At 42.2% G+C, this 72,089-nt stretch overlaps 1 protein-coding gene across 5 annotated transcripts; it reads left to right on the top strand.

Moving 5' to 3' along the window:
* Positions 1 to 22,125: 22,125 nt before the first annotated feature.
* amacr (alpha-methylacyl-CoA racemase) lies at positions 22,126 to 69,622 on the top strand. Of its 5 annotated transcripts, none has more exons than XM_052043934.1 (6): positions 22,126 to 22,179; positions 28,822 to 29,078; positions 33,333 to 33,476; positions 35,592 to 35,752; positions 40,423 to 40,609; positions 69,165 to 69,622. In XM_052043934.1, exons 2-6 carry the CDS (start codon positions 28,832 to 28,834, stop codon positions 69,572 to 69,574), a joined length of 1,149 nt encoding a protein of 382 aa, XP_051899894.1. In that variant the 5' UTR covers positions 22,126 to 22,179; positions 28,822 to 28,831; the 3' UTR covers positions 69,575 to 69,622. The 5 variants fall into 5 exon arrangements, with proteins under 5 accessions (XP_051899894.1, XP_051899903.1, XP_051899884.1 ...); XM_052043943.1 differs by lacking the exon at positions 22,126 to 22,179 and adding an exon at positions 22,299 to 22,465; XM_052043924.1 differs by lacking the exon at positions 22,126 to 22,179 and adding an exon at positions 22,299 to 22,512.
* Positions 69,623 to 72,089: the final 2,467 nt, after the last annotated feature.

The following is a 72,089-nucleotide window of genomic DNA, read 5'->3' as shown; positions in this document are numbered from 1 at the left end:
TTATTCCCACCCTTTGCTTTCTGCCTACCAGCCAATGCTCCACCCATTCTAATATCCTACCTGTAAGCTCTTATCTTATTAATCAGCCTCTTGTGCGGCACCTTGTCGAAGACCTTTTGAAAGTCTAAATACACAATATTCACAACCTCTCCCTTCTCCACCCTACCTGAGATTTCCTCAAAAAACTCCAATAGGTTGGTCAGGCAGGATCTTTCCTTCACAAAACCGTGCTGGCTTGGACCTACTTTGCCTTGCACCTCTGGGTATTCCATAACCTCATCCTTGAGGATCGATTCCAATAACTTTCCAACCACTGATGTCAGACTAATAGGTCTGTCATTTCCTTTATGCTGCCTCCCACCTTTCTTATACAGCGGAACTACATTTGCGACCCTCCAGTCCTCCGGAACCATGCCAGAGTCTATTGATACCTGGAAAATTATTACCAATGCCTCCTCAGTATCTAAAGCCACCTCCTTCAGAACCCGAGGTGCACTTCATCGGGTCTGAGAGACTTATCTGTGTTTAGTCCATTTAGCTTACCTAGCACCTTCTCTGTCGTAATCTTGACTGAATTCAGTTCTATCCCCTGAGACCCCCGACTATCAAGTATATTGCTGATGTCCTCCACAGTGAAGAGTGATGCAAAACACTCATTTAGTTCCTCTGCCATCTCTTTGTTATCCACTATAATCTCTCCCGCACTGTTTTCAATTGGTCCTATCTCAACCCGTGTCTCTCTTTTACTCTTCATATATTTAAAAAAACTTAGTATCTTTTTGAATGTTATCTGCCAACTTCCTTTCATAATTCATTTTTTCTTTCCTAATGACCTTCTTAGTTTCTGCCTGTAAGTTTTTGAAAGTTTCCCAGTCTTCTGTTTTCCCACTAATTTTTGCTTCCTTGTATGCCCTCCCTTTTGCTTTTATTTTAGCCTTCATCTCTCTCGTTATCCACATTTGTGCCATTTTTCCATTCATAACCTTTTTTCTTGGAATATATCTATCCTGCATTTTCCTTACTTCTTGTGGAAATTCCATCCATTTTTGCTCTGCCGTCCCTCCAACTAGCTTACTTTTCCAATCAATTTAGGCCAACTCCTCTCATGCCTCTGTAATTTCCTTGTTCCACTGAAATATTGACACACCTGATATCAACTTCTCCTTTTCAAATTTGAAACTGAACTCAATCATATTGTGATTGCTAGTTCCTAATGGTTCCTTTACCTTTAGTTCCCTAATCACCTCTGGTTCGTTACACAGCACCCAATCCAAAACAGCCGATCCCCTGGTGGGTTCATCAACAAGTTGCTCCAAAAAGCCATCCCGCAGACATTCCACAAACTCGATCTCCTGTGATCCACTGCCTTCCTGGCTTTACCAATCCACCTTCATGTTAAAATCCTCCATAATTATCTTGACGTTGTCTCTCTGACACGTTTTTTCTATTTCTAACTGTAATTTATAGTCCACATTCTGGCTGCTGTTAGGGGGTCTATATATAACTGCTATTATTGTCTTTTTACCCTTGCTGTTTCTTAGCTCCACCCATAAGGACTCCTGACCCTATGTCCCTTCGCTCTATTGATTTTATATCATTACTAACCGTCAGGGCCGCACCACCCCCTCTGCCTACCCGCCTATCTTTCCTATACACTGAGTACCCCTGGACATTCAGTTCCCAATCACATCCATCATTAAGTCATGACTCGGTGATTGCCACAATGTCATATTTTTTAATTTGTAGCTGTGCCACTAGGTCATCCATTTTATTTCTAATGCTACGTGCATTTAAATACAGTACATTTAGACCAGTATCCGCTACCAATTTTGCTGTATTTCTATTGTTCAGCAAATTATCCTGTCTTTTCACCTGCCTGTCCTTTTTACCATCTTCACTGCACACTGTCTTGGACTTGTTCCTATATACCTCTTCCTCTATCCTAACATCCTGGTTTCCTTCCCCCTGCCAAATTAGTTTAAACCCTCCCCAACAGCTATATTAAACATTCCCACCAGGATATTGTACCCCTTGGAGTTCAGGTGTAACCCATCCTTTGTGAATAGGTCATACGTCTCCCAAAAAAGGCCACATTGATCCAAGAATTTGAAGCCCTACCCCCTGCACCAGTTACTTAGCTACACATTCAGTCATTTAAGTGAGTTAATAATATTCTTTTGAAATAATAAAACCATATCTTTCAACCTTTAAAAAGACTTAAGAGTTAGATTTGCATATAAAATTATGGAAGTGAGCAACAAATGTGAAAAAGTTAGCTGAAAATCCAACAGCATGCATCCACGGGCATGTTGCGAAATTTGGCTTTCAGGAACATAGGTAGAAAGGCCGCCTCATCAACCCTTCAAACTTATCTTACCATTGAATTAGATCGTGCTCTGATAGTATAATAGGACTTGTCTGGTGGGAAAGTGATGCAGATTATTTATGCACAGCAAGATCATAAATGCAGTATACTTTGTTCAGGACTTCCATAGTTTTCTTCACATAATTTATTCTACGTCTATTTGAGAAGAAAACAGAAACACTAAGGAAGGGAAGTAGAGTTACAGGGATGTTTAAAGAAGGAAATTCAGAACTAAGGGCCTCAGCAACTAAAGGTATAGACAGCCATGCTAATTTGATTAACCTCAGGGATGTTCATGTAGCCAGAATCGGGGAACATAGGCATCTGGAAGGTCTATTGGTCTGGAGGGAAAAGGCAGTCCTACTATTGTATGGATTTATGGTTTCAGGTATCGGACAAGAAATCTGCAAAATTTTGAGAGAAGGGAAACCAAGAGAGGGAGTAGCGAAGTAAAAGTGGGTGTTATCTGTATTCAGCTGCAAACTGATCTTGTCATATTTGTGGATGATGTTGCCAAGAGGAACCATGTAGATGATAAATAGGGAGCCAAGGAGATATCATTGTGACACTAAGAGCAATGGCGCAGAGTTGAGAAGAGAAGCCACTTGAGGTAACTCGCTGGCTATGATTTTGTGGATAATAGTACAATTGGCTAAATGAGAACCTGCTACAATTTATTGATTTATTGAGCACCCTAATTCATGAACCTATTGATTTGTTTCTGTGTTCATTATGTTTAGTAATTATACATGTGTTGCACTCACTTCTCCATTTAACTGTCTGAACCCACAGAATGAATTTATGAGTTCAATTATGCTCTGCATTTCATTTGTTAGTTATATATCATCCTTGATTATTTTCGTGAGCTGCTTTCTTGAACCCCTGTAGTTTGTGTGGTGAAGGTGCCCACATAATACTGTTCAAGATTTCCAAGATATTGACCAGCTGACTATTAAAAGACAGTAACATGCGTCCAAGTCAGAATGATGTGTGACTTAGAAGTGTAATTGGTGGTGGCAATATTCCCATGCAACTGCTGCCCTTGTTCTTTTGTTGGAGATTTTGGAGTTAAGATGTCCTGGTGAATTGTTGCCATGCTTTCTGTGGATGGTTTACACTATAGTAATGATATTTTAGCTGTGCAGAAAGTAAATGCCTAAGGTGAAGGATAATCCTCCCCTGATTCTCCCACCACCCATCTACAGGAAGGGTAATTTACAATGCCAATAAACCTACTCACCAGCATATCTTTGGGATCTGGGAGGAAACCAGGGTCTTCAGGAGGACTTGGACAAATAAATAAAATAACAGTGATTACAAATAACTGTAATGTCGACAGACTTTTGGAGAATCAACATGGAGAACCAGAATAATGTAAATTGTAACATTTTGACGGGTTGCAATAACAGAGGAGAATGGAAGTGTACACTCACAAAAGAGATAGGATAGGAGATAACCAGTGCACAAAATAATTAGCTTTGTAAATAGGGAAACTGAATACAAAAGAAAGTTGTGCTAATTTTTTACAAACCATTGATTTGGACTCAATTTTATTATTGAGTACAATTCTAGGCATAGCACTTTAGAAAGGATTTCAAACCTTGAAAAGGGTATGGAGGAAGTTTACCAGGATAACAGGAATGAGAGATCTCAGTTAAATTGAAAAAGTGAAGAAGCTGGAACTGGAATAGGTCAAGGGATGACCCAACAGAGATAGTCAGAATTACGTACAAGTAGGGAGAACAAAATTTCCTCTGGTAAGTGGCTTGGTAAATTAACAACAAAATAACGAGTGGAAAGGAGGTCGGTTCTGTTCACATTGATAATTGTTCTGATTTTGAATGCACAATCTGAACGAGTAGTAAAATCAGATTTCAAAAGAATTTTTACAATGTAATGGGACACATATTTGAAGAGAACTTCTTTCTAGGATAATGTAGGTGGAGGAAATTATGACCTAAGATTAAACAAAATAGCTCTTTCAAAGATCTGACATAGCTGTAATGGAACATCGCCTTCTGCGCTGTAAAATAAAATTGTTTCACCACAGAGACATGAGCATATAATGTTGGCTGTCACAATACCGAAAGAGTGCTCAGTTGTCCAATGTTTCGCACACGATTGCAGATAAGGCAGACACAGTCACTATTTGGCCCTTATGCCACCAATGTGTCACAGGTGACTTTTTCTAATTATTGTGCCTTCAGTGACACCACCACATTGTCAAAATAAACAGGGCTTATTTCCAAGTGGCAATTTTAGGAATTATTTTACTCATTTGCTGAGTATAAGAGTGTTTAGTTAGGAACATGTTAATTTTTTTTCTAGTTGTCAATAGTGGGCAGAATTCATAAGCACTTTATCAGGAGTTGCAATTGATTTTGTTATTTTAAGTAGGGCAGAAGAACTCAATAGTTATGTATCACTTGCCTCTGGCAAAGGGACACTTTGATGTAGGACAAATACAAATGTACTTAACTAGACATGATGCAGTCAAGTAGATGTAACTGAAGGACGTAGAACAGTACAGTTATTCAGCTTCAAAAGGAAGCATTGCAGAGAATATCTTGTAAGTCCTTGTATTTATGAGGATAGAGAAAACACACTTTAGGAATTCCAACTCAATATAAAGAATAATAATGTGTGCAAACTCTTAAATTAGCATTTTTCTCCCTCTTTGGGCCCCTCTACTAAGGTTCTATGTATTCTGAGGTGATGATGAGACCAATGTGGAGCCTACAGACTCTAATGCAGATGGGGCAATAGGTGCCTGATGGAGTGAATGTGTAGATAGTTTGCAATGTGGTGCACTCCTTCTGCTGTATATGCAGGGCTTCTTTGTTCTCTCAACACGTTACTACTATCGGGGAGGAGATACAGGAACCTGAAGACCCACACTCAACGTTTCAGGAACAGCTTCTTCCCCTCCGCCATCAGATTTCTGAATGGTCCATGAACCCATGAACGCTACTTCCTTATTCCTCTTTTGCACTATTTATTTATTTTTGTAACTTACAGTAATTTTTTTATGCCTTTATGTCTTGCACAGTCTTGCACTGTACTGCTGGCACAAAATAACAAATTTCACATCATATGTCAGTGATAATAAACCTGATTCTGATTCTGAGTCAAAAAAATACTCCTTCTCCACTTTGAACAGACATGGGTCAGAGTTTCCTAGGTGTCCGTGGGGAGGTTGCATTTTTTCCAGGAGGTTTTGAGGACATCCTTGAATCATTTCCTTTGTCTACCTGGTAATCTCTTCCCAGGACAGAGTCAGAATAAAGTGTTTGCTTTGGGTGTATGGCAACAAACACATCAACAATGTGGATTGCCCAATAGAGCTGACTGAGTCTCAGTTATGTTCTGGGGGAGGATGCTTATTGGTTTACTTATCCACTGTGTGGATTTGGAGGATTTTGCTGAAACTACATGATGATATCTCTCCAGTGCATTGAGATGCCTACGCCAAGTGCTCCATGTCCCAGAAGCATACAAGCAGGGATGGAGGGGAGGGGTGGGGGGCAGGAATCACTGCTGCCCTGTGGACCATGAGTCTTGTGCTAAATTTGAGGTCTTGATCATTAAACACCCTTTTCCGCAGATGTCTAAAGGTTGTGCTGGTACAGTGAATTTGATGGTGAATCTCATCACTGATACCTCCCTTGGATGAGAGGTGGCTCTTGAGATATGGTAAGAGGATCATGTTATCTAACTTTACTTAACATTTAGATTCTGTAAGACCTTTTTTTGTTCCAAGTCATTTTGCCATTTAAATAAAGTGAAAGTTAAATGTAAACCGTTTATTCAAACTTTTCGTTTCTATATAAGTGTCCCTGTTCCAGCCTGTACTTTGTTGTAGTTTATATCCCAAACATTGACTTACTTCTGTCATTTCTGGTGAGACTCTTCAGGTTTAGCTCTGATTGAGGAATATATCTAATAGAGGGAGTGGTACAAAGGATCACCAGCTTGTTTCCTAGGATGGAAGAATTGTTCTATGAATAGAAATTAGGCAGATTGGCCTTGGATGGAGGGATGATCTTTCCTCAGCTGAGCATCTTGAACTAAGTTCACAGTCTCGGAATAAGAGGTTAACCATTCAGGACAGAGATGAAAAGAAATTTCTTCACACATAGGGTAGTAAATCTTTGGATTTCTCTACCCAAATGAAGGTTCAGTGGCTTAGTACATACAAGACTGAATTTAATAGATTTTTATATATTAAAGGAATCATGGGATATAGAGTTCATGCAGGAATGTGGTGCTGAGGCAAAAGATCTGTCATGATCTTTTTGAAAGTTGAAGCAGGTACAAGAGGTTGGTTCCTGTTTCAATTCTTTATGTTATTTTAGTAACTTGTATAATTTTACTCCAAGATCCCTCTGTTCCCCTCCTCCATTCATACATATTCAAACAACATATCCTGAATCTTTGTAACAAAATGCATCACCTTAGACTTATCTGTATAGGAATAAATTTGCTAATTAGCCACTCATTCTGCAAATATAGCAATGTCTTTCTGTCTAAATAATCCATTTACATAGATCAGCCTTGGATCTGTGTTTTTCTTGAGCAGTCCTTCAGGATCAAGGGTGACTTGTGTCTACTCTGGTACTGTGGTGACTGGTTCAGCAATTCCATTCTTATCAGTGGAAAGGAAATGGTTCCAACGGCAGGACAGAAGAAGCCTGATGAACGGGCTGGTGGATGGTTTGAGATGTGGTGTTCTTCTTTCTGCCAGTTACACTGGGCTTAACAAAGATAGCATTCCAAGCTTGAATTTGGAAACCTTTGTGTTCAAATGAAACACTAGAGCATTGAGTGCATAATCTAAGCAGCACCATTGTCCATTGGACAGACCTTGGTGAGCACTGAATTCTAATGAAAGGTCATTAACCTGAAAAGTTAACTCTGATTCTGTCCCTGCAAATGTTGGCAGACCTGCTGAGTATCTCCCTCAATTTCTGTTTGAACTTTAGTGAGTAGAAAACTGCCTGTTCTTACTGCTCCACTACCTGCACATAACAATAGCCATTGATGCAGTTTAATTGTAGCATTCTGACATTAAAGGCAAACATTTTCTTATCTTTTAAACCAGCCATCCTGGAGCTATCACTCAATTGCAGTTTTGTATATTTATGGTAAATTAAGGCTTTCCATGTCCATGTTATCTGGCACTCTCCCAGCAAACAAAGCAAAGAAGCATTCAACCCAGTTGGAATTGAATCTGTTTTTCAGAAATAATCAGATTCTGATTATTTTTTATTGTATTATTATTATGTTATTAAAAAATACTGAGAGCTCTCAAACAGACCTGTTATTTCTTTCACTGATGCAGGTTATAGAAGGTCTGAATTGATGTGATTATGATTGTTGCTCTCTTGAGTCAGAGATTGATCTCCACCAACTCCCCTTTGATTCTATATCATACCTGCACCATCCCCCTCAACCCACCAACCAGCTTCTTTCTCAATAAATTTTTTCTCATCCTTTCCCATTGTGGGATATTTACATCAGTTTGGTCCCCCAGCCTGGTACTTCATCGACAAGCCCTGGATCAACTTTGACAGCCAGTTAAGCAATGCCCCAAGGCTTGCCAGCTGTCAAAACGATCAAAATAATTCAAATGCCTGTTAATGTCTCTGGCATTCACAAATTTAAATTACTTGAAACTCACTTCGAACCGTTGGAACCATTTCCTCTCCACTGATAAGAATGGAATTGCTGAACCAGTGCCAGGTAAATCTGGTCCAATTTCAGCACCAGGTTTTCCTAGGAAGATAACTCTCCATCGCTAAACTCCACAAGGAATCCAACATCATAGCAGGTTCAACATGAAAGTGGCAAGGATCTCAGGAAGCTTGAAACTTTCCCATTCACATGAATGATCCTCAGAAGTGCTTCAGATTATCATTCTGGCCTCCCACACGAAAATATTGCACTCTGCTCCATTCAACTCCTCTGCCTTTTCAAATAGTTATAAAGAATATCATGGAATTCACTCAATTATCAACTCTGACTAATATTGCTGAACCAATAAATGAAAGTAACCACCTTTTTCTCACATCCTGTTTTAGAACCTTGTTTTATGTAACTTAGTTGCCATATCTTTCTCCTTTAGTGCCTGGACTTCAAAAATTATTGGCTGTTTGTGAAGAACTTCAATAGATTGCGAAACACGTTGAGTAAAAATTCCATTTGTGGTATGAATCCTGGTCAAATACTACTAAAAAAATACCCTGCACAGCCCCTATTACTTCAAAACACCAAGATTGCATTGAAATCCCTTCCAAACCCACACTGCTGCACAATAGCCTTCATGTCAACATTTCCATTCCTTGACATCAATCATATCCTTTAACCCAGAATATTGACCTACACCCATAATAAATTAATTAATTCCTACCAAATCCAGGATCCTTCCCCTAAAATTTCCCAAGCTGGGAGATCCCCCCCCCACCCCCCATGGTACACCCAAGCATCAAAAGACTCTTTCTTTTTCAATCTTTTTATTAGTTTTTAAATTAATACAGATTAATATATAGCATCAATGTTTGTACATGTAATACAAAGAGATCTGGATAACAATCATGGCATAGATAATCATAAAGAACAATAAGATATAAAAAAATCTGTAGATCCAACAATCTCTTAGTAAATGAATATAATATAAAAGAAAGGAAAGAAAAAGATTTATTATATAAATTAAAGAAAAAGAAAGAGAAAAAGAAACCCAAATCAATAAGAAAAATTATAAACAATATAAACTAAACAGAAAAATTTAAAAAAAACAAAAAAAAGGAAAAAAAAAGACTGGACTAAAATTTCTCAGTAGAAACAGAGCAATATTATGTCGTCAACTCCGCTTCTCTAAGTTGGAAAGTTATTGAAAGGGGATCTACATCATGTGAAACTATTGAATAAATGGACTCCAAATATCTTCAAATTCAAGCAAAGGATCAACAGTACCACTCCTAATTTTTTCCAAGTTTAAACATGATGAAGTTTGAGAGAACCATTGAAAAGTAGTAGGGGGTATTGGATCCTTCCATTTAAGCAAAATGGATCGTTTGGCCATTAATGTAACAAAAGCAATCATATGGAAGCAGATAAATGGCCAGACTCTATCCTTGGTAATCCAAAAATTGCAGTGATAGGGTGAGGTTGTAAATCAATCTTCAATACATTTGAAATAATATTAAAAATGTTCTTCCAATATTTTTCCAAAAGAGGACAGGACCAAAACATATGTGTCAAAGAAGCCACATTCAATTTACATCTCTCACATATAGGATTTATATGGTTATAAAAACCAGCTAGCTTATCTTTGGACATATGGGTCCTGTGGACTACCTTAAACTGTATCAACGAGTGTCTGGCACACATTGAAGATGTATTAACTAAATGAAGAATTTTCTTCCATGTCTCAGTAGGTATAGATGTCTGGAGTTCGCATTCCCATTCATTCTTAATTTTGTCCAGTGATTCTGGATGTATTTTCATAATTAAATCATAGATTATTGCTATCAAGCCCTTCTGATAAGGATTAAAACCTAAAATTTTTTCTGTTGCTTCAGTTTTGTAAGGTGTCAGGAAAGAGAGTATAGTAGCTTTTAAAAAATTTCTAATCTGCAAATATCAAAAAAAGTGTGATCTAGGCAAATTGTATTTGTTAGACAATTGTTCAAAAGATGAAAAACAGTTATCAACGAATAGATTGCGAAAACATACTATTCCCTTCCTTTTCCATATGGAAAAAGCTGAGTCAACTCTGGATGGATGAAAGAAAAAATTAGATTGAATGGGACTTGACAAGTTAAATTTACTCAATCCAAAAAATTTATGAAATTGAAACCATATTCGTATTGTATGTTTAACAATTGGGTTAGTCATATGTTTACTTAATTTGGTAAGTACAAAAGGGAGTGAAGTTCCTAAAATAGAAACTAATGAAAACTCAAGTACTGATTGGTGCTCAAGGTGTACCCATTTGGGGCATTGAATTACATGTAAATCTTGTATCCAAAAAATTAATTATCTGATATTAATTGCTCAATAATATAATCTAAAGTTAGGCAAGGCCATACCACTGTCCTTTTTTAGTTTTTGTAAATATCTCTGACATAACCTTGGGTTTTTCTTCTGCCAAATATATGAAAGAATTTTAGAATTAATAGTGTCAAAAAAAGATTTTGGGACAAAATTTGGAATCGCTTGAAATAAATATAAAAATTTTGGTAAAATATTCATCTTAATTGCATTAATTCGGCCTACCAATGATAAAGACAGTGGAGACCACTTAGTAAATAATTGTTTAACGTGGTCAATTAAAGGTAATAGATTAGCTTTAAATAAATCCTTATGTTTATTGGTAATTTTAACACCTAAATACATAACTAGTCAGTTACCGATCTAAAAGGTAATTGCCTATAAATTGGGGTTTGCATATTCAATGGAAAAAGTTCGCTCTTATTAAGATTTAATCTATAGCCAGAAAAAATGCTAAACTGATCTAGTAGTGATAGTACTGTGGGGATAGCTTCATCCGGATTAGAAATATAAAGTAATAGGTCATCTGCGTAGAGAGATATCTTATGAATCTTCTATCCGTGAGTAATGCCACATACACTTGAAGAGTCCCGGAGTTCAATAGCCAATGGTTCTAAAGCAATATCAAATAATAAAGGGCTTAACGGGCAACCTTGTCTAGTACCTCGAAAAGGCCTAAACAAAGGAGATCTTTGATTATTAGTAAGTATCAAAGCCATAGATCATTTTAATCGCAGATATAAATTTAGGGCTAAAATTACGTTTTTGAAGTGTAGTGAATAGATATTCCCATTTGACTCTGTCAAGCGCCTTTTCAGCATCTAGTGAAACAACACATTCAAGAATTTGGGACGAAGGGGTATATATAATATCCATTAATCTCCTAATATTAAAATGTAAATAACGATTCTGAATAAATCCTGTCTGGTCTTCAGAGATAATTTGTGGGAGAATCTTTTCCAGTCTAAAGGCCAATATTTTGGAAAATATTTTTGAATCTACATTTAATAAAGAAATAGGTCTATAAGATGCACAATCAGTGGGATCTTTATCCTTTTTAAGAATTAAAGAAATAATTGCTTCCTAGAAAGATTGTGGTAGTTTACCCACTGATAGGGCATCTTTAAAAATTTTGGCTAACCAGGGAACAAGAATATCAGAAAAGGATTTAAAAAATTCAGCTGTATATCCGTCAGGGCCAGGTGCTTTACCCGAGTTCACTGAAAATATTACTTTCTTTATTTCTTCCTCCGAAATGGGAGCATCTAATGTAGAACATTCATTTAAAGATAGTTGGGGAATCTTCAGATCTCTTAAAAATTCATACATTAATGTAGAATTCTCAGGGGATTCTGATTGGTATAAAGAAGAATAAAATTCTTGAAAGGATTTGTTGATTTGAACATGATCTATCGTGTAGGTACCATCTGGTTTACAAATTCTATTAATCTGATGTTTAGATAAAGTAGCTCTCAATTGGTTGGCCAATAATTTACCAGATTTCTCACCATGTATATAAAATTGACTTTTGTTTTTTAAGTAGTAGATTTTCAATTGAAGATGTTAATAATAAACTATGTTGTAATTGGAGTTCTGTTCTCTTTTTAAAAAGCTCCAGATTCGGAGTATCAGAATATTTTTTATCGATCTCTTTAATCTTGTCAGCCAATATACGTATTTCGTTATTAATTCGTTTATTTCAATCCAGTGGAATATGAAATAATTTGACCACGGATATATGCTTTAAAGGTATCCCATATTATCCCACTGGAGATTTCTTCAGTAAAATTATTTAAAAATAAAAATGAAATCTGTTCTTTAATAAATTGGACGAAATCTGAGTCTTGTAATAGAGAAGGGTTAAATCGCCATTGTATGACATCAAAGGATACATCTGGTAATTTAATTGATAAAGTCAATGGTGCATGATCAGAGATGGCAATTGCATCGTATTTACAGTCCATAGTAAGTGGAGCTAATCTAGCATCAATAAAAAAAATCAATCCTCGAGTAGTTATTGTAGACATGAGAAAAGAATGAAAATTCTTTATCATATGGGTGTAGAAATCTCCAAACATCTAAAATTCCAGATTCAACTAAAAAGGAATTAATAAAGACAGCGGATTTGTTTGGAAGTGTAGGATTTGACACAGATCTATCCATCGAAGTGTTTAGACAACAGTTAACATCTCCACCCATAATCACAGTGTATTCATTTAAATTAGGAAACAATGCAAACAGATGTTTAAAAAATTCAGGGTGATCTACATTGGGTGCATAAACATTAACCATAACAGCTTTTTTATTATGAAGCAGACCAGTAATTAACAAAAATCTACCATTTGGGTCTGATATTGTCTCATGATGGACAAACGAAATTGAGGAATCTATAAAAATAGAAACTCCTTTCACCTTTGCTTGTGAATTTGAATGGAACTGTTGACCCCTCCAAAATCTAAAAAAACGTTGACTATCTTTCTCCCTGATGTGAGTCTCCTGAACAAAAATAATCTGAGCATTTAATCTATGAAAAACTTTAAAAATCTTCTTGTGCTTAAGCGGATTATTTAAGTGGTTAACATTCCATGAAATAAAATTAATAGTCTTATCCATTTTAACAGATTAAAAAGCATATGGTATGTAAAGGGTACATCTTGGTATATCCGAGTCTACCAACAGGAAGAAGTAAAAAAAAATTCAAAAAGGAAACAGATGTGACGACAATTTAGAAAAATTTGTAGTTTAGACCAGAAGAAATAAAACCCTAAAAACAACCCCACCCCCTCCCCCAACAGCCCGAAAACTGGCCAATAGGCAGCCAGAAAGCTACTCTCTAATTGAACTAACCCCAGTTCTATTGGTGGTAGTAGTCCAAATTGAAAGATATATAAACCATCCATGTTTTGTCTAAAAATGAACAACATAATCCAAACAGAGATATCGAACTAACAACATAGTTGTGAGATTGAAACAGAGCCAAAGGGCGTTAACAGCCCACAATTAAAAAATACAATTTAATAGTTATTTCAAAAAGAAAGCAAACGATCAGTCATTTTGTTAAATTCTTAACTATTATTAAAACAAAACATTAAAAATATTAAAAGAAGAAAAAAGAAAGGTTTAAATCTAGAAATTAATTGGATGATAAAGCAAGGGTAGCGCCTTGATGGCGGCGAGGGTTTTTCAAGGTGTGGGCATCACATGAAAGGCCAGCATTTATAATTAATTGCTAACTGCCCTTGAGAAGGTGATGGTGAATCACCTGCTTAAACTACTGGAATTCTTCTGATGAAGGTGATCCCACAATGCCATTGCATAAGGAGTTACAGGATTTAGACCTAGTGATGACGAAGTAATGGTAATTTATTCTAAATCTGCATGGTGTGTGTGTTACGGACTCAGTGAATGTCCCTTTTAGACAGAGTGTGTGTGTGTGTGTGTGTGTGTGTGTGTGTGTGTGTGTGTGGGGCGTGCTTACGTCAATAGAAGATAAAGGACATAATGACGTTGTTGAAGAAGTCAGAAGAGAGAGAGAAGGGAGAGAGACACCAGCCTGCTAGTTTTCTCTATCAATGGATGAGAAACAATAACTGTGTCTGCCACTGAAATCCATGTATGGAAATTGGAAGTAATCCGGTGGAGTTCACTTTGTTGCTGACCTGTAGAAGGAAACAGGTATTTGTGTGTGGACGACCATGATTCAGATGCTTTTTGGGGTGAGGAAGTCACTACCGAGTAAACACTGAAATGTCGTTTGGGTTCCATCGTGGAACATTTGGACTTCGTAATTACTCTCTCTCTGATTCTCTACATCTACATCTTATCTTCAGACAACGGTGGTTGTTGAAGAAGCCCTTGCTCATGTTTCACCTTATGGCTTGTGGAACTGAACTTTAAGAACCATTCCTGAACGTGGAGTTTGGGACTTTGTCACACACACACAAAGAGTTTAGTTTTGGGGTTAACGTTCAAGGTTTAACATTTTTGAATTCTAACATACTAACATTTTTACTTTTATTTTACGTATTATCATAAGTAGTGATTAATAAAATAGTTTTTAACACTGAATCATGCTCAGTGTGTTTCTTTTGTTGCTGGTTCGTGACATGTGAGTTGGGGGTGAGGCGTGGAACCTGCAAATGGCAGTGATTCTATATTCCTGCTGCCCTTGTCCTTCTTAGTGGTAGAGGTCACAGATTTGAAAATGCTGTTTGAGTGGTCCAGGCAAATAATTACAAAGCATTTTATCGACTACACATACTGCAACCATGGTGTATCAGTTGTGGAAGGAGTGAATGCTTATGTCAGTCTGTGATGTGCTGAACAAGTGGCTACTTTGTATTGGATGGTATTGAGCTTCATTTGTGCTGCTGGAGCTGCCCTTTTCCTGGTAAGAGGAGGGTATTCCATCACATTCCAGGCATGCTTTGTGGGTGGCAGAATGCGTTTGGGGTATCAGAAGATGAGTCATTTGTCACAGGATTCTCAGTCTCTGACTTGCTGTTGTAGCTACAGTATTTATATGGCTGATCCTGCTGAGTTTCTTATCAATGGTGATCCCTAGCATATTGATGTTAGGGGACTGAGTAATGGTAATCTCATTAGATCAAGGAAAGGTGGTTAGGCGTTCTCTTGTTGGAGGTGGCACCGCCTGGCACATGTGAAATACGAATGTAATTTTCCACTGATCAGTCCATACTTCTATCTTTTAAAGTTCATTTCACACTTAAGAAAATAAAATAGTAAATATTTAAAGTCGAGAGATATTGGTGGGGGTTGGGGATGATTTTTGCCAAATTGTTTGGTTGCCAGAAAAACTGCAAGGTGGCTAAAGTGTTCTCTATTGCTATCTTAAGCTGCAACACCATTTCAGCTAATGTTTAAAACAAGCCAGCATCTCAGGAAAGGATATGATGCCAGCATAAGGAACAACTACCCTGTGGATTGTTAAACAGCTAATTTCCACTTAAAATGTCACTGAGCATTATTAAAGAAGCTGCAAGGCATTTTGGTGTGAAGCATGTCAACCAATGAGCCTCCAAATACCAACCAGCTGTTTGGGAATAAACACTAAATTTTGGCAACGTTACTCAATATTACAGGTTCATTGCTGCTGGAGCCATAGAGAACCCCTGAAGCACATTGAGATAGTTTCTCTTAAGTAGATTTAAGCATCATTTATTCTGCAAATTAACTCCTCAACAAAAAGAGACAGTGCTGTGTTATTCGACCTTATAGAACCTACCAGGTTCAAAAAAACCCAAACTGCTGCAGGAACTCAGCAATTTAAGCAGTATCTGTAGGGGAAAAGGAATTGTCAACATTTTAGGACGAGGCCCTGCATCACGACAGAAGGACAGAGAGTGGAGAGTGGAGAGTTGAGGCCATCAGGCTGGATACTCCTAAGACAGAATATGATGGCCTCAACCTTGATTTCTCTAACTTCTAATAACCCCACCCCTTCTTTTCCTCCCCTCCCCACTCCTTTGTCTTCCCTTATTCCTGTGGTTCCCTTCCCCCACCTTGATGACCTGCCCATCTCCTCTCCTCCCCTTCTCTGTCCTGGTCCACTGCCCTCTCCTACTGACTCCTACTTCTTCAGCCCTTTGCCTCTTCTACCTATCAACTCTCAGCTTCTTACATCTTCGCCCCCTCCCCCACCCACCTATCATTCCCCCCCCCCCCCCTCACCTGGAACTCACCTATCCCCTGCCTGTGTGTGCTGCTCCACCCCACCCCCACCAACTTCTCATTCTGGCTTCTGCCCTCTTCCTTTCCAGACCTGATAAAGGGTCTCCATCTGAAACGTCAACTGTTTATTTCCCTCCATAGATGCTGCCTGACCTGCTGAGTTCCTCCAGCACTTTTTGTGTGTTGCTCCAGATTCCAGCATCTGCAGAATTTCTTGTGTCTCTAGAAGGTTTCTTGTTTGTAAGAGAGTCAAAATATTTATACAGCTATCACAAATTAGAATATTGTAATGAACATGCTATACTGAGGGAACTAGTTTTGCTCAAGAAAATATATAAGAATGAACAAAAAAAGTAATGGAGAACATGGTCCACTGCTTTAAAAGATCTGTGCTCCATTACTATTTACTTTCCATTCTGAACTGTACACAGTACTCCAGATGGGGCCTAACTAATGTTTTATAAAGCATGACATCCCAGCTCTTATATTCTATGCCACGGCCAATGAAAGCAAGCATCCCATATGTCTTCTTCACCACCTTATCCACCTGTGCTGTCCCATTCAGGAATCTACAAACTTGAACTCCATCCATCATCACTCCCTCGGGCTGTACCATTTACTTTTCCAAAATGCATCAGCTTGCATTTGTCAGTTTTAAATTCCATTAACCATTGCTCCATTCAGCTTTCCAGCTGATCTGTAGTGAACTGGTAGGGCCCTGGGGGGTGCTGTAGAACAGAGGGACCAAGGAGTACAAGAACATGGTTCCCTCAAAGTGGGGTCACAGGGAAACATGGTGGTGAAGGAAGCTTTTGGCATGCTGGCATTCATCAGTCAAGGCATTGAATATAGAATTTGGGATGTTATGTTGCAGTTGTACAAGACATTAGTGAGGCCGCATTTGGAATATTGTGTTCACTTTTGGTCACCAAAGATGCCATTAAGCTGGAAAGAGTGCAGAGGAGATTGATGAGGACGTTGCCAGGACTCAAGGGACTGACGTATGGAGAGAGGTTGAGCAGGTTGTGACCTTTTTCATTGGAGCTCAGGAGAATGTGGAGTGATCTTATGGAGATGTATAAAATCATGAGGGGTATAGATAGGGTCAATGCACACTGTCTTTTTCTCAGGGTTGAGGAATCAAGTACTAGAGGGCATAGGTTTAAGATCAGAGGTGAGAGATTTAATAGGACCCTGAGGGCCAACTTTTCCACCCATAGAGTGGTCAGTATATGGAGAAGGGGGGGAGGGGGGAGGTGGAGGGGGGGAGAAGGGGGGGGACAGAGGGGGATGGAGGGGGCCGGGGGAGGAGGGGGGAAGGAGGGGAGGGGGAGACGGAGGGGAGAAGGGGATGGGGGAGGAGGAGGGGACAGGGGGGAGGGGAGGGGAAGGGGAGACAAGGAGGGGGCGAGGAGGGGCGGAGAAAGGGGGAGAAGGGAGGGAGGAGGGCAAGGAGGGGAGGGGGAGAAGGGGATGGTGAGAGAAGGGGGAGATGATGGTGTGGGAGGGGCGGGGGATGGTAGGTGGAGATGGTGGGCATGGTGGGAAGGGGGTGGAGTGGGAGAGGGGGTTGGGAGAGGGAGGGACAGAAAAAGGCAGAAAGGGGAGAGGGGTCAGGGGTGGGAGGTGCAGAAAGGGGAGTCGGGAGAGGGAGGGAAGGAGGAAAAGGGGAGACAGTGGTCAGGAGGGGGAGTGGCAGGAAGGGGAGAGGGGTGGGGTGGGGAGGGGCAGAGTGGAGAAGGGGGCAAAGAGGGAAGAGGGGAGGGGCTGAGAAGGGAGGGCATCAGCAGAAAGGGGAGGGGAGAGGGACAGAGAGGGCAGGGTGAAGGGACAGAAAGGGGAGGGGAGAGGGGTAGAAAGGTGTGGGGGAGGGGTGGAGAGGGGCAGAAATGGGCAGGGTGAGGGGCAGAGAGAGGTTGGGAGGGGAAAGGGGAAGAGTCTGGGGGCAGAAGGGGAAAAATGAGGAGGGGAGATGGGCAAGGGCAGGAGGGGAAAGGGATTGCAGCAGGAAGGGGAGAAAGGGGGAGGTCAGAAAGGGGGAGTGGGGGAGGGGTAGTACGGCCAGGAAAGGTGGAGTGGGGGTAGGGGAAGTGGGTGATGGGACGGGGCAGGAAGGTGTGGAGAAAGGGGAAGGGTGAGAGTGGAGGATGAGGGGGAGTGGGGGCAGGATGGGGTGGAGAAAGGGGGAGGAGAGAAAGGAAGAGGACGAGAGGGAGAAAGGGAAGAGAGGTGGAGTGGGAGGAGTGAAGTGAGGTGAGAGAAAGAGGAGAGGGATGGAAGGTGTTCGCGAGGGAATAAATTAATGGAAAGGGAGAGAGGGGTTGGAAGAGCAGGGGAGGTGGGAAGGAAATGAAAGGATATGGATCATGTACAGACAAAAGAGATTTAGTTTATTTCGGTATCATGTTCGGGGCAGGAATTGTGGACCAAAGGGCCTGTTCCTGTGCTGTACTGTTCCATGTAAATGGGGGTTTAGTGATGGGTGTAAAGGGGAAGTTGAGCTGAAGGGGACAGATTAATGGGAAGGGTGGAAGAAGGTAGAAAGGAGTGGGAATGGGAGAAGAAAGTTCACGGAAAAATGGGAGGGGGAGTAGAATGGTGAAGGATTGGAAAGGGAGAAGGTGGAGAGCTGAGAATAGGAAGATGAGAGAAAAGAGCAGAGGAGCAAGGGAGAGGAGATGTGAGGGGAAGAGGGAGGAGATGGATTGGAGATTTTGGGAGACTAAAATTAAAATTAACTTGATTGTGTCAGAGGTAACAAGAAATGTTGTTCAGAGCTTCAGCATGATATAGAGTCACGCAGCACGGAAACAGGCCATTTGGCCCAACTGGTCCAGGTCTTCTCCCTTGCTCCTGGGCAGGCACGATAGTGTAGCAGTTAGCATAATGCTATTACAGCGCTAGTGACTTGGGTTCAATTCCGGCCACTATCTTTAAGGAGTTTGTACGTTCTCCCTGTGTCTGCGTGGGTTTCCTCCGGGTGCTCCAGTTTCCTCCCACATTCCAAAGGCGTATGGGTTAGGAAGTTGTGGGCATGCTATGTTGGCGCCAGAAGCGTGGCGACACTTGCGGGCTGCCCCCAGAACACTCTGCGCAGAAGATGCATTTCACTGTGTGTTTCGATGTGCGTGTGACCAATAGATACCTTAACGACCAAGCTTCTTATGTAAACTAGTCCCATTTGCCCGTGTTTGGCCTATATCCCTTTAAACCTTTCACATGTATGCACCTACCTAAGTATGTTTTAAGTGTTGTTAATGTACCTGCCTCAACCGCTTCCTCTGGCAGCTCATTCCATATACTTCCCCTCCCCTCCCCCCTCTTCTCCCCCTCCCCCTTCTCGACTCCCCTCCTTCTCCCCCGTGCCCCCTCCTTCTCTCTCTCCCCTCTCATCTCCGTCTCCTCCTCCCTTCTTCCGTCTCTCCCCCTGAATCTTCCCCCTTGCCTGTCTTCCTCTCAACTCCTTCCCCCTCCACTCCTTCTCCTCCTGCCTCCCACTCATCCTTCCCCTTCCCCCCACTCCTCCTCCTGCCCCCCACTTCTCCTTCCCCTTCCCCCACTCCTCCTTCCCCCTCCCCCACTCCTCCTTCCCCCTTCCCCCTCCCCCCACTCCTCCTTCCCCCTCCCCCTCCCCCACTCCTCCTTCCCCCTCCCCCACTCCTCCTTCCCCTTCCCCCTCCCCCACTCCTCCTTCCCCTTCCCCCTCCCCCACTCCTCCTTCCCCCTCCCCCACTCCTCCTTCCCCCTTCCCCCTCCCCCACTCCTCCTTCCCCCTCCCCCTCCCCCACTCCTCCTTCCCCCTCCCCCTTCCCCCACTCCTCCTTCCCCCTCCCCCCACTCCTCCTTCCCCCTCCCCCCTCCTCCTTCCCCCTCCCCCCACTCCTCCTTCCCCCTCCCCCCTCCCGCACTCCTCCTTCCCCCTCCCCCCTCCCCCTCCCCCCACTCCTCCTTCCCCCTCCCCCTCCCCCCACTCCTCCTTCCCCTCCCCCTCCCCCCACTCCTCCTTCCCCCTCCCCATACTCCTCCTTCTCCTCCCCCTCCCCTCCTCCCCCCTCCCCCCACTCCTCCTTCTCCTCCCCCCTCCCCTCCTCCCCCCACTCCTCCTTCTCCTCCCCCCTCCCCTCCTCCCCCCACTCCTCCTTCTCCTCCCCCCTCCCCTCCTCCCCCCACTCCTCCTTCTCCTCCCCCCTCCCCTCCTCCCCCCACTCCTCCTTCTCCTCCCCCCTCCCCTCCTCCCCCCTCCCCTCCTCCCCCACTCCTCCTTCTCCTCCCCCCACTCCTCCTTCTCCTCCCCCCTCCCCTCCTCCCCCCACTCCTCCTTCTCCTCCCCCCACTCCTCCTTCTCCTCCCCCCTCCCCTCCTCCCCCCACTCCTCCTTCTCCTCCCCCCTCCCCTCCTCCCCCCACTCCTCCTTCTCCTCCCCCCTCCCCTCCTCCCCCCACTCCTCCTTCTCCTCCCCCCTCCCCTCCTCCCCCCACTCCTCCCCCCTCCCCTCCTCCCCCCTCCCCCTCCCCTCCCCCCCCTCCCCTCCCCCCTCCCCTCCCCCCTCCTCCCCCCTCCCCTCCTCCCCCCTCCCCCCTCCCCTCCCCCCCCCTCCCCTCCCCCCTCCCCTCCCCCCTCCTCCCCCCTCCCCTCCCCCCTCCCCTCACCCCTCCTCCCCCCTCCCCTCCCCCCTCCTCCCCTCCCCCCTCCTCCCCCTCCCCTCCCCCCTCCTCCCCCCCTCCCCTCCCCCCTCCCCCCCTCCCCTCCCCCCTCCCCCCCCTCCTCCCTCCACCCCCCCCTCCTCCCTCCTCCCCCCCTCCCCTCCTCCCCTCCCCCCTCCTCCCCCCTCCCTCCCCTCCCCCCTCCTCCCCCCCTCCCCTCCTCCCCCCCCTCCTCCCTCCTCCCCCCCCTCCTCCCCTCCTCCCCCCCCTCCTCCCCCCCCTCCTCCCCCCTCCCCTCCTCCCCTCCCCCCTCCTCCCCCCCTCCCCTCCTCCCCCCTCCCCCCCCCCCTCCCCTCCTCCCCCCTCCCCCCCTCCTCCCCCCCCTCCCCTCCTCCCCCCTCCCCCCCTCCTCCCCCCCTCCTCCCTCCTCCCCTCCTCCCCTCCTCCCTCCTCCCCTCCTCCCTCCTCCCCCCCTCCCTCCTCCCCCCCTCCCCTCCTCCCCCCCTCCCCTCCTCCCCCCACTCCTTCCCCCTCCCCCCACTCCTCCTTCTCCCTCCCCCCACTCCTCCTTCTCCTTCCCCCCTCCCTCCACTCCTCCTTCTCCTCCCCCTCCCCCCCTCCCCTCCCCCCCTCACCCTCCCCCCTCCTCCCCCCCTCCCCTCCCCCCTCCTCCCCCCCTCCTCCCTCCCCTCCTCCCCCCCTCCTCCCCTCCCCCCTCCCTCCCCTCCTCCCCCCTCCCCCCCTCCTCCCCCCCCTCCCCTCCCTCCCCTCCTCCCCCCCTCCTCCCCTCCCTCCCCTCCTCCCCCCCTCCTCCCCCCCTCCCCCCTCCCCCCCTCCTCCCCCCCCCCCCCTCCCCCCCTCCTCCCCCCCCCCCCCTCCCCCCCTCCTCCCCCCCTCCCCTCCTCCCCCTCCTCCCCCCTCCTCCCCCCTCCCCTCCTCCCCTCCTCCCCCCTCCCCTCCTCCCCTCCTCCCCCCTCCCCTCCTCCCCCTTCCCCCCTCCCCTCCTCCCCCCCTCCCTCCTCCCCCCTCCCTCCTCCCCCCCTCCTCCCCCCCTCCCTCCTCCCCCTCCCTCCTCCCCCCCCTCCCCCCTCCCCCCCTCCCCTCCTCCCCCCCTCCCCCCCTCCCCCCCCTCCCCTCCTCCCCCCCTCCCCTCCTCCCCCCACTCCTTCCCCCTCCCCCCACTCCTTCCCCCTCCCCCCCACTCCTCCTTCTCCCTCCCCCCACTCCTCCTTCTCCCTCCCCCCACTCCTCCTTCTCCTTCCCCCCTCCCTCCACTCCTCCTTCTCCTTCCCCCCTCCCTGCCCCCCTCCCACAACTCCTCCTTTCACCCCTCTCCCCTTCCACCACTTCTCCGGTGACGTCATCTCCGGACGGGTGACGCCATCGGGTTCTGTCAGTGCGCGTGCGGTGCGGGAGCCGAGGGTCCGAGTGAGTTCCGGCCGGTCCCGGGGACAGAGCGAGGGTGTGGGCTGTGGCGGGAGCGGGAGGGGGGTGTGGGCGGGAGCGGGAGGGGGGTGTGGGCGGCGGCGGGAGGGGGAAGCTTTTACTTCATCTTGTTGCACCTGTGATGATTCTGCGTGGAAGCCACTGCGTGTCTGGGACGGGGCGCTGCGCTGCGAGATCAGTCACCGTCAGCTGAACGTGGAGACGGCAGCGCCTTGTGCAAACCCTCATTGGATGACCAGAGAGGGAGGAGGTTCTTCATTCCGTGCCGGTATTGCAGCGTAATTTGTAGGGTCTTTTGCATTGCTGCTCATTAAGGCAAGTAACGAGGGCAGAATATTTTTAGGAGAAGGTAACTCACAGCAATGACAGTGAATTGAAAGTCACACCACATGATCTACATAGTTCCTAACGTTTCTTTCTTTCCTCTTCGTTGTCACATTCTGCGTTTTCAGAGTCGGCAGTGAATTGTTCGCCTGTCTGCCCTGTGAGCGAACCCTTAGGGATTGCTTGTCACGTTGAATATTAATCCAGATGCAGGTTAATAAAGCAGGTTAACTTGTAAACCACATTAAAGACTTTTTTAAAAAAAATGCTGGAAACATTCAAGTGCGGTTAGAGTAATGGTTAACCTGTCAGATCTATGACCTTTCATCATTTGAAACTTATGATAAAATATTTATGGAAGAGAGAGAGAAACCTTGAGTCTGCTTTCTCACAGTAAATTAAAATAAAATAAAATAAAAATTCCAGCTGCTGGAAATCTGAAATGAAAAGAGAAAATTTTAGAAATACTCAGCAGATATAGCATTTTCTGCAGATACTACCTGACCTGCTGAATATTTCTGGAATATTTTTATTTCAGATTTCCAGCAATCAGGTACAAGTACATAGTTCCCTGAAAATACAAACACAGGTAGACAGGATGGTGAGGAAGGCGCATAGCATGCTTGCCTTCATCAGCTGAGGCATTCAGTATAAGAATTAAGGTGTTCTGTTACAGTTGTAAAAATGTTGGTTAGGCTGCTCTTGGAGTATCATGTGCAGTTCTGGTCACTGCACTTTAGGAAGGATGGGGTTCAGCTAGAGAGGGTGCAGAAGAAGACTCACAATGATGTTACCTGAATTGGAGAGATTGGATTGGGTAGGCCTGTTTTTCCTGGACTGAAGGAGGTTAAACTGACATGATAGAGGTATATATAATTATTAGAGGCAGGCACGGTAGTGTAGCGGTTAGCATAACGCTATTACAGCGCCAGTTACCTGGGTTCAATTCCGACCGCTGCCTGTAAGGAGTTTGTATGTTCTCCCTGTGTCTGCATGGGTTTCCTCCTGGTGCTCCGGTTTCCTCCCACATTACAAAGATATACAGGTTAGGAAGTTGTGGGCATGCTATGTTGGTGCCGGAAGCATGACGACACTTGCGGGCTGCCCCCGGGACACTCTATTGCAAAGGATGCATTTCACTGTGTGTTTCGATGTACATGTGACTAATAAAAAAAGAAGATAGGGCAGGTAGCCAGTATGTTTCCTGTGGTAGGAGTGACTAAAACTAGAGGGCATAGGTTTAATGGAGATCTGAGTGGTAAATTTTTCCACACAGAGTAGTTAGTATATGGAATGAGCTGCCAGAGGAGGAGGTGGAGGCAGGAACAGTAATACTTAAGAGGAATCTTGACAGGTACTCGAATGAGCTGGGCATAGAATCGTATGGAATTAATGCAGGCCAGTGGGATTCATATAAAAAGGCATGGTGGTCGACATAGAAGCAGTGGGCGAAAGTCGTGACTTATGACTCCATAATTTTATGGTTTAATGTCTTAGACCACTTCCAAGTGAATCCTATTATGTGAAGTAGAAACAGAAAACACTGGAAATACTCAGCAGTCTAGGCAACATCAGCGGAACGAGAAACAGAATTAAAGTTTCAAGTCAATGACCTTTCTTCAGAATTGCCACCTCAATGAAGCATGTTTCCGTTTGCAGTAAAAGGAGAGAGAATGGAGAGAATGAAAGAAATATCTGTGGAGACCAAAGGAAGCAGATGACACAGACTGACGTCGGCTAGAAGAACGTGCTGACAGCTTTTTAATGGCCACTAATCTGCCCAGAGGTAGTGTAACTAAAAGGAGGACTGATGAAAGGAAAAAAAATAGCTGCTGGAACTGTGGGATACAGAACAAGTTAGTGGCTGTACACTTGAAATAAAGGGGAATGCTCAGAAAACCCACAATATCAGCCAGCAACAGTAGAGAGAATGGAAAAACTGAGTTACGTCAGAACTGGCTTGGGTTTGAAATGCACAAAAGAACTGCAGATGTGGGTGGAGTTTGATTTGCGTAACTCTGACCACCTTGCAGATCAGTTATAATAATTTTAGCGTGAATTTGAGGATTGGTACCTTGTCTGGGCACCTTGCAGCCTTCTACACCAAATATTGAAATATACAGCTTCAAGAAACTTGTTTCTCAGTTCTGTGGGTCATCCATCTGCACTATGAACTTAGTTTTTCTCTCTACACCAACACTGCCTGATTTGATGGGCATTTCCTGTAGCCTTGAGCTGCTGTTTAGAGTTTGCATGTTTTATTTATTTCTAACTGTCCACATTAACATAATGTGATCACCAGATGGCTTCATCAATGGCTATTACCACAGTTTCGTCTTATCCATCCCTTTTCCAGCCTCTCTAACTTAAAACCTACTTGTTTTCTCTTATTTCCATTTGTGACAACGGATCTTTAATCTGAAACGTTAACTCTTTCCATAGGTGCCGTCTGACTTGCTGACTGTTCCTAGCATTTTCAGTCTTGTCGGTTTCTGATTTAATTTCAGATTTTTAGCATCTGTAGTTTTTTGATTTTTTTTTTAATACTTGCTACAAACCATAAACCCAGAAATTGATTATGATATTAGTATCATTACTTTCAGCAGACTAGTGGAATAACCATGGATCTGAACCAAAATCTCTGCTGAAAATTGCATGTCACTACTATCTCATTGGAGACGATATCAATGATTTTTAAATATCCTGTCATTGTGCAACAGTACTTCTGTCAATAAATGAAGTAGTCAATTTGAGTTGTGTTAGTGCAAAATGCAGGTTATTGTTCTGTAAACACTATGAACTTTTTAAAATAGATTGGATAAGGAATGAAGAGGCCATCAATTTCAAGTGTGTTAGGAATATTAATAAAATATAGTATCTATTATAATGATACTCACTGTTTATATGCAAATAATAAGGTGAGGTAAAGTGGCAAAATTCAGAAGTAGCTGTCAGAGGTACTTGTTTACTTAGGAATGGTGGACTTTAGATATTTTTATTAGTCACGTGTACGTCGAAACACACAGTAAAGTATGTCTTTTTGCGTAGTGTTCTGGGGGCAGCCTGCAAGTGTCGCCACGCTTCCGGCGCCAACATAGCATGACCACAACTTCCTAACCTGTACGTCTTTGGAATGTGGGAGGAAACCGGGAGCACCTGGAGGAAACCCATGCAGACACGAGGAGAACGTACAAACTCCTTACAGACAGCGGCTAGATTTGAGCCCGGGTCGCTGGTGCTGTAAAGCATTACGCTAACCGCTACTCTACCGCGCCTGCCCTTCAGAACATGCTGCAGTTTGCAATGAAAATCATTAACAATAAAGTTTACATGGACTTTATCATGGACTTTATCAAGGCCTTTGACAAGGTCCCGCTTGGTAGGTTAATTCGGAAGATTAGATCATATGTGATCCGGGGTGAGCTAGGTATTGGATACAAAATTGGCTTAGTGGAAGGAGACCAATGGTGGTAGTGGAGGGTTGTTATTTCAGACTGGAGGCCTGTGACCAGTGGTGTACCACAGGGATCAGTGCTGGGTCCACTGTTGTTTGTCACTGTTGTTTTAATGATTTGGATGATGACAATGTTAACGTGGTGAGTAAATTTGCAGATGACCCAATATTAGTGATGTGGTGGACAGTGAAGAAGGTTATTTAAGATTACAATAGGATCTAGATGAACTGGAGAAGTGGGCCAAGGGATTGCAGATAGAATTTAACTTGGGGAAGTGTGAGGTCTTGCGTTTTGGTAAGTTAAACAAGGTCAGGACTTTCACATTATATAGCAGGGTCCTGGAGAGTGTAGTAGAATAGAGAGACCTAGGGGTACAGGTACATAGTTTCCTGAAAGTGGCAACACAGAAGGCATTTGGCACGCTTGCCTTCTTCAATCGGCATCGAGTACAGAAGTTGGGCCATCATGTTGCAGTTGTATAAGCCATTGGTGAGACCACACTTGGAGTATTGTGTGCAGTTTTGGTCACACAGCTAGAACAGAGGTACCTAAGGCTGAGCACTGATTCATTTTGTAGTCAACCTGCTTTACCTTTTATTTTCAACCTCTGCTGTTTTCCCTTACTTATCTTTCTATTTCCCCACTATGGATACTGTTGTGGTAAAACCTATAAATATGATTAAACACATATAATAGTGGCAGAGAAGTTCCTTTTTACTACTGATTAAGGGAACAAAACATTATAGATATTGTAGAACTTCTGATCTTTCATCAACAGTGAATACCAATTCCACAAAATGTGGACTATTATTGTGTACAATCCTTACACCGAAAACATAATTTTCAGTGCAAGGATTGTACACAATAATAACAACTAATTTTCAAAAGCAGATCCACCAAATATTTCTTGAACATTATTTTCTAAATATATAACTAAAAAATGGGCTTTCTTCAACCCCTTCTTTTCCAGTGTAACTCTTCCCCCCAGTGCTTTTCATTTAATACTGCAGAAACTGACAGCTAATTGATGTAACATTTTTGAGAGTAAGTTTGATTTTCAGCGTGTGGGATTTCAAAAACAAATTGCTGGGAGCAGAGCAGATAACTGTAAAGAACAGATGTGCAAAATTATGTCTGGAATGCTGTTAATCTTTTTCTACAGCTTTGGGGAGCAGTTTGTACTATATAATTTAGGTGCTTTATAGTGTTCAAGGATGGCAAGATGGGGTTTTAAAACAAAATATTGACTTTATTTGGACATGTTGTTAAAGAGCATATTGAAAATTGGACTTCCTGTTGTAATGTATTAGAGACCACGTGGCATTATGATCATCCCTTTTAGCTGATCAGATGTAAATAAGTTGTTATTGAAGATTACTTTTCAAGACTTCACTCTGAAGGCCAACTCTCAATAATTTTCCTGGAAGTTCTTTCTCAATTTCACCTAAAAGTAGTGAATAAAATGCTTATTTATCTTCCAAGGGAACTTAAGAAGAAGCACTATAAGAAAGGGGATACTTGATCATGACAATCCTATTAGGTTCCCCTTTGCTTTGTGTGAAGAATTGGAGTGCAGGGGCCAGTTCAGCTCCAGTTGCCGCAAAAAGGACAGGTTGGAAACTGTATTCACTCAGTGTCTTCAAAGTGCATCACTTATGCATTCGAATTAAACCAAGACCAGTACACGAGGGCACTGAGCTTTACCAAGGAGATCATTGCAAATATTTGGCTTTGGGGAAGATGGATTCTGATGTTGCAGTACAGTCATGACTGCATAGAGTGTTCTGGGAACAGCCTGCAAGTGTCGCCACGTTTTCAGCGCCAACATAGCACGTCTACAACTTCCTAACCCGTGCGTCTTTGGAATGTGGGAGGAAACCAGAGCGGCTGGCGGAAACCCACGCAGACACAGGGAGAACGTGTAAGCTCCTCACAGACAGTGGCCAGAATTGAACCAGGGTCACTGGCACTGTAAATAAGTTTAAATTGTCATATTTACCAATCACTCAATACTGCATGTCCCTCTTGATACTATGAACTGAAAAGTACAAAAACCAGATGCTGAAAATTGGGTCAGAAATGCAAAACAAAATGCTGGAAACCGTCAGCAGATTAATTCAGCTATTCCTGTGTGGATGCTGACTAATGTTTCAGCTGTTAGAATGGTTAAAAGGTGGAACCTCAGGGGCAAAACACAAATATGGTCATTGAGGCCTTTGTTAACCTCTATGGTTGGGAAGTTAAAAATTAAAAATCAGAGAAAATGTCCTCAATCCCTTTTTCTTTGAGCATTGGGTTCCATCACCTGCAAATGTCCCATCATGGAGAAGTGGATCATTATTATTCAACTTCAGTGGCACTCCCAGAGTGCAGTTGGAAACCTGATATAAATTTTAAATATTTCTCCTCTAGATTTTCTGCAGCTAAACAGAAGAGTTGCCAACTCGTCCAAAGGTCCTTGTATGATAGACAAAGTAGGAATGCTTTTCCTATCACATAAGGAAGTAGCCTGGCCCCCAAAGAAATTTTTAGCCCATTCCTGTCACAATCACTGAGCCCTCCTAACCCCAATAATTCCTCTCTCTCCCCAAGCTGGAGCAATTGACAACATATTCTTACACCGCTTCAATGTGGTTTCTTTCTTCCTCTGCCCCAATCTAAAGTCTTCACATTTCTTCACTCCAAAAGATAGTTGGACCTAATTGTCTGCATTATGAATTAAATGAAATAATAACTTTGGAAATTAGTCCTCCATTCCTATTGTGGACATATTGTTCAAATTATACCTGAGAACTAGATTTCCATGCATTTATTAAACTAATAATGAATTGTTTTTGCCTCCAAGCTGAAACAGAATGGCTCTAGCAGGAATCCGTGTGATTGAACTCGCTGGTCTGGTACCTGTGCCATTGTGTGGCATGATTCTGGCAGATTTTGGTGCCAAGGTAGTGCGCATAGATCGAACAGGGACAGCTACATCTATTGACGTGTTGGCAAGAGGCAAACGTTCAGTTGCTTTGAATCTGAAGAAACCAGAGGGAGTCGAAGTGCTGAAGCAACTTTGTAGTCAGTCTGATGTTCTCGTAGAACCCTTCCGTAAAGGTAAAATATTAACAAATTTTCTTGTGCTGCCTTAGATCACAAAGATAGATGTATTTATAAATGTATACTATGCCCAGCAAAATTTGGAAATCATAAATTGAGTTGAAAGTGCTTCCCATTTGTTTCCATGCCTTATTTTCAGCACTTAAAAAAAAGCCAACACTGAAAGTAAGGCACAGGTACAATCTTTGGAACCTTTGAAAAGAATAGCGAATGCTTGAAGTTAAAGCATCTTCAAAACTTTGACTGATTTACCATGTACTTCCAGCCTTTTCACTTTTATTTAATGTCCAAAGTTTGAGGCTTTTTCTTTTAACTTACCCCCATAAATATCTGTCATGAACTAATTGAAGTACTAATCTGTTCTCCCCAAACCTGCTGACTGATCCCAACGTTTTACTTCTGTGAAGAAGAGCCCATATGCTTGATATAATGTTGCCATTCCAATTTCCTTTTCTTTAACTGGCAGTTTAAAATGCAGTTGGATATGGTATATGCATAGCAGTGCAGAATCTGAATCTTATGGCTATTATGACCCCCTGCTGAACCTTAACTCCTAAAAACAGTTGAGTTTGAGAGGAAAGTGAAATTTGAAGCAGATAACCAGTTGCTCAGTTAATTTATAGACTAGTTACCCTAATATCTGATGGAAAGAAGATTATTGATAAAGCACTAAATTCAGAAAATAACAGTAATTTGCAGGGATGTCACCCAGCATCTGTTGGGAGAGAATCAGAGTTGATGTTTCAAATTGATGACCTTGATCTTGGTAACCTGTGTGAAAAATAACTCTCTTTCTCACTGCATGGATACTCCCTGACCTGATGAGCATTTTCTGATTTCCAGCTTTTTGATAAAGCATTGGTAGCTTGACCTCAAACACTACATTAAGGAGTGATGAGGATGGGATAGGTTGAATTCTAATAAACCATATTTCTTTAATTGTCAAAACCTGTACAAATATAACATGACTCACTATTGGCATATTTCTGAGGTTACTTATCAAGGATGTAGCTCAGTGAACGGTTCAATCCCCAGCATCTCTACACTAGTAACCGTGGATTTTTGAAGGTGAATATACCTGATCAGGCACTGGAGACTTATCTGAGAACACTGTGGGAAGCTAGTGAAGAAATTGCAGGAGCCCTGGCTGAGAGATATGCACCATCATTAGCAACGGGTGAAGTGCTGGAAGACCGCAGGGTGGCTAATGTGCCTTTATTTAAGAAGGGCTGTAAAGAAAAACCTGGGAACTATAGACCAGTAAGCCTGTGGTAGGTAAGCTACTTGAGGGGATTCTGAGGGATAAGATATACAAACATGGAAGGACAAGGGTTGACTAGGGATAGTCAGCATGGCTTTGTGCATGGGAGATCACGTCTCATGAATTTGATTGAATTTTTTTTAAGAAATAACCAAGAAGGTCGACGAAAGCAGGGTGATAGATGTGATCTATATGGGCTTCGTTAAGGCCTTTAAGGTTCTGCATGGAAAGTTAGATCACATGGGATCCAGGCAGAGCTAGCTAATTAGATACAGAATTGGCTTGATGGAAAGAAGCAGAGGGTGATGGTGGAAGGTTGTTTTTTGGTCTGGAGGCCCGTGACTAGTGATGTTTTCCCAGGGCTCAGTGCTAGGCCCATTGATATTTGTCATCTATATCAATGATTTGGATGAAAATGTACAAGACGTGGTTGGTAAATTTGCAAATGACACTAAAATAGGTGGTGTCATTGACAGTGAAGATGGTTATCAGGATTTACAGAGGGATCTTGATCAGCTGGGTAGGTGGGCCAAGGAATGGCAAATGGAGTTTAATTCGGATAAGTAGGAGGTGTTGCATTTTGGGAAGACGAATGAGGGTCGAACTATCACAGGGCCCTGAGGAGTGTTGTGGAACAGAGGGACCTGGGAGTACAAGTACATGGTTCCCTGAAAGTGGCATTGCAGGTAGGCAGGGTGGTGAAGAAGGCTTTTGGCATGCTGGCCTTCATCAGTCAGGGCAATGAGTATAGTAATTGGGATGTTATGTTGCAGTTGTACAAGATGGTCAGGCTGCATTTGGAATATTGTGTTCAGTTTTGGTCACCCTGCTATAGCAAAGATCCCATTAAGTTGGAAAGAGTGCAAAGAAGACTTACGGGAATGTTGCCAGAACTCGAGCGACTGAGTTATGGAGAGGGGTTGAGCAGATTGGGACTTTTTTCTACGGAGAATGAGGGGTGATCGTATAGAAATGTATAAAATTATGAGGGGCATAGATATGGTGAATGTGCAGTCTTTTTCCCAGGGTTGGGGAATGGAGAGCTGGAGGGCATAGGTTTAAGCTGAGAGGGAGAGATTTATTGGGAGCTGAGGGGCAACTTTTTCACCAGAGTGGTCAATATGTGGAATGAGCTGCTAGAGGAAGTGTTTGAGGCAGGTACATTAACAGCATTTAAAAGATACTTGGATAGGTACATGGACAGGAAAGGTTTAGAGGGATATGGGCTAAATGCGGACAAGTGGGACTGGCTTCGATAGGAATCATGGTCGGCATGGACCAGTTGGGCTGAAGGGCCTGGTTCTATGCTGTATGACTTTATGACTTCACATGGAAATAGAACTTCAAAATTTACTTGAAAGGATGGAGGTAGCTGACTGATGCAGCAGTTCATTTCATGTAATTTCATGGTTGACATCTTTCTGAAAGAATCAGGAAATTGAAATGATATTAGCTGAGATCCAATGCATAGCTATATATTTGAGAGCTTCAGAGAACTTAAAAATATACTGAAAGACCCAGATGAACACATGAAAAGGAGAAGTAGGTTCATCCTCTCAGTCTAATGAAAATGAATTTTCATACACTGTTCCTTCATTCACAATCATTCACTTTCCTGGGGATGATAAAAATGTTTCCATTTTAGGAAATATTCCTGTGAATATCATTTGAATAGCGCAATAAAACTCCAAAGGCTTGAGAACTTCCCACCTGAAAAGGCAGGAAGTATGAGGCAGGACTAAATTGTGAAATTTGTGATACACAAATCGATCTCTCCACGTACACCAGCATTGCAGTTTTTGCTCACGTTCAACTGTCAGTAAAGGAGAGGTAATTTTAGGTTGCAGCAGGAGGAGGTACTTGATAGTTGGCATGTACATGGTGAGCTGAAGAGCCTGTTTCTGCGCTGTCTGACTCTGAGAAGTGGGCAGGCATAAGAGAGGCCATGTTTGACTTGGGGTGAGGCTTCCTTGAGGGCAGTGGGGGCAGTCTTGCTGCTCCATTTCCATGAGAATTGCTGGAAAACCTTCATTGCTAGGTTTCCCAAAACCTAAAAACCCACATTGGTGTAGCTGCACTGCACTGCACTCCACTGCACTGCCAGAATTATAACTGGCCCAGATATGTCCTGTTCACAGAAGTAAAGCAGGACAAATCCAATCCAGCTTATTGCTACCCAATCAGTCCACTCTCAGTCATCAACAAGGTGCTGGAAGTGCAATCAGCAATGCTTTCAAGTAGCATTTACTCACCAATAACCTACCCACTGACATTCAGTTAGTGTTTGCCAGGACTACTTTGCTCCAGACCTCATCACAGCCTTGGTCCAAACATGGACCAAAGATCAGAATTTCAGAGGTGAGACAATTGTGACTGCCCATGGCATCAAGGGAGCATTTGGCCAACCATGGCATCGTGGTAAAACTGAATTCAAAGGGTATCAAAGCAAAAATATTCAAGTGGTTGAGGTCATACTTTGCAGAAAGAACGATGGTTGTGGTTGAAGTCAATCATTGTAGTCTTAAAAAAAAATGTCTTTTTTTCCTGTCTGCCTCGTACACTCTTAGAATAGAGTGTTACTTTTGTGCCAAAATACTGAGGAAGTTGACCTGGGTGATTGATCAAAAGTTACTCAAACTTCAATAGCTGAGCTGCAGTGTGCAGAGCACTTGCATTGAGCATATTGAATGGATTTGATAGCCAAAAGAATCAAGTGATTTTGGGAAAACTTCTTTATGCTGTAAGTTATTAGCATTTTCGGTGGAAGCTGATTCAATTTTAGCATCCATAGGGGAGCTGGAAAACTATCTGAAAGGATGGAATTTGCAGGGCTATGGGAGAGAACGGGAGAATGGAACTAATTACATTTCATTTATGTGGAGACAGTGTGGACTAAATGACTCTCTTCCACTCTTCCATATCATAATATTAATAAGAATTGGATCGTTTGCTAGTTAACCTAAGTGCACCGAGCTGGTATCTTTTTGCAGGTGTCATGGAGAGGCTGGGTCTTGGACCTGAAGTTATACTTGGACTGAATCCAAAGCTCATCTATGCCAGGCTGACTGGGTTTGGACAAAGTGGACCACATTCTAAAATTGCCGGGCATGATATCAACTTTATTGCTGCCTCGGGTAATTGGAATGATTTCATTATAATTAGGATCAGGAGAAATGAATTAATGTTACTCCATTTTTACTGGGCTGATGTCAACTGACTACTTTTACAGAAGTGAATCAGAGATTCAGTTAAAATGCTTTTCTGATAGGTCAGAAGTTTGCATTTGCTGAACCTTTCCTTTTTTTATAATTATTTCCCATATAAACTTTATCTTGCAATTACCACAATATTTTTATGATTGACCAATCCAACTTGATGTGCAAGTTATAAAAGAGAGGCATATATACTCGAATAGTTTTTGGAAATTGGTTTGTGGATTGAATACCAAAAAAGGAGACAGGTTCTTCTTAAGCGACAGTTGCTTGCCTCTGTAGTGGAGCACAATAAAAGAATAACATTAATTTTGTTGCTGTTAGTACCGGTATTGTTTTCTTGCCAGAGAATGTTTTAGTTGTGCCAAGGTGCCTTCATGTAGAAATAATTTTTCATAAATTGTTCTGATTTATTGTCAAAAGTAAAAAAAAGTGACAGTTTATCCTGGGTATCTAGATAAATAAATATTGAGGTCAATTTTTACTCCCTTCACCAGGCACTATTGAATAGGTAGGAGATAAAAGAGCTGCGGAGAAGTTATGTTTACATTTGCATTTTGGAAGTGCATTTTACCAGTTCATTAGTCTGCTGGAAATGAGCAGGAACCTCATATGATATTAACCTGGTGGAGTTGTAATAAGGGGCTTTGTGAGGAGTGCATGATTATTATTTCCTGGTTATTATTTGGTGGTGAGCAACCAGTCAAGTAGTCCTTAAAAAGAATTGGTACAGGTCATTCCGAACAGTCAAAAAATGCACTGTTTCATGAAGTCAGGAGGAGCACTGGTGTTTCCATGGCCCCACAAATACCAACTTACCAGAATACCTGTTCCATAGTGGCCTTCCCTTATTCCCCCATTAAAAATGCTGTGGACTATCCAAATGAAAATACCATCAGTGAAACTAAAGCTAATGTGCAGTAGCCAGTTACATTTCATAGAAGTGACTTAAGAAATTCACGTTTATTTGTGACATGAAACATTGGTTTATATCCTTTAAAGGACCAAAGTTCCATGGAATACTCTCCACTAGGATGGGTGTATTGTTGACTCCTTGCTCAGTACTCTTTCCATAAGCTTAAAGAAATAATTCCTCTTTTCGTAAAATGGAAATGCTGGACATACTCAGCAGGACAGACAGCATTAGTGTGGAGAAAACAGAGTTAATGTTTCATCAGAACAGTTCTGATAAAAGTCCTCACTGTAAAATATTAACTGTTTCTCTTTCCGTAGTTGCCATCTGGACTATTGAGTATCTCTAACATTTAACATTTTTATTTTAAATTTCCAGTATTTACAGTTCTTTGCTTTTTAATTCCTCCTTTTACTAGCTAGGCTTAGTACTGTGAACAGAATATTCGGCAAAATCTCAAAGGCTTCTAGGCAACACCAAACCCACACTATCAGCTGCTTGAAGGACAAGGGCAACAGATGCATGGAAATGCCCACGTCTCCAAGATCCCCCCACACAATATCCTATCTTGGGTGTACGTTGCTATTTCTTCATGGTTGCTGGGTCAAAATATCTTGTACATAATGACACAGATGAACGCCATTCAGCCCATTGTATCTGTGCCAGCTCAAGCGGGGCGATCCCGTTAGTCCCATTCCTTATTTCTCTGTACTGCTGCAACATATTCACTCTCACATATGCCCAGCAACTCCCCTTTGATTCTTTTTGCGACTTTCTTCTGAAAGTGCATCCATAATAGCTTTGTGCAGCGAGTTTCACAGGTGCCTCACAGCTCCAGGGATCAAATATAGGTCCCTGGAGCTGTGAGGCACCTGTGAAATTCGGTGCGCAAAACTATTATAGGTGCACTTCCAGAAGGACTGCAGCATTCTGAAAACAACCAAGCAGCCTCATAGCTACCTTTTTGAGTGTAACTGAGAATGCCAATAAATGCTGATTTACCAGTGATACCCATAATGCAGAGAATTAATTAGAAAAAAATGAAATCAGTTTCTATTGATGGAAAATTTATACAGAGATTTTTTTGTCAAGCAATTTACTAATGACATTTATCTGGAATATAGGTCTGCTGTCAAAGTTTGGCAGGAAAGGGGAGAAGCCCTATGCACCACTAAATGTTGTGGCTGACTTTGCTGGAGGTGGGGTTATGTGTGCTATGGGTATAATGCTCGCACTATATGAGAGAATGCAATCCGGAAAAGGACAAGTCATTGATGCAAGCATGGTGAGCTGATGCTTTTAAATTTATTTCTTGTTGTAGGGAGTCAGTTATTTAGTTAACTACAGAAAACTCTTCCCCAAAATTGAAAAATCCCAGAGAGTCTGGTTGTAAGCATAGATTCTGTCAAGGCTTGGGAACTTTGAGACATTGGCTATCTTAATGGCAGGGCATTGGTTGGTTCAATTTTGACTGAGGTCCTCATATAGAGATACAGCATGGAAACAGGCTCTGCAGCCCAGCAAAAGCATGCCAGCCATTTACCATACATCATTACACTAATCCATGCTTACCCATTTTATTCTTCCCATATTCCATATTGGGGCAAATTACAGTGGCCAATTAACCTACCAACCTCTTAAAAATAAAAGCTCAAAAAAAGAAGGGTGCAATCATTCTGATGGGGTTATACTCTTGGCCTCCCAATAGCCACTGGGAGATAGAGGAACAGATATGTAGACAGATTATGTAAAAGCAACAGTGTTGTCGTAGTGGGTGACTTTAACTTCCCCAATATTGACTGGGATCTCCCTAGTGCAAGAGGCTTAGATATTCAAGTGCGTTCAAGAGGGTTTCTTGAAACCGTACATGGATAGTCAAATTGGAGGAGGGACCATTCTGGACCTTGTTTTTTGAATATGGACCTTTTGGGAAAGTACTAAATTGGGGGAAGACAAATTATGACATTATTAGACAGGAGCTAGGGGAGTTAATTGGGAGCAGCTGTTACTGGGCAAGTCCATATCTGACGTGGGAGTTGTTTAAAAACCAGCTGATCAGAGCTCAGGACCAGCATATTCCAGTGAGGAGGAAGGACAAGGATGGCAAGGTAGTGGAAATTTAGAGAGAGGACGAGAGAGGTTATGAACTTGGTCAAAAAGAAAAAGGAAGCTAAAATCAGACCGGGCTTTTGAGCAATATGAAGACAGCAGGAAAGAGCTCAAGCAGGGGATTAGGAAGGCCAAACGGGGCAATGAAATGTTCTTGGCAAGTAGGATTAAAGAGAATCCCAAGGCATGTGGTACTTAAATTAGAAACAAGAGGATAACTAGGGAGCAGGTAAGACCGTTCAAGGATAAAGGAGGGAATTTATGTTTGGATTCGGAGAATGTGGGTGAGATACTAAATGAGTAATTTGCATCAGTATTCACCAAAGAGAAAGGCATGGAGGATAGTGATAGCAGTGTGGGGCATGCTAACGTGGTAGGGCATTTTGAGATCTGGAAGGAAGTGGTGCTGGGTCTTTTGAAGAGCATCAAGGTGGATAAGACCCCAGGTCATGATAGGATATATCCCAGGTTATTGAGCGAGGCAAGACAGAAGATTACTGGCGTCTTGATGAAGATCTTTGTAGCCACACCAGCAAGAGGCAAAGTCCCAGAGGACTGGAGAGTAGCCAATGTTCCTTCATTCAAGAAGGGAAATGGGGATAATCCAGGAAATTATAGGCTGGTGAGCCTCACATCAGTGGTAGGGAAGCTATTGGAGAGGATTTTAAGGGGATAGGATTTACATGCATTTGGAAAAACATGGCCTGATTAGGGACAGTCAGCATGGCTTTGTGCAGAGCAGGTCATATCTTACAAACCTGATTGAGTTTTTAAGGAGGTGATGAAGGTGATTGATGAGGGGATGATAGTGGATGTTTTCTGCATGGACTTTAGTAAGGCATTTGCCAAGGTCACTCATGGTAGGCTGATCCTGAAGATTAAGATGTATGGGATCCTTGGTGAATTGCAAGTTTGGATTTGGAACTGGCTTACCCATAGAAGACAGAGAGTAGGTGTAGAAGGCTGTTATTCTGGCTGGAGGTCTGTGCCCAGTGGTGTTCCACAAGGATCAGTGCTGGGATCACTGTTGTTTGTGGTATATATCAATGATTTGGATGAAAATGCAAATGGTGGATTAGCAAGTTTGCAAACGACCCAAAGATTGGTAGAGTTGTGGATAGCTCTCAAAGGATACAGCAGAATATAGATCAGTTACAAATATGGTAAATTGATTTATTGTTGTCGCATGTACTGAGGTACAGTGGAAAAATTTTGTTTTGCATACCATCCGTACAGATCCTTTCATCACATCTATGCGTTGAGGTAGTACAAGGGAAAACAATAACAGAATGCAGAATAAAGTGTTACAGTTGCAGAGAAAGTGCAGTGCAGGCAGACAATAAGGTGCAAGGTCATAACAAGGTAGGTTGTGAGGTCAAGGGCCAATTTTATCGTACTAGGGGACCGTTCAGTAGTCTTATAACTGCAGGATTGAAACTGTCCTTGAGCCTGGTTTATGTGCCTTCAGGCTTTTGTATCTTCTACCCTATGGGAGGGGGTAGAAGAGAGAATGTCCAGGGTGTGTGGAGTTTTTGATTATATTGGCTGCTTTACTGAGACAGCAAGAAGTATAGACAGAGTTCATGGAGGGGAGGCTGGTTTCCATGATGTGCTGAACTTTGTCCACAACTCTCTGCAGTTTCTTGTGGTCTTGGGCAGAGCAGTTGCCATACCAAACTGTGATGCATCCAGATAGGATGCTTTCTATGGTGCATCAGTAAAACTATTACAATTAATGGCAGGATCCTTAACATCATTGATGTATTGAGTGATCTTGGAGTTCAAGTCTATAACTCCCTGAAGGTGGTCACGCAAGAAGATAGGGTGATAAATAAGGCATATGGTGTGCTTGCCTTTATTAGTCGAGCTCAAGAGTCAGGCATTTATGTTTCAGTTTTATAAAACTCTGGTTAGGCCACATCTGGAGTATTGCATTTAATTCTGGTCACCCCATTATAGGAAGGACGTGGAGGCTTTGGAGAGGATACAGAAGAGGTTTACCAGGATGCTTCCTGGATTAGAGGGCTATAAGAAGAGGTTAGACAAACTTGAGTTGTTTCCTTTGGAGCTTCGGAGGCTGAAGGGAGACCTGATGGAAATTTATAAGATTATGAGAGGCAGGTAGAAATAATAAATGCTAGAGGACGTGCATTTAAGGTGAGCAGGGGAAGTTTAAAGGAGATGTGCAGGGGTGAGTTTTTTGTACACAGAGAATGGTGGGTGTCTGGAACTGGCTTTCAGGGGGAGTGGTGGAAGCAGATACAATTGTGGCATTTAAGAGGCTGTTAGATAGACACATACAGTAAATATGCAGGGAATGTGTGGGCTGAAGAGAACTTAATTCAGCCACAATGTTTGGTGCAGACATTGTGGGCGGAAGAGCCTGTTCTTGTGCTTTACTGTTCTTTGTTCAACCCACGTGTTTTTGAGATGTTGGAGGAAACCAGAGCACCCAGAGGAAATCTACATGGTCACGGGGAGAGCACGCAAATTTCACATAGACAGCACCAGAGGTCAGGATCAAACTAGGGTTACTGGAGCTGTGAGGCAGCCGCTGTACTAGCTGCACCATTGTGCTGCATTGTGGGACAGATGGCCTGCAAGTGCAATAAAAACTGCAAGAGATTATAAATGGAGAGCTAAAAGAATAATACCGAACTGTCCAACAGAAGGGGACCCAATTTTAAAATATTCCACTGCTGATAGAGTAGTACACTTCTCTCCCAACCACACCTGTCTCTTAGTCCCCCCTCCCGCCCCACACACAAACCCCTTCCCCAAACGGAGGCTTAACTGGTCAAAAATTATGATAGATTTTGTTAGGAGAGCTTATGTAAAAAGGTACAAACCTGAAGTGGGTAGATGGAGTTAAGGTATTTAGATTCTGTGACCTAATGGAAAATCTTTGAGGAACTGAATAAGTTATTCCTTTTCCTATTTTCCCATGAAATATTATTACTTGCATACAGTAGCAACTGTGAAGACCAAAGGAAGGATCCTCCAGGATATACTTATTACAAGGTCATGAACGTGATGTGTTAAAAAGAAAGAATTGCATTTTAGTACCTTTCACGACCTCAAGACAGACCAAAGCATTTTACAGCCAATGGAAGTTTAGGGAATGCAGAAGCTATTCTACATATAGCAAACTCCACACAAACAATGAGCAAACAATCTGCTTTTGATTGAGGGATAACCATTGGCCAGGACACTTAAAACATCTGTGCTTGTCATTTGAAATAATGCCTTAGGATCTCTTACACTTACCTGAGAGACCAGACTGAACTTCAATTCAACATCTCATCCAAAAGGCAGTACTTCTGATATTGCAGTACTCTGTTAATACTGCACAAGAGAGTCATCCTAGATTTTTGTGCTTGGTCTTCACAACATTAAGACTTGGATAAGAGCATTATCATTTAAGACATGACTCGTATTTCCCCCAGTTTGGATGTTTTGTAAACTGCTGTCTTTGTTTCATGGTCCAAAGAAGAACACAATACTTGAGTATCTAAGTTTCAGGCCACAAATGGGACTGGAATGGATGGTTGCAAGGTCTTGTCTTTGAATCATAACTTATGTGAGTTAGTGATTTCCTTGTGAGACTTCAAGGAGTTATTCCTGTTGAATGCTTTCAAATAATTTTAAAAGTTGTATATTTTGAGCTTGGCAAGTTGACTCTTCTGAAGATATGTTGCTAGGGAATCCCACTCTATGATGTCAGTTGTTTAATTGCAGCTTCTCACACCAATTGATGTGAATTTGATCAGTTTTATTGTGCTGTCTCCAGAAGTACTGTATTTGCATATTTCATCTCTGATTTTAAGACTCTTTAATGTTTAACAGGTTGAAGGAGCAGCTTACTGTTGCTCCTGGCTGTGGAAATCGCAGCACATGGGTATGTGGAATCAGCAAAGAGGTGAAAACGTACTGGATACTGGAGCACCATTCTATGAGACCTACAAGACATCTGATGGAAAGTACATGGCTGTTGGTGCACTAGAGCCTCAGTTCTATGAACAGCTAGTAAAAGGCAAGTTTGATTTGTAAGCTCAAATGCAATGCCTTTTTACTTTTTTTTGCATTCAAAGATGAAAGTTTGATTTGGGATTGTAGATTTCTTGTGATGTTGCTGCAGTGTGTCAGAGGATAAGTTGAAGTAACTATAGATTTAAACCATTTATGTACCATTTTTAGAATGAGAAATACAGCTACAGTGGCATGCAAAAGTTTGGACACCCTTGGTCAGAATTTCTGTTACTGTGAATAGTTAAGTGAGTAGAAGATAAACTGATCTCCAAAAGTCATAAAATTAAAGATGAAACATTCTTTTCAACATTTTAAGCACAATTAGTGTATTATTTTTGTTTTGTACAATTTTAGAGTGAAAAAAGGAAAGAAGCACCATGCAAAAGTTTGGGCACCCCAAGAGATTTGAGCTCTCAGATAACTTTTACCAAGGTCTCAGACCTTAACTTGCTTGTTATGGTTATGGCTTGTTCACAGTCATCATTAGGAAAGGCCAGGTGATGCAAATTTCAAAGCTCTATAAATACCCTGACTCCTCAAACCTTGTCCCAACAATCAGCAGCCATGGGCTCCTCTAAGCAGCTGCCTAGCACTCTGAAAATTAAAATAAATGATGCCCATAAAGCAGGAGAAGGCTATAAGAAGATAGCAAAGTGTTTTCAGGTAGCTGTTTCCTCAGTTCGTAATGTAATTAAGAAATGGCAGTTAACAGGAATGGTGGAGGTCAAGTCGAGGTCTGGAAGACCAAGAAAACTTTCCAAGAGAACTGCTCGTAGGATTGCTAGAAAGGCAAATCAAAACCCCCGTTTGACTGCAAAAGACCTTCAGGAAGATTTAGCAGGCTCTGGAGTGGTGGTGCACTGTTCTACTGTGCAGCGACACCTGCACAAATATGACCTTCATGGAAGAGTCATCAGAAGAAAACCTTTCCTGTGTCCTCACCACAAAATTCAGCATCAGAAGTTTGCAAAGGAACATCTAAACAAGCCTGATGCATTTTGGAAACAAGTCCTGTGGACTGATGAAGCTAAAATAGAACTACTTGGGCGCAATGAGCAAAGTTATGCTTGGAGAAGAGGGTGCAGAATTTCAAGAAAAGAACACCTCTCCAAATGTTAAGCACGGGGGTGGATTGATCATGCTTTGGGCTTGTGATGCAGCCAGTGGCATGGGGAACATTCCACTGGTAGAAGGAAGAATGAATTCAATTAAATACCAGCAAATTCTGGAAGCAAACATCACACCATCTGTAAAAAAGCTGAAGATGAAAAGAGTTTGGCTTCTACAAAGGGATAACTATCCTAAACACACCTCAGAATCCACAATGGACTACCTCAAGAGGCACAAGCTGAAGGTTTTGCCATGGGCCTCACAGCCCCCCGCCCTAAAAATCATCGAAAATCTGTGGATAGACCTCAAGAGCAGTGCATGCAAGACGGCCCAAGAATCTCTCAGAACTAGAAGCCTTTTGCAAGGAAGAATTGACAAAAATACCCCAAACAAGAATTGAAAGACTCTTAGCTGGCTACAGAAAGTGTTTACAAGCTGTAGTACTTGCCAAAGGGGGTGTTACTAAGTACTGACCATGCAGGGTGCCCAAATTTTTGCTTCGGGCCCTTTTCCTTTTTTGTTATTTTGAAAGTGTAAAAGATGGAAATAAAAAAGTAATCTTGCTTAAAATATTAAAGAAATGTGTCATCTTTAACTTTATGCCGTTTGGAAATCAAGTCATCTTTTACTTGCTTAGCTATTCACAGTAACACAAATTTTGACCAGGGGTACCCAAACTTTTGCATGCCACTGTATTTCTAAATACAAATACTAAAATACATAAGATCTCTGAACAAAATGAAAATGTAGAAAAGTACAGTGGAAATGATGGGGAAGATCTGTTGTTGAGTGGAGACAGTGGCAAAGATCTTGCTGGGCAGTTTTGGAAGGAATTGCTGGTGAATGAGTGCTGGGAAGTTTTGTGATTCTGATTCAATATTTTGTTTGTGTTTAATATTAAAAGTTGTTTAATTTTAATATCAAGATTTTAATAACCACACTCCTACACAAGGGGCAACTTTACACTAGTCAATTAACCTAACATAGAACAATACAGCACAATACAGGCCCTTTGGCCCACCACATTGTGCTGACCTTTAAACCACGCTTAAGACTTTCTAACCCCTTCCTCCCACATATCCCCCTATTTTAAGTACCTGCATGTGCTTATCTAACAATCTCTTGAACTTGACCAACGTACCTGCCTCCACCACTACCCCAGGCAGCGCATTCCATGCACCAACCACTCTCTGGGTGAAAAACCTCCCTCTGACATCTCCCTTGAACTTCCCACCCATTACTTTAAAGCCATGCCCTCTTGTATTGAGCACTGGTGCCCTGGGAAAGAGGCGCTGGCTGTCTACTGTATCTATTCCTCTTAATATTTTGTATACCTCTATTATGTCTCCTCTCATCCTCCTTCACTCCAAAGAGTAAAGCCCTAGCTCCCTTAGTCTCTCCTCATAATCCATACTCTCCAAACCAGGCAATATCCTGGTAAGTCTCCTCTGCACCCTTTCCAACGCTTCCACATCCTTCCTATAATGAGGCGACCAGAATTGGACACAGTACTCCAAGTGTGGTTTAACCAGAGTTCTGTAGAGCTGCATCATTACTTTGTGGCTCTTAAACTTGATCCCACGACTTATGAAAGCTAACATCCCATAAGCTTTCTTAACTACCCTATCCACCTGTGAGGCAACTTTCAGAGATCTGTGGATATGAACCCCCAGATCCCTCTGCTCCTCCACATTACCCAGAATCCTGCCATTAACCTTGTACTCTGCCTTGGAGTTTGTCTTTCCAAAGTGTACCACCTCACACTTCTCCAGATTGAACTCCATCTGCCACTTCTCAGCCCAGCTCTGTATCCTATCAATATCCCTCTGCAATCTCCAACAGTCCTCCACACAATCCACAACACCTCCGACCATTGTGTCGTCTGCAAACTTGCTAACCCACCCTTCTACCCCCTCATCCAAGTCATTAATAAATATCACAAAAAGTAGAGGTCCCAGAACCGATCCTTGTGGGACACCACGAGTCACAGCCCTCCAATCTGAATGCACTCCCTCCACCACAACCCTCTGCTTTCTACAGGCAAGCCAATTCTGAATCCACATGGCCAAGCCTCCCTGGATCCCATGCCCTCTGACCTTCTGAAGAAGCCTACCATCTGGAACCTTGTCAACTGCCTTACTAAAATCCATGTAGACCACATCTACTGCACTACCCTCATCAATCTTCCTGGTCACCTCCTCAAAGGACCCTATTAGGCTTGTGAGACACGATCTTCCCTTCACAAATCCATGCTGGCTGTCCCTAATCAGTCTATGATTCTCTAAATGCTCATAGATCCTATGTCTTAGAATCCTTTCCAACAGCTTACCCACCACAGATGTAAGGTGCACAGGCCTGTAATTCCCTGGACTATCCCTACTACCTTTTTTGAATAAGGGGACAACATTTGCTACCCTCCAATCCTCTGGTACCATTCCCGAGGACAACGAGGACTCAAAGATCCTAGCCAACGGTTCAGCAATCTCCTCCCTCGCCTCGCTGAGCAGACTGGGGAATATTCCGTCAGGCCCCAGGGACTTATCTGTCCTAATATTTTCTAATAGCTCCAACACATTCTCTCTCTTGATATCTACATGCTCTAGAACATTAACCTTACCCACACTTTCCTTTGCATCATCAAGCCCCCTCTCCTTGGTGAATACTGAAGAGAAGTATTCATTGAGAACCTCACCCACTTCCGCAGCTTCCAGGCACATCTTCCCACCTTTGTCTCTAATCAGTCCTACCTTTACTCTTGTCATCTTTCTGCTCTTCACATACATGAAAAAAGCCTTGGGATTCTCCTTAACCCTACTCGCCAAAGCCTTTTCATGTCCCCTTCTTGCTCTCCTCAGCCCCTCCTTCCTTGCTACCCTATATTCCTCATGAGCCCTATCTGATCCTTGCTGCCTACACCTTATGTACGCTGCCTTCTTCCTCCTATCTAGTTGTTCCACCTCTCTCGTCACCCATGGTTCCTTCACCTTGCCATTCTTTCTCTGCCTCACCGGGACAAATTTATCCCCAACATCCTGCAAGAGATCCCTGAACAATGACCACATCTCCATAGTACATTTCCCTTCAAAAATGTCATCCCAATTTACACTCTCAAGTTCTAGCCTTGTAGCCTCATAATTTGCACATCAGCACATTTTTGGGATTTGAAAGGAAGCTGGAGCACACAGAGAAAATGTGCAGACTCCAGAGGGACAACACCAGAGATCAGAGTTAGTATCTGGGTCACTGGAGCTGTGACATATCTGCTAAACTTACAGTGTTGCCCTTTAACAGCCAGCAAAGCCTCCAGAAGAATTCCGTGGCAGTTGGCTCTGGCACGCCATGTCACCCAGCATGTCACACAATGACTTGCTGCCACTCTGCCACTCAAGGCACCACTGCTCAGCTCTTCCAGATTTGATTAATGTACGTTTGGAGGGATGGGAGTCTGTGTGGTGACTTGGGCTAGCTTGGCAGAAGTGATTCATGCCTGTTGGGAAATTTCTTAGTTGTTTTGAAAAGTTCCAGGAAGAAATTGACTTGCAGAAGTCCTGAAGAAATTAACTTGAAGAAAATGAGGATCCTTTTTCCAATTATATAAAATAGTAAAATATTGCAGATACATGTCCTCCCCAGGTTACGACACTAGTTCTGTTCACAGTTTGCAAGTCAGAAATGTGTCCGCCCAGCAATATATTTAAGTAAAAGCATGGACCAACCAAGGGTAACGTGAAGTTAAACCAGAGTGTTTAACTCAACCATTCAGATTTCTCTGCAAGGTTCTATGTTATTGCTGCAAACTGAAGATGTACACATTGCTGCACACTGTAGAAGATGCCTGCAGCCCCACAGCAGCCAGAAAATCCATCCCACTGGTCTCCTAAAAGCTCATTTGCATGAATAGGCTGTCCATAAATCGGGCAATTGTAACCTGGGGAAGACCTGTACTGGAAATCTGAAATGAAAACGGCAATTGCTGATAATACTCATTGGGTTGGGCAGTATCTGTGGAGATGGAAACTTAATGCTGTACATTCAGGATGGTCATTGGCCCACCTCATCTGATCTTCTGTCTCATTGTCAACCTGAAATGTTGAATTGTTTTCTCTCTCTACACATTCTCTCTTTTTCCACCATAGTTTCTTTCTTTATTATATAAATATCTTCCTTTTGAGTGAATTGCTAGGATGGAAAATAAATAAGAAAATGAGATAAATTGCTGGAGAATGGAAATCTTCCCATTTTAAAATGCAGAGTCAGCCTCAAACATTTTCACTTAACCCTAATCTCAGGAAGAGCAGTATTCACTCACATGAATTTTTTTTTCACATCATGAAATTTCACCTATGATGTTAATATTGTCCAAATTAGAGGCATAACAGATAATCCATGATTTGCCCTCTTTATCTGTAACTCACTTTACTAAAACTATTATTCTACAGAAAACCTAATAAGATTGCAATTTTAGTTTTGTTTCTAGATTATTAGAGGATTGTTATGTTCAAATGCTTTGAATTTAGTTTTCGTTATAATCCAAATGTGCAATCCTTCAGTTCTGTAGAAGAAAATATTCTCTATTGGAACCAGAAGTAGGCCTTTTAAGTCCCTCAATCCTGTTGCACATTTCCTGTATCTTAACTGACTTAATTCTGTAAACCTTGCCTAACAAAGATCTGTTTCTCAGTTTTGAAAATTTCTGAGCTCAACTGGAGTGAGTTGCAAATTTTCTTTGTGAGGAAGTGCTTCTTGTCAACACCCCTGAATGACTGTGCATTAATTTCAAAGATAATGCTTCTTAAAATGCACATGTTATCAGAGGAAAAGGTTTTTCTCACTATCCTATCATATCCTCTATATAAATGCAACATAAATCTTTTGCAATGATATTCTTTTTTATGGATGCAAGAAAGGATACAGGGAATTATAAACTAGTTAGCATGACATCAATAACAGGGAAAATGTGAGAATCTATTATTAAGGAAATGGCAATGTGGCACTCAGAAAATAATAATTGAATTGGGCAGAGCTGATGTGAATTTATGAAAGGGAAATCATGTTTGACAAATCTGTTAATTTTTTGAGGTTTTATCTAGCAGTAGATATAGACAAACCAGTGTTTTAGCTATAATTGGACTTTAGCATGGCATTACATCAAAAGTCTTTTTAAAGATTATTAAACTAAATTATACTATACAGTAATGGAGCTAATTTACAAGCATGGATTAGGGGTTGGTTAATGGACAGAAAGCAGAGAGCAGAAATAAAGAGGTCATTGTCAGGTTGGAAGGCTGTATCTTGTGAAGTGCTGCAGCGATTGGTGCTGAGGCCAATTGTTCAGAGCCTATGCCAATGATGTGAATGAGAAGATTAGATACAATGTACACTTGGTGAGGTGTGAGCTGCAAGGAGGACACGCAGAGGCTTTGTGGGAATATAAAAAGGTTAAGTAGACGGGGGAGGAAAACCTGCAGTTGTTGGTGTTCCCAGGCACCTGCTGCCTTTGTCCTTCTTGATATTGGAGCTCTCAAGTTTGGGAGGTGCTGCTGAAGTAGCCTGAGAAAGTAACCACAATGTATTTTGTAGATTGGTACTTACTGCAGCCACTGTTTAGGATGGTTGATTGGACACCAATCAAGCAGGCTGCTCTGTTCTGGATGGTGTTATGCATCTCAAGAGTTGATGGCACTTCACTCATCCAGGCAAGTGGAAGCTATTTCATCACACTCCTGACTTGTGCCATGTAGGTGTTGGAAAAGCCTTGGGGTGCTAGGAGGTGAGGCACTTGAAACAGTCTACCCAGGCTCTTGCCTGCTCTTGTAGCCACTGTATTACTATTGCTGGTCCAGATGAGTTTCTGATCAATGATGATACCCAGGGTATTGATGGTTGGGGTCTGAATTTCAAGGGCAGGTGATAAAGAGTCTTCCTTTTTGGAGATGGTCATTGCCTGGCACTTCTGTGACATAACTGTTTCTTGCCATTTTTTTGAGCCCATCCTAAAACATGTACTAGGTCTTACTGCATGCAATCATGGGTGGCTTCATTTGCTGAGACTTTGTGAATGGAATGGATTGTTGTGCAGTCATCATCAAGTTTCTCAACTTCATACCTTATAAAGGAAGGAAGATCATTGATGAAGCAGCTGAAGGGGTTGAGCCCAGGACAATGCCCTGAGAAACTCTCAGATAAGATAAGATGTCTTTATTAGTCACATGTACATCGAAACACACAGTGAAATGCATCTTTTTGCATAGAGTGTTCTGGGGGCAGCTCGCAAGTATCGCCATGCTTCCTGCGCCAACGTAGCATGCCCACAACTTCCTGACCCGTACATCTTTGGAACGTGGGAGGAAACTGGAGCACCTGGAGAAAACCCACGCAATCACAGGAGAACGTACAAACACCTTACAGACAGTGGCCGGATTTGAACCCATTGTAATAGTGTTACGCTAACCACTACACTACCGTGATGTCGTGGAGCTGAGATGATTGACGTCTGACAACCACGACCTTGTCTTATCCTATGAGGAGAGATGAAGTTAACTGGTCCTATGCACTCTTGAATTTAGAAGAATGAGACCTGAGCTCATTGAAACAAAAAAAATTCTTTTGTGGCTTGTAGGATGGATGTGGAGTTGATGTTTTCCCTGGAACCAGAAGTCTCAAAATATGTATCTAGAACAAGAAGTCTCAAAATAACAGACTGGCCATTCAGAACTGAGGTGAGAAGAAACTTCTTCAGATAGACTGCATGAATCTTTAGAATTATGTGCTGAAGAGTGCTGTGGAAGGCTGTTGGTGAATATTTTCAAGACAGTGACTAATAGATTTTTAGATATTGAGGGAATGGAGGGACATGGGATTAGTGCAGGAAAAGGACACTGAGGTAAAAGATTACCCATGATCTTACTGAATGGTGAACTAGGCATGAGAGAATGACTGGCTTTCTCTTGATTTTATTGTATTAATATTTCTGTAAATATAACTCTTGCATTGCCTAAAGATGCATCCATCCTGCATCAGAATTTTTCAGTCGTACATTTGCATATACGTAAACATTCCTGCTGGGAATATCTATAGCGCCCGTACCACTTACCTGGTTCCCATATCCCAGAGGTGGACTGTCAAAGCTTCTGCAAGTTTGTATAAAGGAAAAGATTATTGAAGACAAATGCAAGTCCCTTGTCAAAAATGGGAGATATTTTTTAATGCGGAGCAAAGAAATGACAGAGCAATTAAACAAATACTTCAATCTGCTTTCATGGAAAAGGTTGCAAATAATTTTCTAGAAATGCTTGTGAACCGTGAATCTCAATGAAAAGGAGAAATTGAAGGAAGTTATTTAACAAAAAAAACAAATGCTGGAGAAAATTAATGGGACTGAAAACCAGTAAATCCCCAGGGTCTGATAACCAGCATTGCAGGGTACTAAAAGTGGTAGATATGAAAATAGTGGATGAATTGATTGTCATTTCAAAATTCTCCAGATTACTGAATGGTTCCTGCTGGTTGGAGGATATGTATATGTCCCGGGCAAAAGAAAACCCCACTATTTAAAAACAGAAGGAGAGAAAATGGGGAACCACAGAGCTTAACTTCAGTAGTAGGGAAAATGTTGGAGTATTAAAAAGTGATAACCGGACACTTAGCAAATATCAACTGGATTAGATGGAATTGGTTGGTTTATGAAAAGGAAATTGTATTTGACAAATCTACTAGGGTTTATTGAGGAGGAGAAGAGATATTGGAGAACCAGAAGTTGCGGTATATTTGGATTTTCAACTGGTCTTTGTTAATGTGAAAAATTAAAGCATGTGGAACTAGGTATGATATACCGGCATGGATTGAAAATTATTTGACAAAAGGAAACAAAGTGGAAATAAATGGGTCTTTTTTGGGGTAGCAGTGGTGGATCAGTGCTTGGACCTCAGTTATTTGCAAGGTACATCAGTGATTTGGATGAGGGAACCAAATGCAGTATTTCTAAGATTGCTGATGACACGAAACCGTGAGTTGTGTGGAAGATGCAAATTTGCTTCAAAGCGATTTGGACTAGATGAGTGTGAGGGTAAATATGGAAGGTGCAGTTTCCAAGGATAAATGTGAAATTGTCCACTTTAGTAGGAAAGACATACAGATGATAGATTGGGAAACACTGATGTGGAACGGGATCCAGGTCTCGATGTACATTAGTCACTGAAAGCAAACATGAATTTTCATAGAGTCATACAGCACAGAAACGGACTGTTTGACGTACTGTGTCTGAACTTGGCAGCAAGCACCCATTTTACACGTATTCTGCACTGTTACCATTTTATTCTCCCTATACTCCCATCAGCTCTCCCAGATTCTACCACTCACCTACAGACTAAGGGCAATTTACAGCAGGCAATTAACCTACCAACCTGCACATTTTTGGGGATGTTGGAGACCAGAGCACCTGGCGGAAACCCATGCAATCACAGGGCGAATGTGCACTAAAGATCTGGATTTAACCCAGGTCAGTGTAGCTGTGAGGTAACAGCTCTACTAGCTGTGCCACCCTAAATTCATACTATATCTATATAGGGTTTCATGCCGCCACACCCGAAGTACTGTGCATGGGCTTGGTCTCATACTTCACGTATGGGAGTGCAGCAAAGGTTCACCAGGGTGATTCCTGTCGTGAGAGGAAAGATTGGGTCGAGTGAGCTGATTATTCACTAGAGTTTAGAGGAATGTGAGGAGTTCTCATTGAAACCAGTAAAATTCTGATTGGGCTAGACCATCAGAATGTAGGGAGGTTTCTCCTGGCCAGAGGTATACACTCAAGATATAAGTTAATACATTTGGGACTGAGATGAAGGGAAATCTCTTCACTCAGACTGATGAACCTGTGGGATTCTCTACAACAGAAAACTGTGGAGACCAAACTTCGAATGGATATGTTTTTCAATTCAAAAGACAGGATGGGGTGTAGAGAGAGAGTGGGAATATGGTATTAAGATAACCATGATCGCATTGAATGGTGGAATAGGTTCGAAGGTTCTATCCCCATTCCATACACCACCACCTCCTTCATCCCCACAGGCACCAGTGGCCCCTTGAACTTCTGCAAGTCTTGTCAGCTTGCTGATCTGGGACACATCCTGTTTGTTCACATTAGATGTACCTGAACCAAACTTATCTTGCTACAGATTCCCTCTTCATGTACACACATAATTACACTCAGTTTTTGCTTGCAGTACTTAGCAGCTCTCTTTGGAAAAAGCCACTGCCTACAGTAAGAAGACTGTTGATGCCAGTGACCTGTTATAAACAAAATGGACTTTATTACCAATGTACTTGTGGGAGCCCTCCAATAATGACTCTGAGTCACCAATACATTAAAAAAAAGGAATTTGGGAGACTGGTGACAATGTGAGTTGCTTCCTCATGGATGAGTTGAGATGATTAGCTCAGGTGAATTTTAGTTTGATGTACAGAAGGGAAAAAGGAACAGAGAGACATTAGTATGATTTTGGGGAAATGGAGTGGTAGGAGCCAAATGGCCTGATTGAGTGCTGCATTTTCAGTGTACTTCTATAACCATAAGCTTTATGCCACTAGGTGGCAGTCTAGATCCTCATAATTGAAAACCAAAACAAAATGCAAGTGCTGAAGCTCTGAAATACAGCTACAGTATGCTGGAGATAATTGGCAGGACAGACAGCATCTGTGGAGAGAGAAATGGAGTTAACCTTTTAGGTTAATGAAACTTCATCAGAACAGGAAAACTAAGAAAAGAAGCCTGTTTTAAGTTGCAGAGAGGGGATGGCGGAAGGAACAAAGGGAATGCCTGAGAATGGATGAAGACCAAGGTTGTCCTGGTGACGCATATTCTCTTGATGCCTTCTGATGGCGAGAAGTGAATGCTTGTTGATCATAACTGATCTGTCAGGAGGAATGTAAATGGAGCACAATGAATGCGTGTAGTTAGAGGGGAATAACAGCAAAAAAAATCGAGAACAAAAAAAATTCTTATCACCTCCTCACAGGTATTTAGAAATGGGAAATAAGTGTTGGCATTGCCAAAGACACCCACAACTCTTTTTATTAAAGAAAAGACCTTACTTGGTTGGACAATAGAGCCATAATGGTAGAGGTAGCAGAAGACATGAGCTTGCAGGTAGGGATGGGAGGGGGATAAGGTGTTGGAGAGATGGCAGAGGAGAGAGTAGGGAGGATTTTGTAGATAAAATGAGGGGGTCGGGGGAAGATGGAGACATTGGTTGTGGGATGCGTATGGTGCTTGTGATGTACTTCAGATGAGAAGTTGAGAGGATTGGCTGAGTCCTTTGGCAGTCGTCGACTTCCATCCACCCACCATCATGTGAATTGTGCGTCCCACTGATTCCTTGCCACATTGAATCAGTGGGCAGCCTCCACTTTGAGAGGTCCAGGCTCCTCCAAGGTCTTTGCTCCTGGATCAGTGAATGGTGGGCGGCCTGTGGCTGAGTGAGACACCAGGGAGGAACAAGGTCTCCAGCTCAATTATGGTCCTATGGGTGGACTGGGGGGGTGGCGGGGGCGGGGAGACTGGTGGAAGAAAGTTTGTAGGAGGTCATTGCTAGGTGTAAAATGAAAGGCAGCAATCAGCCTTTGAGAAAGAAAGCACATTTTTTAAGTAAAGATGATTTCATCAAGATGTAAATCGAACTGCAAACTATACTCAGGTACTCAAGCACCAGAAGGTGTCTATTTACAAGAAAGTTATGTATGTGATGCTAAACTGACTTGTCGAATATTTTGCCCATCCATTTTTTTTTCTACACATTTAATAGTAAATAAATTTAGCTGAATAAAATAATGTGATGATACTTTTGGTTTTGAGGGTGATAAAAGAAGAAGATGGCATCCATCATTGAATGGTTTCCTGCCATTGGGGTTAACTAGTAGATCACAAATAAGATGAAGAAATGTCTAAACTTTAATAAGACATATGGAGTAAGTTGTACAGTGAATATTTTTGAATAGATGAACACAGCCTTGATCTCATCTCAAATCTGAGAGAAGGGTTCTGTCACAAAGTGTTTTTTATATATTTGTACAAAAACTCTTGTAACCTGTTTCATGCAAACCAGATTTCTGTAAATCACTGGAATTCTGTCAAGGAGCATGAGCTAATGCATCCAGAGACAAAAAACTTGTTTTAAAAAAAAACAGATCTTTTTAATAGTAATTACTTTTTGACTGCTGAAAGGGTTGAAAAACAAGGTAGTGGATGAAGAATTGTTTGTATGTAGGACCAAAGAAGGTGGAACCATTTCTTCTGATAACAGCACAGTCTGAAATTCAACTTGTGCTCACATTTGCATCATAATTTCCCAAAGTCAGGGGAACCAAAACCCAGCCCAAACATTGGAAACCCTCATATAAGAACATAAGAAATAGGAACAGGAGAAGGCTATATAGTCCTTCAAAGATCATATAATGTTTTCAGTGCATTTGAGCAATGGTAATGTTTACCATTGGTGTGCATTTTGAAATAGCAGTAACACACTAAATATATATTTTGTCTTGCCTATAATGTGGAGATCTTTTGGCTGGGACTGGAACCTTTATTTTCCATGTTGGGTCATAGAGTACTACAGCACAGAAACAGGCCCTTCAGCCCATCTAGCCCATGCCGACTTGATCTTCTGCCCAGTCCCATCTATCTGCACCTGAACTATATCCCTCCAAACTCCTCCCATCCATGTACCTATCCAAACTTCTCTTAAATGTTACAATTGAACCCACATCCACCACCTCTGCTGGCAGCTCGTTCCACACCTACACCGCCCTTTGAGTGAAGAAGTTTCCCCTCAGGTTTCCCTTCTATATTTCACCTTTCACCCTGAGCCTATGTCCTCTAGGTCTAGTCTCACCCAACATTAGGGGAAAAAGCCTGCACGCATTTACCCTATCCATACCCCCCATAATTTTGTATACCTATATAAGATCTCCCCTCATTCTCCTGCACTCCAGGGAATAAAGTCCTAACCTATTCAACCTTTCCCTGTAACTCAGGTCCTCAAGTCCTGGCAACATCAGTGTAAATTTTCTCTGCACTTTTTCAAGCTTATTGATATCCTTCCTGTAGGTAGGTGACCAGAACTCCACACAATACTCCAAATTCAGTCTCACCAATGTCTTGCACAACTTCAACAAAACATCCCAACTTCCAGGCATCCTGTATTCAGTGCTCTGTTTTATGAAGGCAAAGAGCCAAAAGCTCTCTTTCTGATCCTATTTATCTGTGACACCACTTTTAAGGAACTATGGACCTATATTCCCAGGTCCCTCCATTCTACTGCACACCTCAGAGCCCTACCGTTCACTGTGCAAGTCCTACCCTGGTTCGTCCTCCCAAAATGCAACACCTCTCACTTGTCTACATTAAATTTCATCTGCCATTTTTCAGCCCATTTTTCTAGCTGGTTAATATCACACTGCAAGTTTTGATAGCCTTGCCAGCTGTCCACTACGCTCCCAATCTTGGTGTCGTCAGCAAATTTGCTGATCCAGTTTACCACATGATCACCTAAACCATTAATATAGATGATAAACAGCAATGGACCCAACACTGATCCCTGTGGCACACCACGAGTCACAGGCCTCCAGTTAGAGAGACAACCATCTACTACCGCTCTCTGGCTTCTCCCCCTAAGCCAATGTTGAATCCAGTTGGCTACTTCATTCCTGAATGCCAAGCGACTTAATCTTCTGGACCAACCTCACAAGCGGGACTTTGTCAAAGGCCTTGCTAAAATCCATGTAGATAACATCCACTGCCTTTCCCTCATTGACCTTCTTGGTAACCTCCTCAAAGAACTCTATAAGATTGGTTAGACATGACTTACCACGCACAAAGCCATGTTGACTATCCATAATCAGGCCCTGTCTATCCAAATACTTATATATCCTGTCCCTTAGAATATCTTCCAATAATTTATCCATGACTGACGTCAGGCTCACCAGTTTATAATTTCCTGGCTTATTCTTAGAGCCTTTCTTGAACAATGGAACAACCGTAGCTGTCCTCCAATCCTCTGGCACCTCACCCGTGGCTAAGGATGTTTTAAATATCCCTGCCAGGGCCCCTGCAATTTCTGCACTAGCCTCCCACAAGGTCCAAGTGGACACCTTGTCAGGCCCTGGGGATTTATCCATTTTAATTTGCCTCAAGACAGCCAACACCACGTCCTCCGTAATCCGTGACCTCACTACTCATTTGCCTCAGTTCTATTGTCTCTGTATCTGTCTCCAGAGCAAATACAGATGCAAAAAATTCATTCAAGATCTTCTCCCATTTCTCTCGGCTTCATGCATAGTTGGCCATGCTGATCATCAAGAAGACTAATTTTGTCCCTTATGCTCTTAATATAGCTATAGAAACCCTTGGGATTCTCTTTCACCCTGTCTGCCAGAGCAACCTCATGTCTTTTTGCCCTCCTGATTTCTCTCTGAAGTGTTCTCTTGCATATCTTACACTCCTCAAGCATGTCATTTGATCCTAACTGCCTGTACTTTAAATGCGCCACCTTTTTCTTTATCAGAGCTTCAATATCCCTTGATAACCAAGGTACCCTAAACCTGCTAACCTTGCCTTTTATTCTAACAGGAACAGCTAATCACCCAGAATATCTATATAAAATTATGATGCAATTAATTAAATTGTGACTAACATAAGTAAGTATTAATGTAAAATTAAATTTCATTTATTGGTTTATGACACTATTTAAAATCATATCTTGTGGTCATTCTCATCACAGGGACGTACAGCGTGGAAACAGGCCCTTCGGCCCAACTTGTCCATGCCGAGCAAAGTGCCTACCTGAGTTAGTCCCATTTGTCTACGTTTTGCCTTTCCTGTCCATAAACCTGTCCAAATGTCTTTTAAACATTGTAATAGTACCTGCCTTTACCACTTCCTTATAGCAGCTCATTCTAAATACCCACCACCCTCTGTGTGGGAAAACTTGCCCCTCAGGTCCCCTTTAAATCTTTTCCCTCTCACCTTAAACCTATGCCCTCTAGTTTTAGACTCCCCTACCCTGGGGAAAAAGACTGACTATCCTCCTTATCCACGTCCCTCGTGATTTTATAAACCTCTGTAAAGTCATGGTTCAGCCTCCGTTTCAGGGAAAACAGCCCTAGTCTGTCCAGTGTCTTTATAACTCAAGCCCTCCAGTCCCGGCAGCATCCTTGTGAATCTTTTCTGCATCCTCTCTAGCTTAATCATGTTGTTCCTGTACCACAGCGACCAAAACTGCACACAAAACACAGTGCAGTCTCTCCACCATCTTGTACATCTGTAACACGTTGTACTCAGTGTCCCGATATATGAAGGAAAGTCTGCCATATGCCTTCTTCCCCACCTTGTGTAACTGTGTTGCCACTTTCAGGGAACTATGTATTTGTGCCCCTAGGTGTCTCTGTTCTACAACCCTCCCTGGGTCCTGTCATTCGCTATGTATGCGCCGGTTTAACTTCCCAAAGTGTGTCACTTTGCACTTTTCAGCTATTACTAGTTAACTTGAGTGCAACTGAAAATAATTGCAAACTTCTCTGGGGTAGCTGTAGTGCAAAGGTGGAGATAGATAGAGAGAGAACATAAACCAGAAAGAGAAATAAAACCATGAAGCAAAGATAATTTTGAGGAAGAAATAGTAAGCCTGTTGGTAAGGGAATGACATTGATTCCAAGGTGAAAGACTCTAAAAATTCAGTTAAAAGCTTTTAAAAAAATTCAACTACACTGAATGAAACAGACTTTTTTAATTACCGTTTATCTGAAATATTCACTCTGTTTCACTCCCCATCTGAAAACTTCCAAGAATTTCCTTGCATGAAGTGAAAAAATTATTTTATAATAGTGTGAGAAATCTGATTTGTCATCTGCATGCATTGAAATTTGAGGATGAATTTGTCCATGGGTTCATAGGGAAATTCTGTCTGTGTCCTCTCAACTAAATTCCAGGTTGCAGTTTTGTACCACTTTCAAAAATTTATCTAAATTGATCAAATGACATTAATATTTTTCAAAGAAATCTTGATCCTGAGAACATCAATAAATCCTAAATCAGTAAGTATAGCAAATGTATTACAGACCTAATGCTTGGGACCTTGGTCCCAGACTGGCAGATTTTCTGGACTATTGCATATTATTCCAATTAATACTTAAAACTGCTATTAATTCACTTTTTTTTGTATATTACACAGTAGTTTAAGGAATCTTCCACTGAACCAGGTAAATTCAAAGGGAATACAGGAAATGAGGCTCTAATAAGTTTTAAATTGAGCATGGGAAACAGAAATAATTAAGTTTCAAGTGAGCACAGCTGATAGAACCTGGTGGGCATGAAGAGATCGTGGGAACCAGAGCCTTGGTGAGTTTAAAGGGAGCGAGGAAACTGGAGCCCAAGAGCATTTAAAGGGAGTGCAGGAATTGGCACCTAGTGAGCCAGATACTGATCCATCACAGTTCAGAACAATTAGAAAGTGGATTGTTGAAGTTTTGGATTTTAAAAAAATCTATTCTTCTAAATTCCTTATTTTCTGTGGGAGCTGATAGCATAAATTCTGAAGCAACACAGCTACTATTGTTCTTTTCATGAATTTTCCCTTGCTAAAATGTGCATGGGTATTTGGTTTCTCACAGCAGATAACCTCATGATCTGGCAACTGACCTTGGGTCATATTGAACTGATTTTACTCTCAAATGATCCTGTGTAACTTATGCTTGATTGCATACTTAATTTGGATGACTGGTTTTCATAGAGCTGTAGATTCGTACAGCACAGAAATGGGCTCTTCTGCCCACAACGTTCCTGGTGGACTTTTTGCTCTTCTACACTAATCCCATGTGCCTGCATTAGGACCATATCCTTCTGTACCTTGCCTACTTAAGTGTCTGTCTAAATGCCTCTTAAACATAATAATTGTAATTCTTGGTTTTGAATCTATCAAGGTATATCGAACACATTTGGATTATTAGTTTGCAGCTGTAGTAAATGAAATGTGAAGTCAACCATAACCTAACTTGTAGTCTTGTGTCAACACACAAATTATACTACTCTTTCTGTCAATGTGAAGCTGATGTACCTTCAATATAATTGACTTTACTTCACAGTATTCTGGCCTATTCAGGCATGGAGAGCTGATGCAGATGAGTTCAGCAATTTTTTTTTAAGTTGGCCCTTGTTAAAAATCCATTGTAGTTTCATAGTGAAAAATAACTCCTAAAGAAATATAGTTGTATCATAGAATTGACATCTGGAGTCAAAGAGGGTTGTTGTGAAATCGGGTAGAATCAGTTTCCTGAAATTCTGCAGGTTCTAAATATGAACTGCCCACAAGCAGTCCAGTTGACACTTGTCAAAGTCAAGTTTATCATCATATGCACAAATACATGTATGCACAGGTACAATGAGAAACTTACTTGCAGCAGCATCACAGGTACATAGCATCATATAAGCAGCATTCAGAAGAAAAACATTAATTAAGTATAAATCATGCACTAATTTTACAAGAAAAAACACAATTAGAACAAAAAAAACCCAAGTCAATTTTAGTGCAAAGTGGTCAGGGAGATCCTGAGTAGAAGGCTTAAGATCACAGAGAGGGAGTAGCAGACAAGGGATATTTTGCAGTGACTTGGCCACGAGATCTTATTGATTAATTCGTGGGATATGAGCATCGCTGGCAAGGCCAGTATTTGTTGTCCTTCTGGTTGGATTCTCCTGTTCTAAGTAGTTTTTTAATATGTATAGTGTTTAATACATCTCAAGTGGCTGTACAAGGAATGGCCACTTCTTAGCTTATTGGTTCATCCATCAGGTGAATGCATGTTTTCTTATTGGTTGGTTTTACCACAGGTATCTAATAGGTTTTCTGATTGGACTATTGTTAGCTAAGGAGTACCTCTTATCTCAGGTATAAAAGGTGTTTTTTGTTAATCACTCTCTTGCTTATCCTGCTCTCTTGCCTTCATCTCTCTCTTACTCTCTTCCCCCCCGCTCCCCCCCCCCCCCCAGGCCCTAGCTCATCTTTAGTTCCTTTGTCTCAGCTCATCTCCTAGTAGTAAAGCTAGTGCCATGTGCTCTTTGACTGTTTCTTTGTTTTAAACTTTTCCAATAAACCTTTGTGAAGCACCAAGTTGTTTCCGTCTCACTCTTGGACTCCTGAAAGAACCTGTGGATTCGAAAATAACCGGATCCGACTTTCCCTAATTGGTCCTGAACTGTGAGAATTCGCAGACTATCCTGGGGAGCATTTAAGAGTTTCCCACATTGCTTTGGGTCTGGAGTCGCACATAGGTCAGACCAGGTTGGGATGTAGATTTTATTCCCTGATACACAGGTAGCGTTAGAAATAGGCTGTGTCTATGGCAGCCAATATTTTTTTCATTATTGAGGGTACAGACTGTAGCCAATTAAATGCAACAGATGACAAACCACACCAGAGAATGCCTTTGCCTATTAACTATATTAATCACGATTAGTTCAAACAACTTAAAGATTCACTACATAGTTTCAAACAAAACTCATGAACTCATCAATTACTTAACTCTTTCAGTTAGTTTCATAACTTCAAAACTCATTAATTTGGCTCAGATATTACCCACGCTAAATGAAACTGGCCATGGTTCGATATGTTAAGCTCTTCTCCCAGTCAGAGACCTGAGGTCTTCTGCAATCATTGGTCTCTGGAGTTATTGCTGCCAATCATTTTATATATTTCTTTGTAAACTTTCCAGACGTCACTTTGATTTTACAGCCAATTATATGACTACATATCGACCCCTTTTCCACATATGTACTTGTTTCTTTGATTCTTTCAAATTCCTGCTGGGTTCCATAATCACCTTAGCCACATGGTCTGCAATTATCAGAGTTTAGACTTGTATTGTTTAGTAGACTACACAGTATCTCAAAATTGTCTGTGTTCCTTGGTGTCGGGGATAGAGTGTGAGAGTGGGAGGTAATGTTCACTGTGCGGTAAGGTCGTCTCAGCTGGAAAATTACTGCAGTTACATTTCCACACCTACACTAACCAGGTGTCCAAATGTCAACGTGTCCCCACTTCACATAATCTCTTCAATTTTATGCTGACAAAGTCTCTTGTTGTTTCCAATTCTTCTACTTAACTTTCTTCTCTCCTTGACTGCCTACAGTTCCCCTCTTAATCCATGATCAGCATCATGAATGGATCACACAAGAGGAGTGAATCTAAACACAAGCAATGCATAATTGGAGCTGTGACACCACCAAAAGATTCAGTGAAAAGATTTAGTAACAGATTCATTAAGCAACATAAGGGCTACATATAACTTGCATACCATTTCATTGTTAAAAAGAGGAATAAAATTATATTAATTGTAATTAACTAAATGTGTAACTGCAATACTATGAATCATGATATGTGAAATAAGATGTATCCATGGATATATTCTCATTCTATAAATCATAAAAAGAATCAAACTTTGTTCAGTCCTTTATAAATTCTCAGGCAGCTACTTCAACATTCTAGACCCAGAGATTCTATGAAGTTTGTTTCTGGGTAAAATGGTTTATTATTGTCACCTATACTGAAGTACAGTGAAAAACTTTGTTTTGCATGCCATCCATACAGGTCATTACAACAGTGCATGAGGTAGTACAGAGAAAGCAATAACAGAATGCAGAATAAAGTGTAACAGCTACAGAGAAAGTGCAGTGCAGGCAGACAAGAAGGTCCAAGGCCATGACAGTCGATCGTGAGGTCAAGAGTCCATCTTATCGTACTAGGGTGCCGTTCAATGGTCTTACAACAGTGGGATAAAAGCTGTCCTTGAGCGTGATAGTATGTGCTTTCAGGCTTTTGTATCTTCTGCCCAATGCGAGGGAGGAGAGGAGAGAATGTCCCGGGTGAGTCGGGCCTTTGATTATGCTGGCTGCTTTACCGAGGCAGTGAGAAGTATAGACAAGAGTCCATGGAGGGGAGGCTGGTTTCTGCAGTGTGCTGAGCTGTGTCCATAACTCCCTGCAATTTTTTTGCGGTTCCAGGCAGAGCAGTTACTATACCAAGCCATGATACATCCAGATAGGATGCTTTCTATGGTGCATCTATAAAAATTGGTGAGGGTCAAAGGGGAGTATTAATGAGCAATTGCTTCAGCGTTTGGTTGATAGTGTGTCTATGTTCTCCTAAAACATCTATAATAATGTCAGTATTATTAGTAGTATTATTTTAAGTAATGCAACCAGTGGTGCTGCATTGATATGGTTTTGACAATAACCACCTAACCCCAAAAATGAGCCAATGGATGAAACATCAGTAGGAAGGGGTAATTTAACAACAATGTCCCTATGTTTCTGTTCAATCTCGTGCTTCCCTTTCATGACAGTAATCCCCAAGTATGAAACTTGTTTCATAATTTGAAACCACAGGTTTCATAATTTGAACCTTTTTGGGGTTAATTAATAATTCTAAGGAATGCAATAACTGAAACAACTCGCTGAGCAAGATCAAATGTTCCTCTTCGCTATCGATCTGTAGTAGTATGTTATCTACATACTGAATCAGGCACTTAGGATGAGATAGAGATTGCAGTCTCTGAGCTAAATGTTGATGAAAAATAGAGGAAGAATTGTGAAAATCCTGTGGGAAACAAGTCCAGGTATATTGCTGACCCTGGAATGCAAAAGCAAATTTATACTGACACTGCCGACTAAGAGGTATAGACAAAAATTGCTAATATCCAGAACAGTAAAGTAGCTAGCCTGAGGATTTTGTTCAGTCGTAGTTGCAGGGCTTGTGGCAACAGTGGGAGCTACTAATGGAGTGGCTTTACTAAATTGGCGATAATCAATGGTTAAGCACCAGGATCCATCTGGTTTACAGAGAGGCCAGATGGGTGAGTTATTAGTTAATGCAGCAGGGCGAAGAACTCCCTGTTGTTATAATCTGTGGATTACTTTTGCAACCTTTGGTTCTGCTTCTTTCAGAAAGCTGTATATTTCTGACACCTGGGGTCAGGTCCTACAACATTCACCTGTCCTACAACATGCACCTGTCCTTGCATCTTTCCACAATCATGCTTATGCATCACAAAAACATGGTAAAACTTCTGCAATAGTTCACAATGGGGAGTAAGCAAATCAAACCAAACCTTACCTGTGGTACAGATGCAATCCTGATGAGAACCAGTCAATATCACATGAGTCTCAGTTTGATAGTATTTCATTTGCCATATACGGTGATTCACAGCATCACACCAAAGGGAAGACTTCTGCATAAAATCAAAACTGAAAATATGCTCTGCTTCAGAGTACAGATCCACTAAAATAATAGCATGATAACAGTTTAAAGAACCTAACATGAAGGGAAGGGGAACACTAATATCCCCTTTGGTGTCTGTCCAATGAATCCACGAAGGATAACTGTACCCTCAGTTTTCCAGTTGCCAAGTGACAATTTGGATGTGTTGAGAGTAGCACGGGAGTCTCCTTTGTCCGAAAGGAATTCTGCAAGGTGGCCTCCTATCACACCTTCCACTAGAGGTTTCCCAACACTGACGTTACATATCCATTACATAGCCGAAGCCGGACACCATCATGTAGACGAGGAGTCCCTCATGCCACATTCATAAGATTCCTCACTCATAGGAGCCACCTGGTCTGTCCCTAGCCATTGCAGGCCTTCCAAGAGGGAATTTCTTCTCAGATCACCTCCCCTTTGGCATACGTTTGGGGCTTGACAGTCCTTGGCATAATGACCTTCATTACCACAGTTAAAGCACTGAATCTGAGTACCTTATTGGGGAATATGCCCCCTACATCTACCATTTCCTTGATAAGGTGAGGGTATACTCCTGTATTGTGCTGTTCTCCTTCCACAACCTCTCCATTGCCTCCTACACCTTCATTCCTCCAAATGATACAGTGTATATTTTCTCATAGGGGAAACATTCTAGATCGTCCTGAAGTCCTTCCCGATTTAAAATCTGTTTCCTGCATTTCTTTCTCCCACGCTTGGAACATTTCCATGTCTGTTCAATTAGTGAAGGCCAATCCACATCTACACCATTCTCACTGTCTCCTGCCTTAGTTGTATAAGCACACATAAATTCCCTCTCACTGCTGAGCTACTATTTCAGCATTTCAATTTCCCAATGACATTTAGAACGATCAGCTCCTTTCTCCCGATTAGCCTGATGTAGACGGTACTGCTGCTCGTAAATCATTACAATTCCCTTCTATTTTTTGGTTTTCCTCTTTTTGTGTTTTCTCTGACAGTTGTTTTCCTTTTTTCTCTCTGCTTGAGTCTCAAACTGACTCAGATGTAACATATTCATTTCTCCTTTCGGGTCAAGGCCCTTCATCAGGACTGGAAAGGAAGAGGGCAGAAGCCAGAATAAGAAGGTTGGGGTGATTGGGGGGGAGAGGAGCACAGGCTGGCAGGTGATAGGTGAGTCCAGGTGAGAGGGGGAAGGTAGGTAGGTGGGTGGGGGAGGGGGAGTGATGCAAGAAGCTGAGAGGTGATAGGTAGAAGAGGCAGAGGACTGAAGAGCCATGGGGGTGGGGGAGGGGAAAGAGAAGGGGTGAGTGGGCCACAGGAATGAGTGAAGATGGGGGTGGGGGTGGGGGGAAGGGGAGGGGTTACTGGAAGTTAGAGAAATTGATGTTGAGGCCGTCAGGTTGGAGACTACCAAGGCGGAACATGAGATGTTCTTCCTCCAACCTGCATCTGGCCTCAACGTGGCAGTAGAGGAGGCCGTGGATAGACATGTCAGTATGGGAGTGGGATGTGGAATTGAAGTGGCTGGCCACTGAGAGATCCCCACCTCCTTCCCCCCTTTTTTCCATGGTCTACTGCCTTCTCCTACCAGATTCCTCCTCCTCCAGCCCTTTGTCTCTTCTATCTATCTTCTCTCAGCTTCTTATATCACTCCATTTCATCCCCCCTCGCCTGGACTCATCTATCACCTGCCAGCCTGTGCTCCTCCCCCTCCCCCTCCCCCGACCTTCTTATTCTGGCTTCTGCCTTCTTCCTTCCCAGTCCTGATGAAGGGTCTCGACCCAAAACATCAACAGTTTATTTCCCTCCATAGATGCTGCCTGACGTGCTAAGTTCCTCCAGCATTTTGTGTGTGCTGCTCCAGATTCCAGCATCTGCAGAATCTCGTGTCTTCATTTCTCCTTTATTTTTCTCCTGTTCCTGCCAGGATTTATACTTTGAATTCTCATCCTGACTTTTCTCTAATTGTTGCTTTAGTTTATTATTTTCTTCCTCTTTATCTTCTGATTCTGGTAATGCACGTGCAACTGCAATTGATTTACTTAATTATTTGGCTCTTTTGCCCTCATTGGCTTGAGCCTGTTCCCAGAGCACACTCCCTGGGGATCCTGTCCTGGACGGGTCTTCCTTAGCTGAAATTTCTACCCATTTGGGCCATTTTTATTTAAATAGTCTCTCAAAACTCTGCACCATAATCCTTTGGCCTCCATCATTGTCTGATGTTTGTGGCCGTAATGTGACCACTGGGCAGGTAGCTGTTGCTAATCCAACCTTTAGTACAAATTTAAATAAATTAGATGGGCTGTTCAACTCGGGCTGAATTAAAATCACCTCTTGTCAAGCCTACCCAAGGGTACCAAATGCTCCCAATTAAAGGCATCATACAACAAACCACTCCAGATAATGAATATTAACTGTACTTTATTGATTGCAATTAGCTCGAACAACTCAAAGATTCACTGCACAGTTTCAAACAAAACTCATTAACTCATTAGTTACTTCATTCATTTAGTTGGTTTCACATCTTCCAAAACTCATTAATTCTATTCAGATATTACCCGCTTTAGATGAACCTGGCTGGGGTTCAATGTGGCGATTTCTTCTCCCAGTCAGAGACTTGAGGTCTTCTGCAGTCATTGGTCTCTGGAGTTATTGCTGTCGATCATCTCATCTTTTTATATATTTTTATACCACTTTTTTATAGACTCCTTTGTAAACTTTCCAGACATTGTTTTGATTTTACAGCCAATTATATGGCTATAAGTTGTCTGCTTTACCATATATGTTATTTTTTTCACTTCTTTCAAATCCTGCTTGGTCCCATAATCACCTTAGCCGCCTGGTCTGCAATTATCAGAGTGTTGGCCTTGTATAATTTCCCAGGCACTGTCCCTGGTACACAGTATCTCAAAATCATCTGTTTCTTGGTGTCAGGTATTGTGTATGTGTGTTTGGGGGGGAGGCGGGGGTGGTGGTGCAGGGAGGATGTTCACAGTGTGGTAAAGCTGTGTTAGCTGGAAAATTACTGCAATTACGTTCCCATACTGACACTAACCAGGTGTCCAAACATCAATCTTTTGTTGTTTCCAGTTCTTCTTCAATTGTCTACAAGACACTGTTCTGAGAAACAAAAAAATGTGCAATTGAGAAAGAAAAATTGAGTCACTTTTACAGAAGAATGCCCTATACCAGAACTGGCCAGTTCCGGTACAAAGAGAGAAATTAAGTTGTAAATTTCTATATAGAGTCTGAGACGCTACTCTGGGCCTATGTAGAAGATGAGATATTTTTCCTCAAACTTTTGCTAGCTTCATTATAACAGAATATCACAGACGGATAGATAATAGAGTGAATGAGATGGAGAATTAAAATGGGAAGCTTAGGGTTCTCCCTGCAGACTGAACGCAGGTGCTCCATAAAGTAGTCACCTAATCTGTGTTTGGTTTCTCCAATGTAGAGGAGACCGCACTGCACCAAATGCAGTACGCTAGATAGGAAGAAGTGCACCCCTGTTCTGTGTCTGCTTTCAGCTGCTCTAATATTGCTAGAGTCACAATAACCAACTCCACAAAGTCCTTCAAATCCACTGGAATGATAAGGACATCAACATCATTGTCCTCTTCCCTGGCCGAAGTCAACAGCATTGTCCTCTTCCCTGGCCAACATCCCCACCATTGAGGCTCTAGTTATAGTCAGTTAGGGAAGCCACGTTGCTCACATGCCTGACAGCAGACTCCTGAAGCATGAGAAGAGATGGCCAGAACAAAATATTCAAGAATGTACTCAAAGCCTCCTTGAAATCATGCAACATTCCCATAGAATCCTTCTGTGCTTCCATTCAAAGTAGAGAAGGAGCATTGGGGATGGTACCAAAAACCTCAAGATCATGAATAGGGAGCACACAGAGCCTCAGCGTAAATGGCTGAAGGAGAGCACTATCTTGTAAACTACCCAGCTGCCCACTTGCACCCTCAGGCTCTCCTTCATTTCCAACAAAGTCTGCAGTTCCCATGTTGGCCTCATCAGTCACCTCAGAACCCACAAAATCAGTGTGGAAGCAAGTCCTTCTCAATCAGAGATAGAAATGCTGGAAGAACTCAGCCAGTCAAGTAGCATCTGTGGAAAGAGAAAGCATTTAAGATTTCAAGTCAGGGACACTTTGCCAGAACTGGGGAAGAGTGCAGGGATGTCAATTTACAAAACAGCTGGAGGGAGGAGTGAGGTACAGGACAAAAGAATATATGGAGATTGCTAAACACAAATCAGGTGATTAAGGAGCATGAGTACTGAACGTTAGTGAGGCATTTTAAAGAAACTGGGTGAGAAACGGATACAAGCATGACAATGGGAAACAATGAGAGAGCAGTTTACCTAAAGTTGGAAAATTTGGTGTTCATTCCTGAAGTTTGTAATGTGCCTAAATGAAAGATAAGATGTTGTTCTTCTCATTTACAATGGGCCTCAGTATGTCAGTGGAGGAAGCTCCAGACAGACAGGATGGAATGAGAATGGAATTAGAGACGTGCAACAAGAAACTTAGACACAAGAAACTCTGCAGATGCTGGAATCTGGAGCAACATGCAAAAAGTGCTGGAAGAACTCAGCAGGTCAGGCAGCATCCATGGAGGGAAATAAACAGTCGATGTTTCGGGCCGAGACCTTTCATCAGGACTGGAAAGGAAGAGGGCAGAAGCCAGGATAAGGTGATGGGAGGGGGAAGAGCACACGCAGGCAGGTGATGGGTGAGTTCAGGTGATGGGTGAGTCCGGGTGAGAGGGGGAAGATGTAATAAGCTGAGAGGTGATAGGTAGAAGAGGCAAAGGGTTGAAGAAGAAGGAATCCAGTAGGAGAGGGCAGTGGACCATGGAATAAAAGAGGGGAGGGGAGGAAGGAGATAGGCAGGTCCTCAAGGCAGGGGAAGGGAGCCACAGGAATAAGGAAAGACAAAGGAGTGGGGGTGGGGGGGAGAAGAAGAAGAAGGGGTGGGGTTACCGGAAGTTAGAGAAATCGATGTTGAAGCCATCAGGTTGGAGACTCCCAAGGCGGAATATGAGGTGTTGTCGACTGAGCTTGGGTGCCCTGCAAAGCAATCATCCAGTCTACATTTGCTTTCCTTGTAGAAGAAGCCCATGTAGAGGAGCATTCTGGGTTAAACATGAAGAATTTAGCGGGTGGTGATCATGGCGAGAAGCAGACACATTGCTAGGGGACGTGGTGGTAAACTTGTTATGCTTAGAAGAACCCCCTGCTTCCCAATCAACGCTGTATCGACACTTGTGTCATGGATTCATCACTTCTTGCCTACTTTTAGCTGCCTCTTTTCCCAAGGCCTGGGAACACTGGTTAATAATAAACTCTTATCTCGCTATATTTAAATAAACTTCCAATAAGTAGTAACTTCCAATTAATACTGGAAATGAGTAGGTTTGAAGTGAATTGGGTCTTTTCCAATCTAATCTCTGATACTCTAAACCAGCTATTTTGAGGAGTGAATATTCAGCCCACTCCATCTTGAGCCCAGTTCAGATCACTTGCAAATAAATTGTCTTAAGATTAGAACGATCTAGAACTAGGTAAGCTTTACTTGCAGCTTAAATGGTTTCTGCTGATGTTTGTGTCCCTCCTGGCCCTCTTCACTTAACCTTAATAATGTTTTCTTTCTCCCTCGTGTGTTTATCTAACTTCCCTTAATAAAAATAAAAAATAATCCAGATGAGATTCTTTCAGTTTGCAAATGTTAGCATATTTTATATTATTTTAGATTAAAAAGGTCTTACAACTGGATGGTGTGTTAATGCACATTGGTCCTATTCTTAAATATTACAGAAACATTCTTTTATTCAGACAAAATGTCACATGTTTTATGATAAAATAGAGCACTGTGAAACAAATTAAAATATGATGTATCACTATGACTGTTATACAGAAATTGAGTACAAATCTTTATTACACAACATAGGAATTTCCAGAAGTTAGTTATCACATGGATTTGGAGTGATTATAACACATTCATGAATCCCTTCATGAAGATGTCCTTAATAAAACAGCAGCATGAAAATTAAACAGCATTAGCTTGACACTTACTAGTTTTTTTCTCCATAACAAATCATTGTCTCAGGAATTGTATGTTGTGGTTGAATTGCACATTCTTGCTTGTTCGTTTACCTTTCCATTCCATTATAATGTTTGCACTACTATAATATACAGATTACAGAAACAAGATTGGTCACAAGAGGAAAATCTCTGCCCCATCTATTTTTATAGTAGGTCAGGACAGCATGCACTCTGCTTTCCAAAACTGGTGCAATCGATGTTGATCTTAGCAGCAGGGCACTTGCCTTACATAGGCTGACACCATGTTATCTTTTGTGTTTATCTTTTCCAGTTCTCCAACTACTTTCCCAACCTTTTATGTAGATAGCCTTTCAGATTTTCCTTCACAAATATTTTGGGGCTAGTGATCCCAAGAAGTGCTTAGCACATTCATCGTCTTATTTTGGGAAATAGACTTCTTGTACGATAAGATGGATCCTTGACCTCATAATCTACTTCATCATGGCCTTGCACCTTATTGTCTGCCTGCACTGCACTTTCTCTGCAACTGCAATATTATATTCTGCATTGCTTTTCCCTTGTACTACCTCAATGTACTGATGTGATGAAATAATCTGGATGGCATGTGAAATAAAGTTTTTCACTGTACCTCGGTACACATGACAATAACAAACCAATTTACTAATTTCTCCCAAATGTTAATGTTGGATTATTTAGAAATATATCAAGGTGGTTATAATTCCTGATACCATGCTATCTGGAGTTTGCACGTTTTCCCTGTAGGTTACCATATGGGTTACCCTGGGGGCTCTGGTTTCCTCCCATATCCCAAAGATGTCCTGGTTGGTATGTTAATTAGCCACTGTAAATTACTCCTGATGCAGGTGGGTGGCAGGAAAATCTGGCTGGAGTTGAAGGACGTGAAAGAGAATGAGTTAAAGGGAAATAAACAGGGAAATAGAACTGCTCTGAGAGCAGGCGTAGACTCTGACCAAATGGCTCCTCCTATGTCATAAAATATAAATTAGGCACTCGGGATTATTTATTTCCTAATGGGATTTTACAATTTCTCTTCTTCAGATTGTGTGATTAATGTGGTCTTCTTTGTCATTGAAGGTCTTGGCTTGGATTCTGCCAAACTTGCCCCTCAGATGAGTCGATCTGACTGGCCAGAGTTGAAAAGAATCTTTACGGAAGCCTTTGCTGCAAGAAGTCAAGAGCAGTGGTCCAAGATCTTTGATGGGACTGATGCCTGTGTGACTCCTGTTTTGTCTTTTGAAGAAGCTCTCAGTCATCCACATAACCAAGAAAGAGGATCTTTTATCACAGATGAGAAAGGGCATGTCAGCCCCAGGCCAGCTCCTGTCCTATCCCGGACCCCAGCCACTGTCAGTCTGGAAAGAAATCCAGAGGTGGGAGAACACACAGAACTTGTGTTAACTGAATATGGTTTTACCAAAGAACAGATAAATATGCTGCTGTCTGCTGGGATTATTGAATGTAGAAGATCAAAATCTAATTTGTAATGAATTTATATGTGTTATTTCATTATATTATGACAATAAAATTTTGGACCTTGGTACAATGAAAGAATTTAGCATTTTAACTATTCTTATGACCAAGTTAACACTGCTGAACCAAATGTTAACTAATGTAAATATGTACACAAATTAATCCTATAACATGCTTTCAAAAATCCAACCCTGGAAAGATGGTTTCATATTAATTTTCCATGAACAAATTGGCAGGTTTTCATTATTAAACACAAAGCACTTTGCAGTGTTATATACCAACTGAACTTTCAATATTTAAAGGCAGGAAACGTGCATTACAAGTAACTCCAGCTGCTATGTTTGCAATTAGGAAACCAAGGAACTGTCAGGGGCCACCACTACTGGCTTAGCTGCACTCATGGAGAATCAAGCTAGCTCTGCTCATTAGGCTGCGACCAATATAGTATGGTTGTAAAATGTTTTGAACTGAAAGTAGACTCAGCTATTGCCAACTTACCTCACAATCACTGGTGCTCCTCCTTGCCAGCCAATGCTCCTTTCAGACATGGTCAACCCAGAAATAAGCTTCAAGGCACAGTACTGAATTTCTTTATTTCAGTTGCAGGGATTGATAACTGTGCACCTTGACCCAGTACCTCAATTTTTACACTGATAATTGCAGAAAACATATTAATGTTGCAAAATCCCCCAAAAAATGTACTAATTTAGCTGTGGCAACATTTCATATTAGACATGAATTACTTCAGTAACTACTTGCTGAAATCAAACTTTGCCTTGGTGAGCAAAGTCTGATAAAAATCCTTGTCTCATCTATAGAAACATTTAAGCTATTTCTTCAGATAGCTTTTTTATTAACATCATACTTAATGGCATTTTCTACACTGCAAGATTCTGTATGTCCCATTGGATCTGTGTTTGTAAAATGACTCCCACTTCCCTATTGATTTTGGAGATTTCATTTAAGTTAGTTTTTAGCCATATGGACATTGTTGATAAAGCTACCATCTTTCACCTAAGCTGGATAAAAGTAAAAATCTTCAGCAATATGATACCATAAAGGTTCATGAATTAGTTATGAGTGAGTAAACAGGGCAAAGAAAGGATGGAAAATGAAGAGCAGTAATTTAGAAGCACAGAGAGCTGAGTTACAACATGAATACAGTAAATTACAGGAGGAGGCGGATAGTGAATGGGCAGAAAATAACCAGTTGTTTCAGCAGTGCAGTGATTTAAAGGCACCCTTCTAAGTGCTGTGAGAGCTGCAAAAGGAAGTTGAGGCATGTGCTGAGCATTCAATATGTGAAGAAGAGATTGAACAGCTACAACATAAGTTACAGATATGAAGAGGTGTGATCCATGCTGTGACAGGAGCTACAGAGATAGACAAATGGTGGAAAAACCTGGAATCAAGAACTGTGGAAGGTGACAGAGAAAAATGGTGGTGTAGAGCAAGAAGTAATGTGACTGATAAGGGACACGAAAACAATACCAGCAGATGGTGGAGCACCAATAGTGGCAATTTATGATGAAATGTACCCACCTTCATATCTGTAGGAAGACACATAGAGTCTGAGGGCCCTTAAGGAGGGAGGAGATGTGAAAGATCACCTTTTGCACTTAGAAACAATAACTTTGATGCAGGGTTTCGATGAGGGTGAGAAAAAAAAATCTGCTGTTAAGATTGGATTGGCAGCTCTGGCTGGTTTACTCCAACGCACCAAGGGTAGCCAGCCTATGGTAATTTGGGATGACACAAAATGACATGTAGTTATGAGACAAGTTATCTTTTTAAGATAATAGCACAAATTATTCAGCAGAAGGAGAAGCACCCAGAAGTGTTTGTTAACAGATTATGGTCCATTTATAACAGAATACAATGATGGGTAGATTGGAATCAATTAGCAGGAGACAATCACCACCACTATTGGTTGAACAGAACCTTTTATTAAAACATCTATGGCAGGATTTCAATCCTCTTAATCTGAGCACCGTTGATGTAGACAGGAGCATGTGCACTGCTCCCCTTCCTGAAGTCAATGACCAGCTCTTTAGTTTTGCTGACATTGAGGGAAAGGTTGTTGTCATGGCACCATGTCACTAAGCTCTCTATCTCCTTCCTGTACTCCAACTTATCATTATTTGTGATTCAGCCCATTACGGTGATATCACCTGCAAACTTGCAGATGGAGTTAGAGCAGAATCTGGCCACACAGTCATGAGTGCATAGGGGGCTGAGGATGCAGCCTTGTGGGGCACCATTGTTGAGGATAATCACAGTGGAGGTGTTGCTGGTACCCTTACTGTTGGTCAGGAAGTCAAGGATCCAGTTGCAAAGGAAGGTGTTGAGTCCCCAGTCTAGAAGTTTGGAGATGAGTTTGCTTGGAATTATAGTATTGAAGGCGGAGCTGTAGTCAACAAACACAGCTTGTCTATAGTAGGTGTCTTTTGTGTCCAGATGCTCCAGAGATGAGTGAAGGCCCAAGGAGATGGCATCCACTGTGGACCTGTTTCAGCGGGAGGCAAATTG

The sequence above is a fragment of the Pristis pectinata genome, chromosome 2, assembly GCF_009764475.1.
Source record: "Pristis pectinata isolate sPriPec2 chromosome 2, sPriPec2.1.pri, whole genome shotgun sequence".
In the NCBI taxonomy this organism is placed as follows: Eukaryota; Metazoa; Chordata; class Chondrichthyes; order Rhinopristiformes; family Pristidae; genus Pristis; species Pristis pectinata.
This window is presented reverse-complemented; position numbering and strand designations above follow the sequence as displayed.

What these genes read in the sequence shown, in the direction of transcription:
- amacr (XM_052043934.1), top strand. Translation starts at nt 28,832, where the DNA reads ATGGCTCTAGCAGGAATCCGTGTGATTGAACTCGCTGGTCTGGTACCT. An exon ending in CAACTTTATTGCTGCCTCGG is followed by an intron (nt 33,477 to 35,591) that starts GTAATTGGAATG and finishes TCTGGAATATAG; the next exon opens with GTCTGCTGTCAAAGTTTGGC. An exon ending in AAGTCATTGATGCAAGCATG is followed by an intron (nt 35,753 to 40,422) that starts GTGAGCTGATGC and finishes AATGTTTAACAG; the next exon opens with GTTGAAGGAGCAGCTTACTG.